This window comes from Schistocerca nitens, chromosome 1, assembly GCF_023898315.1.
Source record: "Schistocerca nitens isolate TAMUIC-IGC-003100 chromosome 1, iqSchNite1.1, whole genome shotgun sequence".
Classification (NCBI taxonomy): Eukaryota; Metazoa; Arthropoda; class Insecta; order Orthoptera; family Acrididae; genus Schistocerca; species Schistocerca nitens.
In genome coordinates this window covers 455,974,798-456,046,886 of record NC_064614.1, presented here as the reverse complement: position 1 = coordinate 456,046,886, position 72,089 = coordinate 455,974,798, and the positions used below count along the sequence as shown (strand labels likewise).

The 72,089-nt window shown below is 40.6% G+C and overlaps 1 protein-coding gene across 1 annotated transcript; it reads right to left on the bottom strand.

Annotated features, from left to right (window-relative positions):
- Nucleotides 1-34,831: 34,831 nt before the first annotated feature.
- LOC126251699 (DNA-directed RNA polymerase II subunit RPB11) lies at nt 34,832-67,838 on the bottom strand. The gene is made up of 4 exons (XM_049952292.1): nt 67,638-67,838; nt 67,308-67,397; nt 48,405-48,579; nt 34,832-35,082 (listed from the first exon to the last, which is right to left on the bottom strand). Exons 1-4 carry the CDS (start codon nt 67,688-67,690, stop codon nt 35,047-35,049), a joined length of 354 nt encoding a protein of 117 aa, XP_049808249.1. The 5' UTR covers nt 67,691-67,838; the 3' UTR covers nt 34,832-35,046.
- Nucleotides 67,839-72,089: the final 4,251 nt, after the last annotated feature.

Below are 72,089 nucleotides of genomic sequence, written 5' to 3'. Positions count from 1 at the left end.
GTGAAACCACGAGGAATCGAGGTTCAGCTGGGAGGGTCTTTGAATCATTAGCCTCATTGCATTTACGTTTAGTAGACATCAACTGAGAAGATGCTTGGCTCATTGTGAGAAAATCCCTCATGATTGCCAGCATCACTGATGGCGCACTCCTTCGAAATGAGCCCCCCCTCAGAGGGGCTCACCCACCTTAGGTGATTACTCACCCATCCCATACACCTGACAGAGCGACCAATTGGCAATTTGGGAAGGTAACAGCTCAGGCAATCACCCCTCCCAGGGCCTGGCCTGCACTAGTGGGTATGTGCGAACCCTACCTGTCAACCTGGGGCTGGGAATTACATATTACCCTGTCAGCTGATGCGCATCAGATGTGTGGGCCGGCCTTCACTGAGCATACAGGGAGGAAGAAGAAAAAGAGGAACCTCAAATGCTGAAGCTGAGGAAGAATAGGAGAAGGGGAACGAAGAAAGGAAAACGAACGAAAAAATACTGGAGGGACAGTTCTAATGTCAGGTTACTGAAAATACCAGAACACATTCCCAAAAATATCCTAGACATATTCCGCAAGAGAGGGGAGAAAGAATAGCAAAAGGATAGATGTGCAGCATGGAAGGGAAGATGCTCCAAAGGCTGGGGCCCCATGGTAGCCAAGCATGGACTCGCCAAAGAGTGGTGAGCCCCTGGGAAGGGTAGGAGCGAAGTAGTGCTTTGGACTGGCATACATGTGGCCCTGATTTCAATGAAATTTTGTTTTTGTTGTGTTGGTGCATGCTACAAAACGACATTTAAGTTTCAACTAGATCTGTCGGATAATTTTGTTTATGCAGCTATCTGTGGTAAACGAGTCTGTGTTTCATTCAAATGGATAAACAAGTAATGTGCCATAAAAAAATTATTTAGATTATCACTGCTATAAATTCATTCAAAACTGGTGAAAATTTAGAAGGAATTTGTACCTCAGTTTACAACAGTTAACAAATGGCCAATTGAACTTAAGCAGGGGTTTGTTTCTTTTGAAGGTGATGAAATGTTGAGAAACTGCGAAATAGCCACATTGTCCTTGTAAATGTTAAAACAGGACACATCAGGGAGAACTCCAGCAAAGGCCGGATCTGATTTTGGAGTATCCAGGATTCCCATGCTGGGCACTGCTCAGCACAGACAGCTGTCTTATTGTATGCTGTGTATGTGCTCCATTAATTAGTATTAGACATGGTAGTTGAACATTGTGCATTTCTATGCCTTAATTGCCTGGATTACAAGAATGGTAGAATCTCCTATAAGGAAAGTATTTCAGCCTTAATATGATTTGCAACCTGTTCTGAAAGGGTGCTGTGGCAAAACACTTATTAATTGGCTTTCTTTGTTACATGCCCATGGTGGCTTTACAAATAGGCCCATTAGGCGCAGGCCTAGGGGAGGCACCTTAAGGGGGGCGACATTTTTTGCTCTGTACTCATTTTAACCTTTTACGTTTTAAAATAACTGATCTTAAAACGGCAAGAATTTTCAATATTGTTAAACAACTTGCTATTTTAAATAAGCCTTAAGATCGAAATTCGACAATACATGCTTGGAAATATACATTGTTTACTTGCTGACTGAATGGAAATTTAACATTGGGTTTCTGTCTGGTATTATCTTCATGATTGTTCAAAATATTTTTAAGTAAGCTGTCAGGTCAGCTATCGACAATACAATGTTTGAGGCGTCATTATTCCGAGAAGGTTATCGGCTTCTACTTAACCCTACCATATTTTCCCCATGAAAATAACGGGACCCCTGAAAAGCTGTGATAAACTAATCAGCTGTTTCTTAAATACTGTAACATGTGTGGGCCTGAGAATGTAAAACCCGACTCTACTAAAATTTCTTGTAGAAATTAGGGGGAAGTACCAAGTAATTAATGTGAAAGTTCTGTGGTCTTCAATGTCTGAACTTTGATTTAATGACGCCTGTTTAACAAAACATGTTGATACTGGGAATCTGCTACATTTTTAAATACATGTTTATACGAAAAGAACATAAGCAGCATATCTAATAATGTGTGAAATACACATCACAACAGTCTAAAAATTTTATTTGTTCATTTACTTAGTTACTTTTTTGGCGAAAAAAGAAGAAGAAACCTACTTTCGTTTGTCTCATTTATTGTGCTGCGTCCAGCATGATATCAAAGTTCCCAATCTGTGCAATCGTCCAGTACGTGGCATCGCAAATTTTATATTAAACTTCTCAACTAAGATTTTTTCCTTCGAGGAAAGGTTATTTTTATTTAATGTTGGAACAAAATGTGCATTTACGTGTAGCCATAACAGCAGTGTTCTCACAAATGTCAACATACTGCATCAACTGCCAACAAGACTACTTAAACTTTGTTGTCTGTCTTCTCTGCCCACAGAAACCGCTAAAATGTTATAAAAATAAGTGGGACAAGAGTCGATCCAGCACAACTCACTGCAAGAAATTGCAAAAATTATTTGCGTTTTATTTTAGAAAACCAGTGTCAAGAATATTCAGAACATATTTGCGTCCCAGCTATAATTCCAGCGACGCGGGAAACAGAAGCAAAAAAAGGGACTGTACCGTTTTCTTTACAAGACGAATTGCAACCGTCAGGTGTGCTTCTATTGTTCACTGACAACAGAGAAACAGACGACAATGAAATTAAATTATTCTGCATAGTCGTTCTTTCATAGCATAGTTACGCCGAGTAAGCCGAGTTGGTCAGTTCATCGCTCCGTGACTACAGGAAAAATCTTTGTGCTCGTGTGCCGTGTTTAATGTAAAAAGCTGTGTGCCAATGTGTGGTGTAGTACGATTGGAACTGGATACAGTTCTTCCCTTTTTCAATTTTTTTTCTTTTGTTTTGACTGTTGGTTGGCAATTTTGTAAGTGCCTTCACATGAATAACCCTGAAAATACACTCCTGGAAATGGAAAAAAGAACACATTGACACCGGTGTGTCAGACCCACCATACTTGCTCCGGACACTGCGAGAGGGCTGTACAAGCAATGATCACACGCACGGCACAGCGGACACACCAGGAACCGCGGTGTTGGCCGTCGAATGGCGCTAGCTGCGCAGCATTTGTGCACCGCCGCCGTCAGTGTCAGCCAGTTTGCCGTGGCATACGGAGCTCCATCGCAGTCTTTAACACTGGTAGCATGCCGCGACAGCGTGGACGTGAACCGTATGTGCAGTTGACGGACTTTGAGCGAGGGCGTATAGTGGGCATGCGGGAGGCCGGGTGGACGTACCGCCGAATTGCTCAACACGTGGGGCGTGAGGTCTCCACAGTACATCGATGTTGTCGCCAGTGGTCGGCGGAAGGTGCACGTGCCCGTCGACCTGGGACCGGACCGCAGCGACGCACGGATGCACGCCAAGACCGTAGGATCCTACGCAGTGCCGTAGGGGACCGCACCGCCACTTCCCAGCAAATTAGGGACACTGTTGCTCCTGGGGTATCGGCGAGGACCATTCGCAACCGTCTCCATGAAGCTGGGCTACGGTCCCGCACACCGTTAGGCCGTCTTCCGCTCACGCCCCAACATCGTGCAGCCCGCCTCCAGTGGTGTCGCGACAGGCGTGAATGGAGGGACGAATGGAGACGTGTCGTCTTCAGCGATGAGAGTCGCTTCTGCCTTGGTGCCAATGATGGTCGTATGCGTGTTTGGCGCCGTGCAGGTGAGCGCCACAATCAGGACTGCATACGACCGAGGCACACAGGGCCAACACCCGGCATCATGGTGTGGGGAGCGATCTCCTACACTGGCCGTACACCACTGGTGATCGTCGAGGGGACACTGAATAGTGCACGGTACATCCAAACCGTCATCGAACCCATCGTTCTACCATTCCTAGACCGGCAAGGGAACTTGCTGTTCCAACAGGACAATGCACGTCCGCATGTATCCCGTGCCACCCAACGTGCTCTAGAAGGTGTAAGTCAACTACCCTGGCCAGCAAGATCTCCGGATCTGTCCCCCATTGAGCATGTTTGGGACTGGATGAAGCGTCGTCTCACGCGGTCTGCACGTCCAGCACGAACGCTGGTCCAACTGAGGCGCCAGGTGGAAATGGCATGGCAAGCCGTTCCACAGGACTACATCCAGCATCTCTACGATCGTCTCCATGGGAGAATAGCAGCCTGCATTGCTGCGAAAGGTGGATATACACTGTACTAGTGCCGACATTGTGCATGCTCTGTTGCCTGTGTCTATGTGCCTGTGGTTCTGTCAGTGTGATCATGTGATGTATCTGACCCCAGGAATGTGTCAATAAAGTTTCCCCTTCCTGGGACAATGAATTCACGGTGTTCTTATTTCAATTTCCAGGAGTGTAGCAAATGTGCAAAATTAAGTGGGGTAGTATTTCGGGAGTTATCGAAGGAAAGGCGAGAACGAGAAGCCAATGTTCTAAAACCGCTTGGCAGAGTAGATAACTTTTTCGCATAGTCGGTTGCTGGTTCTACATCGAGTTTAAGTAGTACAGCGATATTTCTGGAATTGCATCTGTTGTAAAAGAGGTAAATACAGACGAAACAAAAGTTAAAAATGAAGAAAAGCAAATTGTTCCCGATTTTGAGTTTCATGAAAAACTAAGCGTCGAGTCAGACATTACAAAAAGAAATAACCCTGTTAGTGATGATCCTGCAGAATAGTGTGTCAATGAATCATCAAGCGACATTCTCTTACAACGTGGCATTTTCTAATTCAAGAAGATCAGCAGGTGATAAAATCATTTATTTGAACAAAAATGTATTTTACCATAATCTTTTAATTGGTGAATCAACTTCGCGTGATTTTCTAGTATATACCCGTAGCAATGGTGCTGTTTCTTGTGCGCCATGTAAATTGTTTGGAGGTAAGTCCGCGATTGCTACTAATGGTATTGCAGATTGGAAAAATCTTTATAATATTTTATCTCATTATGAGAATTCACTTCAATTCAAAAATTCTGAGTTATCGCTCTTAACAAGAAAAAAGTCACTTGGAACAATAGATAACCGTTTCGATTCATATGTTGAGAGAGAAAAAATGCACTGGTGCAGTGTGTTGAAAAGGGTGTTTGCAGTAGTGAAGAAGCTGACGAGTGATGGACTCCCCAACATGTACACGTTGAAAGATTCCATTCATTATATAATGTTCAGTTTACGATGTGTCTTGAACTTCTAGCCGAGTTTCATCTTTTTCTCGCAGAGCCCATTGAATGATATGGAAGTCCAGGGCAGGGACACACAAGTTACATTTCTTCAACAATCTGTGATGAAATAGAGCTTATTTCTGAATGAATAAAAATAATTATCAGAAGTGAAATAAAACAGGCCACGTATTTCCCTATAATAGTAGATTCTACTTTGGAGATTTCACATATTGATCAATTATCTTTCATCTTAAGATATATGGACGAGAAAGGTGAACCTGTTGAACGTTTTCTTCTGTTTTTACCAAACCCAGGAGACAAGTCCGAACACTTAGCTGAGGCCATAATAAAGGTCCTGTCTACAAATTCCACTGATATTACTGACTGTAAAGGCCAGTCATATGACAACGCAAGCAATATGTCAGGAACCTACATTGGTTTGCAGGCATGCTTTAAAGAATGAAATCCGTAAGCCCATTATGTGCCTTGTGCAGCACATTCTTTGAATTTAGTCGGTACTAGTGCTGCAAGCTGTTGTCAGGAAGCATATTCATTTTTCAATATAGTGAAAAACCTTCATAGTTTTTTCTCTGTGTCTACACAACGCTGGAATAAACTTCTTTCCTTCGCGAAACCAGGAAGCAAAACGGTAAAAGTTTATCAAAAACATGTTGGCCAGGAAGAGAGGAAGTGTATGTAAGTCTATATGAAAACTGGGAGCACGTTATCAATGCCCTCACACATATTGCCAATAATACGTTTGAAAAACCACTTGTGCGGACTGAGGCTTTAGCTTTATTGAATCAACTCAGCAGACTAGAAACAGTACTCTTGATGACAGTTTGGAAGGACATATTACAGAGATTTAATAGTGTAAATCTTAAATTACGAAGTGTAAATATTGATACTAAAAAAGTGCATGAGTTATACGAATCACTTGTAGGATTTATTGCATCTGTTCATGGTATGTTCGACTGTTATGAAAATAAATCTATGGAGATTGTGACTGATGTAGACTATGAATGCACCTATAAAAGTTAACGAAAACGCAAACTTCATGATGAAGAAGCAGACGCTGAAGAAGTTTTTCTGACTGGAAGAGAAAAATTTTGAGTCGAAATATTTCTCCCAGTACTCGACAACTTGTACGCTGAATTAGTGAGGAGAAAGGAAAGCTGCATAACACTGTTTGACTCCTTCAGTTTTCAGTAACCTTAAGCAGTTCACCTGACGATATTGCTGAGCGTGCAGCAAAACTCCAAGCGTCATATGACACAGATTTAGAGCCTTCCTTCCCTAGTAAATGTGAACACTTCGCGAAACTTTTGAAATCTTCTGAGATTAGTGATATACCAGTCGTAATGAATAAATTTTTACGAAAAGAGAGGTTACAGTCTGTGTTTCCGAATGTTAACATTGCTCTAATATTTTTATGTATGGCACTTACAAATTGTTCAGCAGAACATTCGTTTACGGCTTTTATAAGACTGAAATCGTACCTACGTTCTACGTTGCCTGAGGAGAGATTGAAAGCCTTGTCTATTATTCACATCGAAGCCGACCTCCTAACATATAAACCGTCTGAACTATGAAGATATGCTCAACTAGTTTTCTGTCGTCAAAGACTTACGCAAGACTTGCTGACTGGTGAGTTTGTTTATTTATTTATATTAGTTTCAAAAATTTAACATTGTAATGTGATTTTTATTATAACTTAGAGCACATTCATTGGATTTACAAACTATGTATTACCTGTTATTTTACAATTGTCGATGGCAGAACGCGAAGATAAACCTCGTTTAGGTGCAGACGTGACTGAAGGCGCCCGACAATATTAAGCAATACCCGAAATACCCAGGCCGCTCGGCGCTGTACAGTCAAGTCATACTGATACTGCAGTATATTACAACTGATGCGCATTCTTGGCGTCTGCTGAAATGTATAGCTATCGCGGAAATTAATGTTATCGGAGAGAAAGCTCAGATGAAAAAGTGTTAATAAAGAATGTAGTTCAGTTCTGTTGACAAATACGCAAAAGCTTTGCTAATACCGCAAGAAAGAGCTGAGGTGAGAGCAGTAGATGAAGTACATGGATTAAAGGTATTGTCTGCAATGATTATGCAGCATGTAGCTACACAGTCCCTAATGATTTACACATTAACTATTAGATTATAAAACAAATTTGATTTATCCACACTAGTCTGTAAAATTATGTAATAGCAAATCCAGTTCTGTGTTTGTTCGTCTGTATTTAGTTATTATACTACTGGCCATTAAAATTGCTGCACCAAGAAGAAATGCAGATGATAAACGAGTATTCATTGGACAAATATATTATACTAGAACTGACATGTGATTACATTTTCACGCAATTTGGGTGCATAGATCCTGAGAAATCAGTACCCAGAACAACCACCTCTGGCCGTAATAACGGCCTTGATACGCCCAGGCATTGAGTCAAACAGAGCTTGGATGGCGTGTACAGGTATAACTGCCCATGCAGCTTCAACACGATACCACAGTTCATCAAGAGTAGTGACTGGCGTATCGTGACGAGCCAGTTGTTCGGCCACCATTGACCAGACGTTTTCAATTGGTGAGAGATCTGGTGAATGTGCTGGCCAGGGCAGCAGTCGAACATTTTCTGTATCCAGAAAGGCCCGTACAGGACCTGCAACATGCGATCGTGCATTATCCTGCTGAAATGTAGGGTTTCGCAGGGATCGAATGAAGGGTAGAGCCACAGGTCGTAACACATCTGAAATGTAACGCCAACTGTTCAAAGTGCCGTCAATGCGAACAAGAGGTGACCGAGACGTGTAACCAATGACACCCCATACCATCACGCCAGATGATACGCCAGTATGGCGATGACGAATACACGCTTCCAATGTGCGTTCACCGCGATGTCGTCAAAGGCGGATGCGACCATCATGATGCTATAAACAGAACCTGGATTCATCCGAAAAAATGACGTTTTGTCATTCGTGCACCCAGGTTCGTCGTTGAGTACACCATCGCAGGCGCTCCTGTCTGTGATGCAGCGTCAAGGGTAACCGCAGCCATGGTCTCCGAGCTGATAGTCCATACTGCTGCAAACGTCGTCGAACTGTTCGTGCAGATGGTTGTTGTCTTGCAAACGTCCCCATCTGTTGACTCAGGGATCGAGACGTGGCTGCACGATACGTTACAGCCATGCGGATAAGATGCCTGTCATCTCGACTGCTAGTGATACGAGGTGGTTGGGATCCAGAACGGCGTTCCGTATTACCCTCCTGAAACCACTGATTCCATATTCTGCTAACAGTCATTGGATCTCGACCAACGCGAGCAGCAATGTCACGATACGATAAACCGAATCGCGATAGGCTACAATCCGACCTTTTTCAAAGTCGGAAAAGTGATGGTAAGCATTTCTCCTCCTTACACGAGGCATCACAACTGCTGTTTGCGTATGAGAAATCGGTTGGAAACTTTCCTCATGTCAGCACGTTGTAGGTGTCGCCACCGGCGCCAACCTTGTGTGAATTCTCTGAAAAGCTAATCATTTGCACATCACAGCATCTGCTTCCTGTCGGTTAAATCTCGCGTCTGTAACACGTCATCTTCGTGGTGTAGCAATTTTAATGGCCAGTAGTGTAGTTCGTGCACCGAAATCTCTATTTCATTTTTATTTCTTACACTTCCCTATAGATTCACGTATTAATACCGAAAGTGTTTTTTATCTGCTACACATTCAAGTTATTTGGTCGTAAAACGACAGTTTGATTTTAACTTTGAACGCATCTCCTTAAAAGTATGTATTAATTTCTAATGTATGACACATTCGCTTCAATTTTTTAGATCGTAACACAACTTTTTTACTTTCATTTTCAACGGTTTCGCGTAAAAGAACATATTAAAAGAGAATGTAGAACAAAAATTCGTTGCCTTCTATACGCTCTGCTGATTTTTTAGGCCATAAAAGAAAAGTTATTTTCTTGTGCTCGTTTCTGTTGCCTTTCGACAGAAGAATGGGGTAACACGGAGCAGTTTCAAGTTTGTTTTTCCGCTGCCGTACACCAAGTACAGTTCCGGAACCATATTACATTTTGATTGAGCGCGACTAGACCACTGATGCGTCCTTCAGAACAACGAATAGCACAGTACAGAAACAGCTCACAGCGCTCCCACCCAAAACGGCAATTGTGAAGTGATCGTGTTCCAACAAAATTTTTAAATCCACCACTGGACACTTCAGTTATATTAGTTTTGCTTTGGCATGCATGACATAGCTCCATGTAACTGAATAAGCCAAAGAGGCATGCACATAACACAATGTGTCATTTCCTTGCAGTTAGTCATCTAATATTTTGTCAAAGAGTCGCATATTATGAAGGCCCGAGATGAGAACAATGAACTGGAATTTATGAATCTCACATTCCTCGATCTGTTCACACCAGCAGTATTCACTTTTTAAAGGTTTTGAAATGACATTAGGCACATTTGAACTTTGAAATGAATCAAAGGCAACAGCTAAAATTTGTGCTGGACTGGGACTCAAACACAGATCTCACACTTTAACGTGAGTGATCGTCGTAACTGCCTCGGCCAACCAAGCACACTTCTGATGTACACACATTGTAACTACAGTATCTGTTATGCTCAGAGGTTGGTAAGTTTATCTTGCGGTTGGCTTTTACAACATCGTTAATTAAATCATTAATCACTCTGTTCATTGACATGATGGTAAATTGTACATTCATTGAGTATTAAGAAACATTAGTAGCCACAAATTATTTGAGTGCTATTTATTTCAAAGATGCCAGCTACATAACTGATAGTTAGGGACAGGAAAAAATCGGTGTTATTTTATAACCAAAATCGGTGTTATTTGTTGCACTTTGCGGTGTTATTATCTGGCAAGTTTTTTCTATTATCAATTCTCGGTTTTTGTCGTATTTAACCATTTTTCAATGCTGTGTTGAAAATGGAACTATTCCTAAAATAGGGTGGACCAAACGTGAGATAAGTGTAGAGAAAAATTATTTTAACAACAAATTTTGTCATAAATAATTATTTAAAAACAAATATCAAAGATGAAAATGAAAATAACAGTATGTTGCAGATATTTTATTGATGACATGTTTCGGACTTCTTCATATCGTTCATGACCACAGAAACTGGTCTCCACAGCTCAAGAATGAGCTGAAGATTCACCAGAAGTGTGAAACATGTCATCAATAAAATATCTGCAACTGAGACTATTATTTCAATTTTTAATGTTTGTATACTGTTGATGCACTTGGGCAGAATGGTGTGGTGTGATACATATGTTTTAAATACTGTGAAAAAATTATTTATCAATGATGTATCCAGCAGTTTAAAAAATATACAAGCCTGCAATCTATTTTTGACACTTGACAATTTTTCTCACCAAATTAAATATTTATGTTAAATGGTTGAAATTTCTTACAGAACAACAATAATGAAACTTAGAAGGAAATCTTTTTTGATGTAAAGAAAAATCTTTGCCTTTGCAGTGCTATTGTTAGTAAATAATATGTCTTGGCTGCGCCCCAAAGATAATTTTTCTATATGAATATCACCAAGGAAGCTTGAAGTTTATTTTTAAGTATTCCTAAGTAAAAAAATATTTATAAACATTTACAAAAGGTATAACTTGGGTTAAAAATAGTACATAATTTAATTTTCTTAATTTTTTTAATGTTCATTCACATGTTGTTTTGAAACAAAGTTTATAATATTTTTCAGTACAAGTTTTGAGTTTTAAATACTATTTCCCATCAGTAACGAAGTCTTTTAATACAAAAGTACTTTCTTTTAACATAGTCTCTTATTATTACCATTTTTGATGCATATATACAACTGGAAGTAAGGTTCATTTATGTACTGCATGTTCTGCTGTTTTTACCAAGATCTGGACAAACGGGATGAAAACAGACAACTCAGAAATCCACCCTCAAACAAAAGATGCATAGTTCATCCTTACTACAGAGAAGTAAAAACTAGTAAACATATGAGAAAGTGAGAATCTGCATAGTTTTTTTAAGAAAAACCCTGGAACATGGGAACAAACAGATTTCAATGCTGCAGCAGCCAATTACTGATTCTAAAATGTAAACTTTCACGGCCGGAAATATCATGTCCATTATAATTATCCGGGCTGTTATGCCGTGGTCGGTTGATGAATTCCGTATTGTTTCCCAACGTTTCGTCTCCGACTGCGGGAGACATCTTCAAGGGGGTCCGTAGCTTGATGGAAGGTCCAACACACAGTCAGTAGCGAGCCAGTGTGTGTGTTGGACCTTCCATCAAGCTACGGACCCCCTTGAAGATGTCTCCCGCAGTCGGAGACGAAACGTTGGGAAACAATACGGAATTCATCAACCGACCACGGCATAACAGCCCGGATAATTATAATGGACACAATTCCTGATTGTCGACTGCAGTTTCATCAAAATTTAAAACAATCATATCGATATTAATTAAAATTTTCGTAAGTCAATACACACAGAAAAATATGCACTCAGCCTTGAATACCACAATGTTATTGGTACTGCACACAATACTGTTTATTCGCAACGGTTGGCAGCGAGCATATGCAAAAAATTGTCCTCCCAGTGAATGGTCTTTGAAAACTTGACTAATGGCTTGAACAAAAGCATTTACAATATTGACATGGCTTGTGTGCTATCATGGAGTACACCTTTTTCTTTGTTTAGGTGATTTGAGGGGTTCTGATACGTGAAACTGGTCATCAATTAAACAAAAGTGACTGAATTTTGCAACTTTGGCTGTTTTCTAGTTAAAACTGGTTAACTTAAGTTGCCGTCCTGTTATTTATCCAACGTGGTGTAAATCCAAAAATACGAATTTTATTTCTTTTGTAATTTATGTGCCGCAGTATGCCGTTTCAAAGCAATGGCGCATTGGAATGTTTTATGCAAGGTGTGGATGAGACAAGTGTTCCTAGGGGCAGGAATGGCACAGAGGAAGAATGTTTTGTAACAAGTGTCTACCCTCAGTGTATATATTTTGCTTTATTTTCTGAGAAGGAGCACTTGTGATGCACTGAGATTTTCTTCATCATTCTTTAAAAAATGTTATTAGAAATAAGTAGTATCAGTTGTCTTACTGACTCATTAGTTTTTGGTTTAATAAAAAGCCTATAAAAACTAAAAATTTTATCTTTTGCCATTTTAGTAGCGAAAGTGTTCAAAGGAAATTCTTTTTCATTTAAAGTTTAGTTGGGTGCTAATACTGTTGGTGGTGGTGGTGGTGGTGGTGGTGGTGGCGGCGGCGGCGGCGGCGGCGGCGGCAGCAAGGGGCGTTATTAATTAATATCTGACTGTGCTCAGGGGCAATGGTATCAGAAACATTGGGAACCACTGTGTTAGAATCACACAAAACAGGTCAATGCTGTGGGCTATATAACAGTTCATTTTACATCTGGGTACACAGTACCTACGTATGATGAGTAAAAACAAAAGCTCATTTGAAAAATGAGTCAATGTAGGTTATTCTTTTATAATACAGAAGTTTGTGTACCTATTGAGGAGATGAAAATATTAAGAATAATTTTGAGTTTATATTTGTTACTAGTATTGGAGTCAAAATTCCATCCTCAAAGCACATTTTTATTATCTTTCCTATTATTTGAGAAGTACAATTTCATATATATGGGTACTTAGCTGCAAAAGGATTTTACTGGAAATAAAAGAAAGATATAGCTGTAGAACTGCTGTTTTCAAAGGAAAAAAATAGTAACTTGGAACCAGCAGACACTTCATATCAATATAATCATAATTTAAGACTGGAACTGCATTTTGATTAATTGACAGTTCATTTTTGTTCTACTTCCATGCCTTTAGTAAGTGTCTTCTGTGTTACTGTTGTTTACATGTGAGGTTCTAGATAGAGCATAGACTACAAATTTTGTGAATGCACACTGTTGTGTGTTTCAGGAGGCAATGGGAAATGGAATACAGACTCATCATACCAATGAACATTGAAATGTGTGATGCGAGGACACTTCACTTTGAGTATGTTTTGTACATAAATTTGTAAAGGGCCTTTTAACTATTATCTGCACTGTGGTATGTGCAGTGGGTATGGATCATATAACCACCTGGAGGCATATAAAAAACATACCAAGTACTACATATTTCTGATATGCTTGTACATTTCAGCACACATGATGTAGGTGAAGTCACTGGAGAAGTAAGTCACGTAACATTTTCTGCTGTGAGCTTCCATGCAGTTCACACCATTGTTTCGGCATTCTCCTGCCAATAGGCTCAGTCAAAGCTTAAAAATATAACATTCTGTCGAGCAGCATTACACTGCATTCTGTGTACAACTAAGACAATCGACTGTGTAGAAGCGTACCAAAAGCAGCTGTTTCAAGATGGAACAAGTCCTTCAAGGACTTGAGTACGGAAGACAAACCCTGCACAGGGACCTGTCTGTGAGCAGAAATGAGGACAATGAGCAACATGTGCACGAGTGTTGAGCTCAGACAAGCAGTTAAGTGTACAAATGGTTAGAGACTACTTATGACTTAATATAACAATTGTGCACACCATGATTACCCAGGATTTACAGATATGAAAGTTGGTGCCAGATTCGTCCCAAAACATTTGGCAGACAATCAAAGGCAAAACTGTGTGTACATCTGTGAAAATCTTTTGCAACATACTCAAAAAAATGTGAATATTTGGGCAATCAGTGACAAAATTTGGGTTTTTGAGTATGTCCCCAAGGCAAAACACCGAAGTGCTGAATAGTTCACATCTGAACTCCTCACAAAAACAGATCTTGATTGATCAGGTCAGAGGCCATTGTCTTCTTTGGCACCAAGGCTGTGGTCCAACAAAAATTTGTACCAGAGGGACAGACCATCATGTGTTGTTTCTATGTTGAACTGCTGAAAAGATTGAAGGGAAGGTCAATCAAGTGCGTCCAGGCATAACTGCCAAATAAAAGCTGCCTTGTGGTTGGTTGGTTGACTTTGGAAAGGGGTTTAAGGGATAAAACAGCAAAGTCATCAGTCCCACGATCCAAGAGTAGTGCATTCAGAAGAGACGTGCACTGCTGAGAACATGTTCTGATCTAGTCAGGAAATTCACAACAGTAAAAGCTAGAAGGCAAGAAACACAATGGACGTCTTTTAAACCATCACTGATGAAAGCAAGATAAAGGAAATAGGGAGATCAGCAGTTGAGCATCGCCGGGGCTTTGCATATGACAAGAAACATCTAGTCCACAGCTGTCACACCCATGATCCATTACAGTCAAGAGCAACCACTATTCAAAACAGAGTTACACCTAGAATGGAAAAATTGGGTGCAGCACAAAGGAAGCAAACTGAATCTAAAACCAATTAAAATAGAGTGAAAGAGGGATGGGCAACTAGCCTGATCATATAGGTAGAGTCAGGGAACCCCTGACACAGTATACAGCTGGAGACATCCCATCCCCAACCACCCTGCTCTGCTTCAGAGGTCAATTACAATCTTATAGACAAGAATAAAAACCACTTTCACAGAGAAAACTGAGAACTAGGTCAACCATCTGTGATTTGTCCACCATTTACATGATTACTCTGCAATTCCCATTTAAGTGCTTGGCAGAGGCTTCATCGAACCACAATCATACTATCTCGCTACCATTCCACTCCCGAACAGCGCGCGGGAAAAACGAACACCTAAACCTTTCTGTTCGAGCTCTGATTTCTCTTATTTTATTTTGATGATCATTCCTACCTATGTAGGTTGGGCTCAACAAAATATTTTCGCATTCGGAAGAGAAAGTTGGTGACTGAAATTTCGTAAATAGATCTCGCCGCGACGAAAAACGTCTTTGCTTTAATGACTTCCATCCCAACTCGCGTATCATATCTGCCACACTCTCTCCCCTATTACGTGATAATACAAAACGAGCTGCCCTTTTTTTTGCACCCTTTCGATGTCCTCCGTCAATCCCACCTGGTAAGGATCCCACACCACGCAGCAACATTCTAACAGAGAACGAGCGAGTGTAGTGTAAGCTGTCTCTTTAGTGGACTTGTTGCATCTTCTAAGTGCCCTGCCAATGAAACGTAACCTTTGGCTCGCCTTCACCACAATATTGTGTATGTGGTCTTTCCAACTGAAGTTGTTCGTAATTTTAACACCCAGGTACTTAGTTGAATTGACAGCCTTGAGAATTGTACTATTTATCGAGTAATCGAATTCCAACGGATTTCTTTTGGAACTCATGTGGATCACCTCACACTTTTTGTTATTTAGTGTCAACTGCCACCTGCCACACCATACAACAATCTTTTTTAAATCGCTTTGCAACTGATACTGGTCTTCGGATGACCTTACTAGACGGTAAATTACAGCATCATCTGCGAACAACCTAAGAGAACTGCTCAGATTGTCGCCCAGGTCATTTATATAGATCAGGAACAGCAGAGATCCCAGGACGCTTCCCTGGGGAACATCTGATATCACGTCAGTTTTACTCGATGATTTGCCGTCTATTACTACGAACTGCGACCTTCCTGACAGGAAATCACGAATCCACTCACACAACTGAGACGATGCCCGATAGGCCTGCAGCTTGATTAGAAGTCGCTTGTGAGGAACGGTGTCAAAAGCTTTCCGGAAATCTAGAAATACGGAATCAACTTGAGATCCATTGTCGATAGCGGCCATTACGTTGTGCGAATGAAGAGCTAGCTGCATTGCACAAGAACGATGTTTTCTGAAACCATGCTGATTACGTATCAATAGATCGCTCCCTCTGAGATGATTCATAATGTTTGAATACAGTATATGTTCCAAAACCCTACTGCAAACCGACGTCAATGATATAGGTCTGTAGTTCGATGGATTACTCCGACTACCCTTCTTAAACACTGGTGCGACCTGCGCAATTTTCCAATGTTTCGTTGTGGAACCTTTTAAAGGCATCTCGCATTGAAGTCCGTGCCAAATTTCGCGCGTCTGTAAATTTTAGCCAATCTTAGGGATTTCGCGTTCTTCTCAACTTCGCATGCTTTTTCCGTTGCCTCTGCAACAGCGTTCGGCCTGTTTTGTGTACCATGGGGGATCAGTTCCATCTCTTACCAATTTATGAGGCATGAATCTCTCAATTACTGTTGCAACTATATCTTTGAATTTGAGCCACATCTCGTCTACATTTGCATAGTCAGTTCGGAAGGAATTGAGATTGTCTCTTAGGAAGGCTTATACTGACACTTTGTCCGCTTTTTTAAATAAAATTATTTTACGTTTACTTCTGGTGGATTTGGAAGAAACGGTATTGAGCCTAGCTACAACGACCTTGTGATCACTAATCCCTGTATCAGTCATGATGCTCTCTATTAGCTCTGGATTGTTTGTGGCTAAGAGGTTAAGTGTGTTTTCGCAACCATTTTCAATTCGCGTGGCTTCGTGGACTAACTGCTCGAAATAATTTTCGGAGAAAGCATTTAGGACAATCTCGGAAGATGTTTTCTGCCTACCACCGGTTTTGAACAAGTTGTAACCCCGGAAATGCATATCCTCCTATTTCCATCTATTGTACTATAATTTTTTTCCCTTGTTTTGTTACCTCAAGATATGACATTTCTGTGTCTTTGTATATTGCAACTGTTTTATTGTTTGTATATATATATATTTATGCATTTATGTTGATTTGTTTTGTGAATATTATTTGTATTTATACGCTGGGTCTGGCCTAGGGAAAACTATGCTATCGAACGAATACAGCGATAGGTCGTGTGGAGAACAAAAGTGTTTAGGATATTTGGTAGTGTTAACTCTGTCGCGTGGAGCGCGGGAAGAGAGGGAGTCTGGCTGGAGTAGTGCAGTGGAGCAGGTGTGTTGTGTGACGCTCCCGCGAGTTGCCGCGCGTTCGGGGTTGGACAGCATGTAATTGCGCTCGGCTGGCTATAATAGTTTCTGACATGGTGTCGCGGACGGGAAGCATTAGCTGGCACACATCAAGAGCCCGTTTCGCCTGGTGACCGTGTCGAGAAGAAGGCGCGCCAGCATCCAGCTTCTGCAACAGCGACGACCGACAATGAATGACTGTCGCCACCTCCTCGATCGACGACTTCAAACCTTCAATCAACCAACAAGGAAGACTAAAAGCACGTAAAGTTTCAGAACTGTATGGCAGACCTCAGCTTTTAAAATTGTTGCATCACAAAATTACAGCAACTTAGCATAAACCTTTGTTACTCATTGTCCCAATTGCATTGCCAAGCAGGGTCCCTTCCTTTTCCGAAATGAACCCGAGTGTCGTTGAAATTCAAACGCCAGCATTAAAATAATATAATTCAATTTCACTGCTTTAATTTCAAAGTTCAGTTAAAGTATTCATAGCTGGCTACAATATTTAGATTACACGAGCACAAATTAAGAGTGCGAGTTTTGTTAGCATATTTTAGCTTACCTGTGACTGCAGCTCAGCTTGGTACGTACTAAATTTTACTATAGTTAATTGTTCAGAATCATTTAATTCAAGTTCGAAGTTAAATCTCTTATTTCTAAACTGCGTAAATTCAAGTAGCTTTTGAAATGATTGTTGAGGTAGCCCCAGACTAACTGTATTTTACTGAATTTCGATATGCTTCAGAAACAAAGTTCACTATTAATTTCAGTCATTAAATTAACTTTCAATTTTCCAGTTTTATTAATTATTTTGCTAAATTAAGTCAGGGTGTAGCGAAATTTATTACTTCAGACAAACATTCAGTTTTCACACAACACGTGTACACCTTCAGTTGCCACGCTTTTAGTGCTAATTATATGTGCAATAACCTTTCTTTTTCAGTTATTATAGTAATTGTCCATAGGACTGGCGACCATAATTTTCCCCAAATCTCAAATATCTAATTACCGCTAGTTAATTGTTAACGTAACGGCCGCACATTTACTTTCGTTATTAACTTTACCCCTTTTCAAAATTAATTTCCACCAGTTTCATTTGCATTTTTCCTTTCATTTAGATGTAACCCTTCCCTCCCTCTTTACCGACAGATTAACTTCGGTGACGATTACTTTTCCCAAATTTCCATATGGTACACGCGGTTTAATTTTTCACTGTCATTAAGGTCGATAAGTGAGGGGGAGGTTACACGTGGCGACCTGGTGACAGGATGATCTTCAGATTTGAGGTTGTTCTGGACACGAATTTTGTATGGTGCAAATGTCGTAACAAAGTATTGGTTACGAACAGATAGTTACGTCAGCGAGATTAAGTAGTGGGAGGAATCCTAATTAGATTTGAGATTTGTTATTTATATTGAAAATTATTAAAATGAGTGAAGGCAACAATTACCAAAATTTGGTAGATTTGGATACGGAACAATCGGTCGAACAATGGGGAACGCGCACTGCGGTACCCATTGTTCAGGGGCAGGCGGCTAGCATGAAAGACGCGACCGCCGAAACGCAACAAAGAGCAGAAATGGAATTCCAAGCTTTAGAAAATGTTTTGGAATCGGAAGTGAAAATCAAATCTGAACCCCTTGATGACGAATACGGAGGGACAATTAAAGAGGACGCCGCTACGGGAGTAAAACCGGTAGTTTCCGGGAATTTAACTGATTTATTGAATGTTTTGATTAATGAAATCAAGAGTCAATCGGCAGAAATTAAAGCTCAGGCTGCCAAGCAAGAAGCTCAGTATGAAAAATTTGAACGGAAGCTAGACAATCAGAACAAAGCTATTAATGTTGTTAACAACAATGTTGGAGTTGTTAACACAAAAGTTGACAAAATGAAAGAAGATATTGTTGTAATTAATACCGAAATCGGTAATCTTAAACAGGAAATGATAAGCGTTCAGGCGGAAATTGCGATCATAAATACTCGTTTTAATTCCGAAATTAGCAGAATCGAGAAAAGTGTAGGAGAAGCAGTTGCTCCGATCATCGAGAAGAAGGTGACGGAACAAATTCAATTAGTGAAAAAAGAGGATCAAAAGAAGGTGGAAACTTTAAAGGCTTTAGTATCCGAAGTAGATACCAAAGTGACGAAGCAGGCTAATACCTGCGAAGAGAAAAAAAGGGAAGTAGAAACGCTTGCGACAACCACTTGCCAAGTAATTACGAGAGTGTCGGAATTAGAAAAGAAACTTGACGAAAAACAGAGCTACGTGCCAATCTGTGCACATAGTTCGGAATTGTTGACGAAAGTGGAGCGGTTCGACCCCTTGAAAAACGGCGGTATACACCCGACGGATTTCATTAAAAATTGTGAAAGAGTTTTACCCAGATCATGGACTAATGAGAGAAAAATTAATGCGGTTATTGATGTGTTGGCTGGTGATGCCAAGCGTTGGGGCTTAAACCTCAATATTACGAACCTGACTTTTGACGAGTTTAAAAATTTGTTTCTGGCTGAATACTGGTCAGAGCAAAAACAACAAAGTGTCTGGCGCGAATTTGTCATATCGAGGCTTTTCGATGCGAATTCGCGCGGCTCGATGAAAGAGTTTTGTGAGGGCTGGATCCGCAAGTTGGAATATTTGCGTGATCGTCGCACGGAATCCGAAATAGTTTGGGAACTCTACAAGAAGCTTCCAGATGACACAAAACGCTACGTAGGAAGCAATTACAGGACAATCAATGATTTCCTGGAAAGAGTTGAGGACGAGGACTATTGGCGCAATAATCGCGACAGTGGTAGAGGCCGTGGTAACAACAACGGTTACCACAGCAACCACAACAACGATAACTATGGGAATAATGCATACCGCAATCTTGGCAGCAATAACAATAGTGGTTCGGGCCGTAATGACAATCGGTACAATGCACATAATAACAGGAATGACGGAAACCAGTATCATACTAACGTGGTACGGGCTTCACAGGATAGTAATAATGCCAGAGGGTGTGATCAGCCGCCTCAGCAGCATCCGGGGACCGTATCTGCTGGGACGAGACAGAGAAACCATTAGCCGCGCCGGTGAGGGGCCGACCGGGCGTGGATAAATTTTGGCGGCCCAATAACAGTAGAAAACCGAGATGTCGTCGTTATGATAATTCCATATGGAATATTCAACGGCGGGAGAGTGTGCCAGTGTTAGGAGAAAGGAGTGCACCCACAAGTAGTAGATCAGCTGTAGACACGGCAGTAGAAAATACATTCACTGTCAGTGAGAACAATTTAAGTAGTGTTCCGGAAAACGATTATAAAGTGGCAGCTGTAACACCCACAGTGGAAATGGAGATTGGGTTTAAGAATGATTCGCAATTGTTGAGAGAAGATCAGATGTCGGATAACGCGTCTGTCATCGAGCGAGGGGATGCAGAGAGGGATGAGGTCTGGTTAAGGCAGTTCGGTCGCTTATACGACGAACTAAGAGATTATAGGGGCCTGTACGGGAGAAGTGTTTTTGTGGAGCGCAGGCAGGATTTGCCGCGTCTCGTCCCACAGGAAAATAGTATTTGTGAAGTGATAGAAAGTTCTGGCCCTAACCGGCAGACTTTACTAGAAATAGTTGATGTTAATGGGGAGCACGAGCAAGATTCGTCGTGTTTCGTCCCACAGGAGTTGGATGTTGATGTAGTAACGGAAAGATCTGGCCCTAACCGGCAGACTTTACCGAAAGTTACAGTGGTAGAAGTAGCTGACCCATCCGACGCCAACCACCAGTTTAAACATTGCGAGAGTATTAAGGAGAAAGATTACGAAAATTTTAGTTATAGCCGGACACGATTGGTAGAAAAGCACATAGATTACAGCGTGTATGAGGTTAGAGCTGACATTATACGGTCAGACGATAGCAGTGTGGGTTGCGCAGATCTAGAAGAAGTAATTGCAGATACTGCTGGGCACATTTCTCCAGGTAGATTGGCAGATGAGATCAATCTGAGCAAAGAGGAATCAACGAAGGTGACAATTAATGAATTGATAGCAAAGCAACACTCGCTAGTTGACGAGTTACAGGAAAAGGTTTCGGTATTGGAGGCGAAGCTACAGACTAAGCCTCAGGACAAACGTGTTGAAATTAAAACTGTATGTGAACAGAGGCTGAAAAGGCCGTCAGATATGCCGGATTTAGGATCAAAGCCAGATGGTTTTTTCTGGAATGACCTGGATATGGACGAGGATTTACAGTGGGAAAATAAAGAAACAGTCGAGGACAAGTGTAGACAGATAGCAGTGTCTGTTAATATGCACAGCCTACAACTAAACGTGTTGATTGACACCGGTGCAGAATTGAGTGCTGTATCTGGGAAAATATTTGAGTTACTGAAAGACAGACCTGGCATCGTAGTTATGCCAGTAACAGGAGTGAGAATTATCGGTGCTACTGGGAAGGCCAGTAAACCGGTCACAAAACAGATTTTTGTCAACTTCGAGATATGTGGGGCACGATATGAACAAGAGTTTGTCGTCGTGCCAGACTTAACTACGGAATTAATTATCGGGTTGGATTGGCTATTAAAGTACCGTGCAGTGATTAATTGCGAAAGCAAAACTTTGACATGTACGTCACAAGATAAAGCAATAGTAGTTAGTTTTGACGAGGCAGGAGACGGTGTGCATAGGCAATACCAGCCTATACACATTGTTAACTGACCGGATGACATTGACGTAGGAATGAATTTGAACTGCCGTAACGTGAGGAATCTCGGCATTGACAAAAGTGTAGAAATTGAATTGGGATAGATAATCAAATTCCCTCCACGGATTGACATTAGTATTGGTGTGAAAAAAGATCGTTTGCGAGAAGTAATGAAGCTAAAAGCCGATGCTCGCATACGTCGTCATGACGCTAAAGCGCGTTTTGCTAAGTTTGCAATCGGAGACTTAGTACTTGTAAAAGCTCATGAGAAATCGAGCGAGATAGACAATGAAATATCTAAATTTAAGATTGTTTATAATGGACCATATAAAGTCATTGCTTATTGCTTAGAGTATCCAAGCTCTGGAAAACTATAAGGTATACGAAACATTGTAGACTTGAAATTGTACCCACCTGGGATTGATTAATACCACAGAATGGGTAATTTGTACAGTATGTAAATATAGAGTGTAAGATTTAAACGATTTGCTAGATTGCCATGCTTTTGCCAGACCAAGAGGACATTAAAGAAGTTGTAATTAATAAGTAATTAATTTTGACTAAATGATTTAAGAGGAATTGATTAATGTTCAATTGAAAAATCCAGGCTGCTATTTTAAGTTTTCAGCTGAGTCACAGTAGATTAAGGAATGGAAATACGATTTTGTAACAAGCTGTAAGATTTCATGAATATGTGTTTTACTAGTCATTGCCGATGTACTTAGACGATGTTTTAAGTTTCAGGCTTGTACATGTGTGATGATGGACAGTGTTGAGTTATCCACTGTGATAGTGTTAATGGACTCCTTGAGATTACTCGGGTGTGAGTTTTTCCGAAAGAATTCAGTTAAACGGACGTTCTGAAAATGCCGTTATACAGGCGAGTGACATCAAGCGTGCCGCACAGGCGGGCGCAACAATACTGACGAGGCGGAGCCGCTGTCGGCTCATGTGCCGCTGTCGGCATTCTTTGCACTTGCGAGTACGGAAGGCGGAACTGTTTTTCTTCCCGGACAGCTGAAAGAATTCTGCTGTCAATATTTATGGTTTTTTCGATCTGCTGAATAATATTTTCTTGTTTAGCGTTAATTGGACTCTCATGACGAGAATATTAATTATGAAAAGGTTACATAAAAAAGTGTATAATATATAATTAATAATTAATTTGCGTATTTTATCTACCTCATTTTATGACCATGTACGCTGATTAATTTTGTAAATAGTATTCCATTTCTTGATAGTGTTACGAATTTTGACGATTTTGGAATAGCTAAACCATTTTCTGTTTTCTATGAATTTTAATATGTTGTCAACCTGTTTTATTTTGTGCAAGATGACAGTGGAATAAGATTAGGAGTGTCTCCACTCATTTATTATGGTCTAAAAATTGATTTATGGTCAATTAGACGAATGCTAAATTTTGTTGATGTTTTGAGCATATGCTTTTCCGCTGTTTCTTTTTTGGAACATTTTCTGAGACTGTTTACGTTACACGAACATCCTCAGACAATGTGGGGCACGTGTAACGCCGGAAATGCCTATCCTCCTATTTTCATCTGTTGTACTATAATTTTTTTTCCTTGTTTTGTTACCTCAAGATATGACATTTCTGTGTCTTTGTATATTGCAACTGTTTTATTGTTTGTATATATATATTTATGCATTTATGTTGATTTGTTTTGTGAATATTATTTGTATTTATACGCTGGGTCTGGCCTAGGGAAAACTATGCTATCGAACGAATACATCGATAGGTCGTGTGGAGAACAAAAGTGTTTAGGATCTTTGGTAGTGTTAACTCTGTCGCGTGGAGCGCGGGAAGAGAGGGAGTCTGGCTGGAGTAGTGCAGTGGAGCAGGTGTGTTGTGTGACGCTCCCGCGAGTTGCCGCGCGTTCGGGGTTGGACAGCATGTAATTGCGCTCGACTGGCTATAATAGTTTCTGACATGGTGTCGCGGACGGGAAGCATTAGCTGGCACACATCAAGAGCCCGTTTCGCCTGGTGACCGTGTCGAGAAGAAGGCGCGCCAGCTTCTGCAACAGCGACGGCCGACAATGAGTGACTGTCGCCACCTCCTCGATCGACGACTTCAAACCTTCAATCAACCAACAAGGAAGGCTAAAAGCACGTAAAGTTTCAGAACTGTATGGCAGACCTCAGCTTTTAAAATTGTTGCATCACAAAATTACAGCAACTTAGCATGAACCTTTGTTGCTCATTGTCCCAAATGCATTGCCAAGCAGGGTCCCTTCCTTTTCTGAAATGAACCCGAGTGTCGTTGAAATTCAAACGCCAGCATTAAAATAATATAATTCAATTTCACTGCTTTAATTTCAAAGTTCAGTTAAAGTATTCATAGCTGGCTACAATATTTAGATTACACAAGCACAAATTAAGAGTGCGAGTTTTGTTGGCATATTTTAGCTTACCTGTGACTGCAGCTCAGCTTGGTACGTACTAAATTTTACTATTGTTAATTTTTCAGAATCATTTAATTCAAGTTCGAAGTTAAATCTCTTATTTCTAAACTGCGTAAATTCAAGTAGCTTTTGAAATGATTGTTGAGGTAGCCCCAGACTAACTGTATTTTACTGAATTTCGATATGCTTCAGAAACAAAGTTCACTATTAATTTCAGTCACTAAATTAACTTTCAATTTTCCAGTTTTATTAATTATTTTGCTAAATTAAGTCAGGGTGTAGCGAAATTTATTACTTCAGACAAACATTCAGTTTTCACACAACACGTGTACACCTTCAGTTGCCACGCTTTTAGTGCTAATTATATGTGCAATAACCTTTCTTTTTCAGTTATTATAGTAATTGTCCATAGGACTGGCGACCGTAATTTTCCCCAAATCTCAAATATCTAATTACCGCTAGTTAATTGTTAACGTAACGGCCGCACATTTACTTTCTTTATTAACTTTACCCCTTTTCAAAATTAATTTCCACCAGTTTCATTTGCATTTTTCCTTTCATTTAGATGTAACCCTTCCCCCCCTCTTTACCGACAGATTAACTTCGGTGACGATTGCTTTTCCCAAATTTCCATATGGTACACGCGGTTTAATTTTTCACTGTCATTAAGGTCGATAAGTGAGGGGGAGGTTACAATGTATTTTTGCCATCATATCGAGGGAAGGTTGAAGTCCCCACCAACTATAACCGTATGAGTGGGGTATTTATTTGTTACGAGAGTCAAATTTTCTCTGATCTGTTCAGCAACTATATCATCGGAGTCTGGGGGTCGGAAGAAGGAGCCAATTATTAACTTAGTTCGGCTGTTAAGTATAACCTCCACCCATACCAATTCGCACGGAGTATCTACTTCGTCTTCACTACAAGATAAACCACTACTGACAGACACAAACACTCCACCACCAATTCTGCCTAATCTATCTTTCCTGAACACGGTCTGAGACTTCGTAAAAATTTCTGCATAACTTATTTCAGGCGTTAGTCAGCTTTCTGTACCTATAACGATTTCAGCTTCTGTGCTTTCTATTAGCGCTTGAAGGTCAGGGGCTTTCCCAGCACAACTACAACAATTTACAACTACAATTCCGACTGTTCCTTGATCCAAGCACGTCCTGTATTTGCCATGCACCCTTTGAGATTGCAGCCCACCCTGTACTTCCCCGTGGCCTTCTAACCAAAAAAACCACCCAGTCTATGCCACACAGCCTCCGCTACCCGTGAGTCCAGAAATCCATACTTAGCATGAAAGGGCATTCCACCAAGGTGTGAGCCCTTCTTTAAGGCTCCACAACCACGATGTAGGGGTGGTTCCACAAAATGAAACTATGGGTTAACCTGCCATGACTTATGCAGAGACAACATAGGACTGTTGGTTCTTCCTGGCAGAAGCAGAGGGAAGAGCACCTTGCTACAGTAATCTCCTTGATTGTGTGGAGATCTATTGCAGGGCATAACCCACGTGTTCCATTTCTGAGCAAGCAGAGATCTTACCTGCACCTCCAAGTCTGCTCTTGGGACTGGCATAGCAAATGGGGAGCAAGTAGTGTTCCTCTACACAAATGGTCAGCAAGTTCATTCCCCAGGATACCCTCATGTCTTGGGACACAGAAAATGACAAATGAGTAGGCAGCATGACAAACATCAGTGCGAAGGTCATGAATAACAGAGATTAAAGGGTAGCAAGAATAGCATCGGTCAGTAGCCTGGAGACTGCTCATTGTGTCAGTACACATTAATACAGTCAAGGAAGGCCTGTTTAATAAAATGGATGGCTCTGTTAATGGCTATCACCTCTGCTGTAAACACACTTCATGCTCTCGGCCATAAATGGCACTCCATACCGGCAGTGTATCCCATTTGATCTACTGTTTTAGAGCCATTCGTGTAGAAGATGGTAGCTTCCTGAAAATCTGGTTACAACAGGTACTGAAAGATGGAGATGTTGGCAGAGAAAAGCAATGCAGTTCCAAATGATAATCTCACATGAGGGCGGATATCAGGACGACAAAACCCATCATATTCAAAGAGAATGGGATACATGGAAGGATCGGGAAATTGTTGAATGGCAATTGCATAGTAGGCCTACAGCTGGTACTGTCAATTGTGAATATGGGAGATCCCTGCTTCAGCAAGGAGACTGTCCATGGGACTAGTTCAAAAGGCCCCCGTGGCCAGATGTATGCCATGATGATGGACTGGGTCTAGGAGTTTTAAAGTTAAAAGAGCTGCTGAGTCATAAACCTGGTAACCTTAGTCCAGTCAGGACAAAACCATGGCCTGATAAATACAGATAAGGGTAGCACGATCCACACCTCAAGATGTGTGGGCAAGGCAGCAGAGAGCATTAAGCTTCCACATGCACTAGTCTTCAGATGACGAATATGGATAGTCAACTCAGGTTTTATCAAAAAGGTGGCCCAAGAAATTGGACTGTTACAGTATCCAGGTGCTAGGCACCTAAATAGAATTGTGGGTCAGGATGGACAGTGGTACAAAAGCAGAAATGCATGAACCCCATTTTTGTAGGAGAGACTGGAAAGTGTTGTAAAGAGCCCCTGCAATGGTCCACCACGTGACAATTTGGAGCTGATGATCAGCAGAGGCTACAGAGTGGGAGCTGTACCCACTGCAAAAATCGTCAACATACAATGCAGAAGTGACCATTGAGCCAACAGAGATCACTAGCCAACTGATGGTGATGAGGAAGGGAGTGACACACAACAGAGACACCTGTGGGGGCTGAGTGAAGTGTCAACTGGAACAACAGTAGGGATAAAAACTGACCACTAAAAATTGGTAGGGAGCTTCAAAAGCCCCAGTCCTGAAGGGTAAGTCAAGAAAGACTGCAAAAAGTTGTCGACATTTAGAAAAAGCCTTTCGAATTACTTCTTCCTACCTAAGCAGATGGTTGGTTGTGGATTGTCCCTCCTGGAAACCACACTGATAGGACAACAAAAGGCCCCAAAATTTGAGAACTCTGTATAATCTCCAAGTAACCACCTTTTCAAGCAGCTTACCGAGTATGTTGGTCAGGCTAATTGGGCAGTAACTGTCAAGAGATGTTGCGTACTTGCCTGGCTTAACAATTGTAATAACTACACTATCTCGCCACTGTGAGGGGAAAACGCCTTGGAGCCAAATACAATTGAAGACTGGAGAGATGTTGCCTTTGGGGAATGTTCAGATGTTGGATCATCTGACTGAATTGAATTAGGGCCTGAGGCGGTGTTGTGGGACAAGGCAAGAGCCTGAAGTAGTTCACACTCAGTGAAGGGTCATTATAGGATTCAGCTTGGTGAGGAGTGAAACATAAATGACCATCTAGAGGATGTCTTCCTAGCCCCAGTAAATCCCTTGTCTTGTTCAGGTTCATTGACGATATCTTCAAGATCTTGACTCAGGCCAAGACGCACTATCCTCATTCTTTCACAACATTAACACCTCATCTTCGATCTGCTTCACTTGATCCTCCACCTTCCAGGACGTTGACCTCCACCTCTCTGTAGGCTCCATCCACATTAAACCCACTAACCACCAACAGTACATGCATTTTTCACAGCTGAAATTCCTTAAATACCAAAAATTCCTTCCCATACAGCCTGGCCATCCGTGGACGTTACATACAGGGTGGTCCATTGATCGTGACCAGTCCAAATATCTCACGAAATAAGCGTCAAATGAAAAAACTACAAAGAACGAAACTTGCCTAGCTTGAAGGGTGAAACCAGATGGCGCTATGGTTGTCCCACTAGATGGCGCTGCCATAGGTCAAACAGATATCAACTGCGTTTTTTTTAAATAGGAGCCCCCTTTTTTATTACATATTCATATAGTACGTAAAGAAATATGAATGTTTTGCTTGGACCACTTTTTTCGCTTTGTGATAGATAGCACTGTAATAGTCAGAAACATATGGCTCACAATCTTGGACGAACAGTTAGTAATGGGTAGGTTTTTTAAATTAAAATACAGAACGTAGGTACGTTTGAACATTTTATTTCGGTTGTTCCAATGTGATACATGTACCTTTGTGAACTTATCATTTCTGAGAACGCATGCTGTTACAGCGTGATTACTTGTAAATACCACATTAATGCAATAAATGCTCAAAATGCTCTCTCTCAACCTCATTGCATTTGGCAACATGTGTAACGACATTCCTCTCAACAGCAAGTAGTTCGCCTTCCATAATGTTCGCACATTCATTGACAATGCGCTGACGCATGTTGTCAGGTGGTTGTCGGTGGATCACGATAGCAAATATCCTTCAGCTTTTCCCACAGAAATAAATCTGGGGACGTCGGATCCGGTGAACGCGCGGACCATGGTATGGTGCTTAGACGACCAATCCACCTGTCATGAAATATGCTATTAATACCACTTCAACAGCACGCGAGCTATGTGCCGGACATCCATCATGTTTGAAGTACATCGCCATTCTGTGACGCAGTGAAACATCTTGTAGTAACATCGGTAGAACATTATGTAGGAAATCAGCGTACATTGCACCATTTAGATTGCCATCGATAAAATGGGGGCCAATTATCCTTCCTCCCATATTGCCGCACCATACATTAACCAGCCAAGGTCGCTGATGTTCCACTTGTCGCAACCATCGTGGATTTTCCGTTGCCCAATAGTGCATGTTATCCCGGTTTACGTTACCGCTGTTGGTGCATGACGCTTCGTCGCTAAATAGGACGCGTGCAAAAAATCTGTCATCATCCTGTAATTTCTCTCGTGCCCAGTGGCAGAACTGTACACGACATTCAAAGTCGTCGCCATGCAATTCACGGTGCATAGAAATATGGTACGTGTGCAATCGATGTTGATGTAGTATTCTCAACACCGACGTTTTTGAGATTCCCGATTCTCGCAAAATTTGTCTGGTACTGATGTGTGGATTAGCTGCGACAGCAGCTAAAACATCTACTTGGGCATCGTCATTTGTTGCAGGTCGTGGTTGACGTTTCACATGTGGCTGAACACTTCCTGTTTCCTTAAATAACGGAACTATCCAGCGAACGGTCCGGACACTTGGATGATGATGTCCAGGATACCGAGCAGCATACATAGCACACGCCCGTTGGGCATTTTGATCACAATAGTCATACATCAACACAATATCGACGTTTTCCGCTCTTGGTAAACGGTCCACAAGGTGTATACGTGGACAAAGAAAAAAAAATCCCGGATTTCCCAGTTAAAAATACACTTTCTTCCGGGTGACAGTATATTTTCCTTTATCAATCCTTTGAATGGTCATGGTTTTATACACGGGCGTACAATTTCCCGGCACTTTAGACGACGAAACTCAGGGAAAAAAAGACACGTTTTGGAAATATCCTTGATGTGCAGCAACATGTACGCTGCGTATTTTCGTATTACGAAAGCATACATTGGAATTCCACCAAACACCGTATGTTACTTTCCGAATCAATGAAATCGAGATATCGATGCGCTTTTGTAAGCCGTGTGTAGCTCATGTCACGTGATCTCGCCAGCCGATGACAGCGGATATTCAGAGCATAGGACACGTGATGTAGTCAGCCAACAGCAACATCACTATTAAGTAGCAAGAACACACAAACAGAGAAAGTTAATAGTTTAATATACATAGTGTTGCATATGTTTCACATATAATATTGGTCTCAAGCTGCAAGAGAAGCTAAGCTTTCGCATATACTGTTGATCTTATTTTCGCGTGTTACACTTTAAGACATATCACACAAATGAGCCAGTAAAATTTTTAATAATGACATAAATGTTTGATCTTCAGGGTTCGAAATTTTTCTAAATGGCTCATCATCAAAGAGTTGATTTTTAAATGAGAGTCAAACGCTCTGTGATTTAATAAAGGATATTTACTTTGAAAGTAAAGCTTTTCAAACCACTATTCGCAATATTTCCCACGACCTGTTAGAAACAGGTTCGTTTCAGCAGTTCCCAGAGAGCGCAGATAACAGGCGACACCGCGCTTGGGTAGCTATCATGACGTAGGAAGCCCGTACATGTAAAACATTGAAAGATGGTACATTATGTCATAAAAGAAACAAGACATCAGAGGATACTGCGAGAGCATCGGAATTTCGTGAACCATATTAAAATGTGTACATTTAAAGTGCACAGTCGTATGTCCAGATTCCCAATGAAGTAGACCTCGACCTGATATTAACCTTTTCAGTGTGGTTTTCGGGATGTCAATTTCCTTGGAGCACCAGTACTGTACTATATCATGTTTGGTTCTTTATTATGGCATAATGCCATACATGCTAGAAAATGAAAACGTGCACTTGAAATGCTACGAACAGTTGAAACTAGCCAGTACTGTGGATCTAAACATTTCGTTTCAAATACATTGACTGCCTCTGTGGAAAAGGTTAACAAAAGTCAATTTTTTTAGCAAACAAAAATAACTTCATTATTCCGCAAGGCGATTAATGCTTGACTGTCAGAAAGGTGGAAATAAAATAAAATATGAAACTAACGACATATTTCAGCCTTCCGTAATAATGTGAATGTGTTTTAATTCACTTGATAGCTCCCGGCCACAGATATCTGTTTTGTTTTCATTTGACGAGAAAGTAAACGAAGGGGAAACAGCAAAATCACTAAATGTAAACACGGGTCACGTGGAGACTACCCACTGTAACTCTGCGCATCAGCCCCGGATCTAGATTTGCAAACCGGATCAATACTAAAAAAAATCGAATTTTCAAAATATGTTCATGTTGTAGCGCACATCTTTCTGAAAAGTCTGAAACATAAAACACTTGTATTCGAGGAAATGTAAGACATATTATTTGGTCTTAAGTACGCAAAGGGCAGTTCCACGCCTCTTGATAAAGCATTTTTCTACCGCACGTCCATACTATATTCAGGAGAGTGGAAATTGAAATGTCCTGTGGTGCGTCTCCTGCTCCCAGTCGGCCGGTTTGACAGCCTGTCCCTCTTCAGAAAATCTGAACTCATTGTTGCCTATTAGTTAATAACTTGCTGTTTGGTGTGACATAAAATTAAATATAGGATATATAAAACCAATACTGACAAGATATAAGCAAGAAATTACGCATTTCCTCAAACCTTAGCTCCTAGCATTTTTTTTTCTCTCTTATCTTGCTACAGCTTTACATGGCGTGCTTTCCGTTCTGCGAAAGAATCTATTACCTCATCAAAGTTCGTCAAACGTTTTGCTACATGAAAAATCGAAATGTCGTTATCTAATACTGAAAACGCTGTTAATACAAATAATGCCCAAGACTGGCGTGGTTTCTCGATCTGATTACGTCTATTTTGTCACCGCCTGCTAGATAAAACAGGCCTTTCTAATAGGCAGTAATTTTGTAGCACACCAAATAAACAAGACTATTTTGGCTCAAATGGCCATTTTTATAACACGACAGAATATAATCCAATAAGTACCAATAACAAATGCCTATTAGGCCTACTACAAGCAAAAAGCTTTATATTAGGAAATAGTTTCACATTTCATTCATATGCACCAGATTCTCAAGCATGAGATCGAAAAGTAGTATCACGAATTTTTTATATAAATTTGGAATCGTCTTATTCTCCAAAATTTGTGTGATTTCCCCGTTTCTTCTCCTTCCTCGTTCTAATAAACAATCTTGTCATCACCAATTCTGTAGCTATTGCTCCACTGTCAAAATTTGTTCGCTGATTAACTTCACTAACCCTGCCAGAATCACAGGTTTAGTTATCCCGCGATTATTTTCCGGTTAGCCGTTATTACGTGTTCGAACAACATGTTTTCAACTTCCAGAACAGAACTCACGTGGCTGCTAGCCGGGGACTGTACTACTGGTCCTTACCAGTGTACCGATCTGGCAAAAATTTCATTTTCTTGGATACACCGAGAAGATAATACGTAATCTTTCTCACCTGTTATTCCTGTGAGTCGTTTATTTCCATTCTGGCAGTCTGAATCTATGGATTTCGCTAGTTATTATAACAATGCTGATATTCGCAAATCTAATCAACCACATAATCAGACAGCGATTGGCATTATTCATCCTTTCGGCTTTACTCGCTCAGCTCGTACAGCCCCGTCCCCTTTTGTCTGCGGAAAGTTTATTTCTAGATGCGACGAGGATTCTCCTGACAGACATCACGAACGCTATGCATGCATTCAAAAGTCAGCTTATGATTCATTCATAAATCAACTTAAATTGTGTTCAAAAATGTTCCAAAACCAACAGGGAAGCGTTTCAAAATCATATGAATAATCGATAGAGAAACGTGCGCTAGATGCTTTGTGAAACAAGTTTTTTTTTTCCTGAAGAATATGAATTTGGCGCCCCCCTTTTCTCGGTAGCATCAAGCTGCTTGCTGCGACTGCTTGCACAGCCAACAGCCACATTCCTGTCGCCAGAAACGGGAGAATCTACTACTCAAACGTGACTCAACTGCGCATGCGCATGACTCCACGCGTAACTGCTAAAACAAATCAAATGTAAACAGTTGCGACTTCACGCTCATTGGGGGCAATTTGTTGTTATGAAGCACTGCATAGCCGTCCTAAAGCCTTAGACACATTTTCAATTGACAGACGCTTGCATGAGCACTGTGTGTCGTCGTTGTATATGGCGCATTTCGTTTTCAATTTAAGTTATTTTCGTTTTTTGTCTCTCGTTTATGTTCTATTGTTGAAGTATTATTCTGCAAAAGCGGGATACAGTAACATTCTTTGTTAGAGTATCGGTTCTTACCAGTCAAAATTACAAAAATTTAACTGAAAACTAAAACAATGAAAAATTTCCCGGAATTCTAAAGATATCCCGGGTTTTTCCCATATCTCCCGGGTCGTACACACCCTGGTCCATTTTAACACGGGTAATGTGTAACAAAGCAAAAACCATCTGCACTGTCGGAATGTTACGTGATACCACGTACATAATATACGTTTGTGACTATTACAGCGCCATCTGTCACAAAGGAAAAAAGTGGTCCAACTTAAACATTCATATTTCTTTACGTACTACACGAATATGTAATTAAAAATGGAGGTTCCTATTTAAAAAAAACCGCAGTTGATATCCATTTGACCTATGGCAGTGACATCTAGCAGGCAAACCATAGCGCCATCTGGTTTCCCCCTTCAAGCTAGACGAGTTTCGTTTGATGCTTATTTCCTGAGATATTTGGCCCAGTCACTATCAATGGACCACCCTGTATACGGTGACGAGAACACCAGTGTCCAGTATGCTGAAGGTCTCACAAGGTAATTTACACCCACGCACTGCAAACAGAATTCCCAAGCCATGTCCTTACACAATTTCCAGGAATTGGCTACAAAGGAGTGCCCCCATCTTCATCCAGTATCGCCCTTCCTTGGAACAACTGAACCATATACTTTCCTATGGCTTTTGATTGTTTATCATCATGCCATGAAATGCAGGACATCCTAAGACCCTTCCCATCCATCCTTATGTGATGTTCATTCGCCACCCCCCCCCCCCCCCCCTTTCCCCAACATGCACAACATCCTAGTCCATTCCTGTTCCACTCCCAAGCCCTTGCCACAAGGAACATATACCTGTTGAAGATCATTGTGTGTGACCTGCCAAACCAACCCACACAGCACTTGCTACTCCAGTCCTGTCTCAGGCTTGTCCCACCCCACTGAGATCGGCCCACCAGTCAAAGCAGCCATGTTGTATACCAATTCTGCTGCAATCACTGCACAACCTTGTATATGACAACCAACTGAACCAGCTGTCAACAAGAATGAATGGCCACCTCCAAACTGGCCAGAACAAGTCTGAGCACTCAGTGTTACAACATGCTCGATTCTAATGGCTGCTCCACAACCCAGGTCATTTGGATCCTTCCCTCTGCCCCCCATATCTCCTCCATAGTGTGCTGTTTCCCTCCGTCTCTGACATGAGGTGTGCCTTGTGTCTAGCCTGTGCACCTGTCACCCCTTTCTCCAACATTCCTAGCAAGCAAACCAGCTGCATCCTCATAGCCACTAGCTGTCCAGCCCAACAATATTCCTGCCTCCTGCCTGCCACCTAACCCCCCCCCCCCCCACTCACTCTGCGCATCCCACCCACCCTATCCCGTACCACTTATTGATCTGCAAGCCTGGTATTGTGTGCATTGAGCAAGCACAACGTAAGGGCACAGGAGGGGAGGGGAGGTGGGGGGAGGGGTAGGGGGGGAGAAAGAGAGAGAGAGAGAGAGAGAGAGAGAGAGAGAGAGAGAGAGAGATTTAGGGGAGGTATGTTCGTGTGTGTGTGTGTGTGTGTGTGTGTGTGTGTGTGTGTGTGTAAATATTCATTCCAAAAGCTAGCAAGTTTGCTTTCTTTCCTGTGTGTGCCTGCCAATGACTCAATGCTTCTTCTTTTTGGTGAGTGGTATCCTTTATTCCTAAAGTATTTTATAGGTTTGCATTACACAAGCCACAGATTTAAGTAATTTTGCCCACACCATATGTAGTTAAATATGCAGTGGCAACAGGATCAAGTTTCTCCATTCTGAATATTGCATAAATTGCTGGATAGAAAATACTGAAAGAATATGTATAGAGGAGAGTAATAAAGTTACTGGGCAACATAAATACATCTCACACAGTTTTATTATACAAAATAGGTTTTAAAAAACAAACATTTCATTCCACCATCTTAATATTATTCTAGAACTATGAATAAAATGGACTGGAAGGAAATAATACTCGTTTTCTTTGTACATCCATACCATTGAGAGTGTCAAATATATACATTGAGAACAATAAGGAACATTTACTGATCTAATGAAGATGATACAATCATGTGTCACTAGACATGCTGTGTACAGCATTTCAAGCATCTGGTAATATTAATCCAATCCATCTTTCTTCTCTTTTATCGCTTCCTGGAAATACAACAATGGATAAGTTGCAATGGATAAAAGTCAGCCTTAGCAATAAAAAATTAAACACTTTGTAACAGCAGAGAAAATTGTACCATTTTTTTGAATCTGTGATTTTCCACAACTTGCTTATACATGGTTTAAATAATATATATCAATAAAACATACAAAACTTTTGGGAACCTCAGCAAATTCCACATCTGACAAAACATTTAAATTTGATAATTTTTTCCACACTAGTATTTTCATAACGATAAAACTAATACAGTGAAAGTGCATCGACAATTATACAACAAAGTTGAAGTACATAATTTTCATAACACTGAACATGGACTTACCACAAAATTTTTAAAAAATGTATCATAAAGACAATAATTATGCAATTCATATTTCACCCATATGAAATGAAAGCTACACAGTTCATATTTATGCAGTAAGGAACTAATTAAGGTCACATATGAAACTTTGTGAGCAGCATTTGGAAGATGGCATCCAAATAATGAATTTAATTTGCACTTTGCATTCCTGTTTTCAGTGCATGGGTGTGCCACTTTGCAGGCAGCAGCCCATTAAGGAAGTTGTCTGCAGACAAATGTTTTAATTAAGATTCTAATCTGTCTTTATATGCTCCAAGAAAAGGCACTTGCCAAATAAGTGATAATTTAAAATTAATAACCAGATTGCAAATGAACGGCAGAGACAAACAATGAAAAAATGCAGAAGGCAAAAGGTGGTAACACTAAAGAGCCCTGTCTTCCAGACATATGGTTCGCGTACCATGCCTTCCACCTGAATCGAACATCAATGGATGGAGTTAATGAATAAAACAAAAAAAGGCTGGTGAAAAAGAGTAAACCCACAGCTTCTGTGTTGGTAAAAGAGCAAATTCTGTGGAGCTGTAAATGCTTGGGTACATTGCCAATACAGGGTATTTGCTTCAAAACTTCCTGCAGTGAAAATGTACAGGGTGAGTCAAAAAGGACTTTACAACTTCAGAATGATATATAAATTTATTGAGATAACTTTAGAATTAGTACTGTGTCATTTTGTAGTAAACCACCTCAAGTTTGATTCACATAGTACATCAGTACCCCATTCTGCCACCAGGAGCACCAGTGTAGTGCACAGTTAAAATGGCTACTTTCACTGGTGCGGAGTGTGCTCACTATCTGTATTTGTTTTATTCTTTATCTGGGGTTCCATCAATGACCGTGTGTTATGTTCCTTCACTACCAAACAATTTAGTTGACCTGAAAAATCGAATCTACGTAGCTGTTGCACAAGTTACACCTGATTTGCTGCAATGACTGTGTGAAGAAATCAATAACCAGCGGGATGTTTGTTGCTTCACAAATCGTAGTCACATCAAACAAATATGACACTTGACACTTTTATGTGAAACTTGAGGTTGTTTGCTACAAAATGACCCCTACCAATTCTATAGTTATCTCAATACATTTCTATATAATTCCAAAGTTGTAAATACACTTCTGACTCACCCTGTATAATTTAGATATGGTCCATTCTTTCTCAAAATCCCACGTGCTCTACTCTAGCTTTTTCTGTCAAAATGACCACTGGACAGCAAATTCCAACATAGCTCTATTGTTAGAATGGTGATATATTCTCCCAAGTATAAAAATATGATGTTTAAACAAAGAAAAACGCATTGCTTTTTTTACAGACTCCACTTAAACAATATTGCTTTAGGGTGTCTACCCTCTTCCTATGATTCACATCAAGTTCTCAGGTGTTTCAGTTATGCTTTCACAAGGACTACACTATTGTATTATAATGAGCAACATATCTAAAAATTCTTTTGATCACTTTGGTCAGGCCATCTTAATAAGAACCAAAACAACAAAGCAGCAGTCTCGCAGCAACCAAGTATCTTTTATACAATTTCTTTTCATCAGGTGCACTGTTATTTCCCGAAATCCTCCAACAAATCAAAACCTCCCACTTGCCTATACTACTCCTGGATTCACATACTCGCAGCATTCCATCCTACAGCAATTGGTTGCTTAAAAGTGATAAGGTCGGTCTAAGAAGGATGTCGTTTGAATCGTTACAGAGCTCGTCAGCAATAATGAATAGCTCCTCCAACGTCTTTGGTCAAATGTAGTGCTCGTCAATGGTGGTGGTGGTGGTGGTGGTGGGGGGGGGGGGGGGCTGCAGGAAGAGGAGTAGCAGTTACATCAGCATGGATGATTGTGTCTGAGATGCCTTGCATAAGCTCATCAATACAATCAGAGGGGTGGCGAATGAAACAGCATGCGCATTCAAAGGCCAGCTGGCTTTTTGAAGTGCCTAATAGGGTAGTCGGTCTGTCTCGCAATAGCAAGGAAATGACAGTATCACTGGAAAGTGATCACTGTCACAAAGGTCATCATTTAGTGAACAATATAGTGAAGCCAGAAGATTAAAGGAAGAAATCATTAGACCAATACCAGAAGACGCCAAGGGCAGCCCTGAAGAACCACCACTGATGCTGCAGAGATCATTATCTGCCCGTACCACATGAAGTGGTACTCCACACAGGGGAGTGGTGTGCACTGAAGTCCCCAAGTTGGAAAAGAATGAGGAAAGTTGTTGGATTAATGTGGTCAATTCGACAAAAGTAAGCAGTCCACCTGGAGGTAGGTAAATGTCACATATGGTAATCGCTGAGGTCATTTGCAGCCACGCTGCTATTGCCTTGAACAAGGTATTAAGGGGAAACCACTCACTGACGACATCTGTACAGACCCCTCCAATTGCTCCCTTGGGACCAACACAGTTCCGAAAGAACACATGACCATCGCAGAATGTTGGTGAATGGTCACCAGTGAAATTCCTTTCTTGGAAACCAATGCAAACTGCAGAAGAAGAAGAAGAAGAAGAAGAAGAAGAAGAAGAAAAAAGGTGATGAACTACCGGCTAGTGACAGCAGTACCCACTACAATTTCACTGTCATGTGACTGGCATCCAAGTTAGTCGTGAAGGGGCCAGGAGGACCAGTCATGCCACAGGATTGCTGCCTGTCACCAGTGAGGATAGAACCGCACCCACAAATGTCAGCTCAGAATCCATCTGTGTGGGGGGTATTGACACCTCCGAAGGTACCGGAGGAACCTTGTCCTGAACGTTCTTCTTCATAATCTTTGCTGGGCAAGGTTTATTCAAGTGGCTATTTGCATTGAGCATAGGTATAAGCGGGAGGAGGGGGGCGGGCGATTGTTGTCATGATGTTAGCGTAACTTTACTGTCTTATCCACACGATGTAGGCATTCATATATCTTCCATGCCTCAGTAAACGACAGCCAGTCAATAAATTTGTACTCCCGGATCTTCAGTTTGTTCTTGAAAACTGAGCAAAGTGGCAAACATGGAGGGTGATGTTCTGCACTGTTGACACACAAGGGAGGGTGTTCACATGAACTACCTTCATAGTGCGATTGTCCGCAGTTGCTGCATTTTGGGTCCACCGTGCAGCGGGTTGACATATACGCAAAGAAGCACTTCATATGCAGTGGGATATACAGTTCCACATCACACCTGTACCCTGTGACATTAACTTTTTTCAGAAGGAGATTCCCTTCAAAGGATAAGATAAAGGCGCCTGTATCTGTATGATTATCCTTGGGCCTTTTTTTTTTTTGTAAACATCTGATAAAATGTATGCCTCACCATTGTAGACTAATCCACAGCACCTCATCTGTTTGGAGGGTAAGAATTCTGTGGAAGATGAATCCTTGAACCACGTTCAAAGATATGTGTGGGGCAATGGTCACAGGCACATCACCTACAAGATCACATATCTGAAGAGCTGTAGTTTGGGCAGCAGAGGAAATTTTAATTATTAATGAACCATTTTCGCAAAGACTCAATTTCACCAAATTTGTCTTCAATGTTTTTGAAAAAAGAAGAAGAAAAAGAAGAAGAATTAATGGTTTCATTGCAGTAAAAGTATCCCCGCCAGTCCCAGTACATACCAAGCATTGGGTGAAATGTTTAACTCCCAGATGTCTGGCTTGTCCTACTTTCCACGTTGTAACCAGGGAAAGAAATGTCGTGGTGTTTTATCTCTCCGCATTGTAAAAGTCTCTCCTATTTGAAGAGATTGCTGAGAGCTTGCGACCACCAGGGGGGAAGTTTAATTTGCTTCACGTGCGAGTCTTCCACTATGGTACCACTCATTCCAATCTGATCAAGAGCTCTCCCCACGGACACTACCCACCCAAAGCAGCAGTTACCTGGCCAGTAAACCATTGTCCAGAGACCTTGTTGCCAGCCATTATGGCACACACTCCTTGGCTTGTGTGGAAAGTTTCTAGCTCAGGCACCAACAGTGTGATCTCTGCATCGTCAGGGGGCTACCACTGTGAAGGTACTTGACGAACTGAGGCCCCCCCGCCCCGAACAAAGTGGCTACTGTGCTGGGTTTTGAGAGTAGGGTGTAATACCTTTACAACAAAGGGAGGATGCAAAGAGAGAAAATCACAAAAGATGGAATATACACCACACTGGGCAACCTTTGCTGCAGGATCCACACTTCTATAAAATTTGGAAAAGGAGTTGCAAGTCGAACACAACAAGGGATTCATACAGTTAAGAACAAGAAGTTATAGAATGCCAGAAGGGAAGAAAACAGGTATCAAAACTCTCAAACCACAGCCAAGCACAATCAACACCAAGCAGACCATCTAATGGAAAGGCGAATAACGAAAAAAGAATAATAGAACGACAGACTTGCAGCGCCCCGTTATGGCCAGACACATACTCACAAGAGAGATATCAGCCCCTGGTGGGTATACATTTCAGAGCAAGTCTACAAAAGTTGTCCGGTTTGTGAGGTGAGCCTCTACAATTTCCACATGAAGCCTCCCTTACATGTCATAGTGGTGCGACCAAATTGAAGCATTTGAAGCATTGCATCAGATTAGGAAAAACCAGTCAAACCTTATGATGGATAAAGCCCACAGGAATATGTTCAGGTAATTCTGGAGTGTTGAAGGTTAGAATAAATGTTGCATCTTCTCCAACATGCCACTGACTCTACTCGTCTAGTTCTGCTCTACTGTGACACCCAAGTGTTTCCATTCTTCATGTAGCTCCCGTATCAGAGCAGGTTTAACCAGCAACTCAGCTACAACAGGGTAGTTGCCTAAGGCCTTGTTCCCAGAATCTTAGATACTTGGTGTGATGTGGCAGTTTCAACTAGAAGTGTTCCATTATGAAGTCGTTTAACACTTTTTAAAGACCTATCAATACCATCTAGTGCCTTGTAATTATAGAAAAGAGAGACTTTCTCAAAGGTTACCTCTGTTCTCACCATACCCTGCCACTGCTGGTGAAGCTGCTTGGGATAAACACATCCTACCCTTCCCCAAGTTGTACTCTCTTTGTAAAGCCCCTCAAGTTGTGGCCTTTCTGACTTTGATAGCCATGCCAGTAGTTATGCTACTGATGCTATAGCCCACAGCGTCACTGAGGCACGCAAACCTTCCTGCCTGTCCTGAAAGTTCCTATGACAAGCATTGTTGGCTGGGAGGGAAGTGTCAATAGACATGAAAGGGAGTCCGTAACAGAAGGGTGAGACAGGGTTATAGTATATCCCCGATCCTATTCAATAAGTACACTGAGTAAGTTGGGAAGGAAACCAAGGAGAAATTTGTGAGGAAATTTAGGTTCAAGGAAAAGAAATGGGTCTGCATATGACATAATTCTGTCAGATGTGGCAAAGGACTTGGAAGAGCAGTTGAATGGAATGGATAGTGTCTTGAAGAAAGGATATAAGATGACAATATCAACAAATGCAAAACAAGGATAATGGAATGTAATAGTACTAAAACAAATGACACTGTGGAAATGAGACATCACAAGTAGTACATTAATTTTGCTATTTGGCAGCAATATAAGTGATAGTGGGACCAGTAAAGAAGAAATAAAATGCAGAGTGGCAACAGCAAGAAAACTTTTCCTGAAAGTAGGTGTCTTGACAATAGCCTTCTTTTGAAGTGAAACACTGACAACAACAAGTACACACAAGAAGAGAAAGGAAGCTTTTAAAATGAGGTGCTTCTGAAAAATACAGGCAATCAAGTGGGAATACCAACTGACTAACGAAAGTGTACAGAACTGAGATGTAAAAAAGAACTTTATGCCCTAACTTGGCTAAAAGAAGGGTAGGTTGATAGGGCACATCCTAGGGCAGGAAGCAAAAGTTAATTTTGTAACAGAGGGGAGATTTTGGGGGAGGGTAGGGGGGTTGGTTGTCTGAGGCCAGGGCTATGCTACAGTAAATAGGTTCACATGGATGTAGGCTGCAGTAGTTGAGACTTACACACAACCTATGAGCAGGAAAACAACAACACAACGTACTAGCATGAGAACAGCAACAACAACATTGCCGTGAATGTTCTCCATTGTCATCTACCAACCTACCATTACCCCGTTTCCTCCACCTTTTCTTCCCTTTATGAGTTCAACGAAGTATTTATTTGGCCCAAAGACCATCTAGACACCTAGCTATATGTCTTGCCCACTTCTACACCATTTCATTCCAAGCTAATTAAGCCTCCCACTCTCGTCGCTTTCCTTACAGGTTTTTTATTATTTTCTTGCCTCTCTTAAAAATGTCCATTATGCATCTCTCCATTTCTCAATAAAAACACCTAAATTCTTTTAAGAGTTTCTATATTGAAAGTCCATATCTCACTGCCTTGAATAAAAGCTGGTAGTATACACAAGCTGCAAACATTACATTTCGAATAAATCGGAAACTTGATTCCAAAAACTGTATTTAATTCGACAAAAGCATTCCAGACAAGTTTTACACTCCATTTATTTCTTTTTCCAACCCAATATAGTGAAACCTCACATAGCGAGCATAATTCATTCTATAATCTTACTTGTAGTGCGAAACATTTGTTAAGCAAAACAATGTATCCCATACAAATTAATGTAAAATACAATAATGTGTTCCATGCAGAAAAGTACTAAAAGTTTTGTATTATTCATGCCATTTATTCAAAGAAAATTATACATGCAGTATTATGTACTTTATTATTCACGATACATAACTAATTCTGGAAGCTATCTGCAGTAATTTGTTTTGCTAAAGTTCAACACTGGCCAGAAATACAACACAGCATTACTGTCCAATAAATTTGTAGCGCACACAGCCACTGCTTTATTGGGATGATGATTTTCAATGTACGATATAACCGATTCCCATGCTTTCAGCATTTCTCTTAATGTGCCAGAAGATTGCTGCTTTGCTCTTACTGCCTCCTCCTCAACATCCTCTGAAAGACTACTCTCTACAACTTCCTGCTGTGAAACAACTGCAACTCCATAAGCTCTTCTGTGGTCATTTCTTTGCTGTGATCTCCCACAAGCTCATCAATATCATTGTTATCGACTTCTAGTCCCAATCTCTCAACCAAAGACACAATCTCACTGACTACAGGCTCCACAGATACTGACTCAAGTGCCTCAGTCACATTCAACAACACACCCCAGCCAAATCTTCTTCCAAGCAGAAGTGAGAGTTATCTTGCTAATCCCTTTCCAAGCCTTTTCAATTTTGATGCAGGCAACGATGTTAAGTGACATTTCCAATACTCTCTGAGAGTGAGAGTGGTAGCATCAGTCAATTCAAAGCAATGCCCAAATAGTGCTTAATGTAGATCTGCTTAAAGTTAGAAATAATCACATGGTCCATATGCTAGAGTAACAGAGTGGTGCTGGGAGACAGAAATTGGATCTTGTTGAATTCTTCAAGGTGGTGATCTCCTAGGCCTGGTGAATGGGCAGCTTCATCTCAAGTAAATACTTTTTCAGCAAAGTATCAAACACTTCACTGATCCAATCACAAGAGAGATCACATGTTGGCCAAGCCTTGTTGCTGGTCCTCCACAACACATTTAACCTGCTCTTCTAGACTTTACACTTCTTGATGGCTCGTAGAGTTTCTAAATGGTAAACAAGCAGCAGTTTCATTTTCAAACTGCCACTTGCAATGGCACAGAATAGCAGCGTGAGACAGTCTTTCATTGGCTTGTGAACTGGCAATACATTCTCCTCTGCTGTTATAAAGGTGCACTTCGACATCTTTTTCCAGAACAGACCCATTTTGTCACAATGAAAAACATGTTGCAGCAGATAACCCTCAGAATCTGGGGGCATCTTGAAGTTGCTGATGAAGTTCTCTGCTGCCTTTGTGTTGGTGCTGGCTGCTTTGCTGTGGATGCTGGTTCTTCTCTTAAACTTCTCAAACTGCCCATGGCTTCCTTCAAACACTTCTTTGGCCACTGATGATCCTGGCGTCTTCTTAAGAAGGTCGGTAAAAATCATTCACGCCTTCTCACAAATTATGTTCATGTTTATAGTGTCGTCTTGCAGTTGCTTTTCATTTATCCATATAAGGAGCAACCTTTTGACATCGTCCAGGATATGAAACCATTGTTTAGATGCTCTTGTCACTTCCTTTTTTGAAGCATGTATCTCCTTAATCTTGTCCTTGTTCTTGAGGATAATGCAAATAGATGATGCAGACCGATTGTATGTGCATGCTAAATCAGCAAGGCTTGCACCATGTTCGCATTTTTTAATGATTTTTCATTTCATTCTAAGGTCTTTTTTCTCTTATGGTCATCTTCTTGCAGCTTTATCCCCAAGGACACTTCTATGAAGGTTATTAAAATTTGCAGACAAAAAACACAAAAAGTTTAGAAAAATGTGTGATCACAAGCTGCACTAAGTTGGTAGCAGAAACAGCACTAAACACAGACTGCAGGATGTACTAAAGACATCGTTAATATACCACTGACAACAATGAAAGGTGTTCATACTGTTGAACATTTCCCCCGCCATGTGAGAACAGCTGACCATCTCAGTAACTGTCGTCACTCATTATGCCACTCATTACATAATTTTTTTACAATTTGTTTTGTTCGTTAAGCAAATGGCACCTAATGGGAGGGGCTCATTTAGTGTTGTTCCACTATGCTTCTTCAATTTGTCAGCTGCTTCTATGACACATTATTGTAAATTAGTAGTATTTTCTTTTTGATTCCTTGATAATACATTATTTTCATCTTATTATAATATTTATGTAATTCTTTTTAATATTCTATGCTATGTTGACACCAAAAAATAGTTACAGTTATCAGATGAACCCTAATCCCCCATTCTTAACAAATCACTACATTCACTTCACTAAAATGATTGTCAACTACAGAGCAGGGAATGTATTTGATTAACATTTTGAGACTCATTGTGGGCCAGCAACAGGAAAATGGCACAAATGTCTTACATTAACTTCTTAGACAGCATACTCAACAGCAATAGCGAATTTCATAGCTGCCGGGGGTATGTGGCATACTGGACTCTATAACTAACTTCCTTCACAAAATACAGGTAGAGACGACAACAGCAATGTCATGCAGCAAATGAGGTATCTGTGTGAAGTACGGTAAAATGCAAGCATGTAAAATAAATGTTTTAAATAACATCATGAAATTAATGTTATCCTGTTGAGTTGATTTGTTGGTTCATACTGAACTCTATATATGTTCCATTCACTTACAGCCAAAACATTTTCAAATAGTTTCAGAATTCATTACATCATAAAAAAATTCAGAAAAGTTAGTGTTGGTGGGAAGGATCCATATGGCACAGACTGTGAAGCAGTCACTGAAATGAAGGATGTCATGTTTGGCAGTGTGCTCAGCAACATGGTGGTCCACTCGTTCCTTGGCCACAGTGTGTTTGTGGCCATTTTGCGGATGGACAGCTTGCTGGTTGTCATGCCAACACACAGAATGCAGCATAGTAGTTGCAGCTTACCATGTAGATCACACGAATGGTTTCACAGGTAGCCCTGCGTTTGATGGGATAGGTGATGTTTGTGACCGGACTGAAGTAGGTGGTGGCCGGAGGATGTATGGGACAGGTCTTTCATCTAGGTCAGGGCTTAACAACTGGCCGGTTTTGAGTGCGAGTACTCGCGTCTGCTCAGGCACGTGCTCGCGAGCAGGTGCAAGGTTGTGGAGTAGGGAGGGAGGGGAAATGCGCGCGCACGTTTGAATGTGATCTCGCTTTCTTAGCAGATTTAACTAGCCATCTGAATGCTTTGAACATTTTACTACAAGGTAAAAATCTGCTAATTACTCATTTCATAGATCGAATACGAGCTTTTAAAATGAAATTGACACTTTGGGTGAGTCAGCTGGAAACAGGAAACCTAGCTCATTTTCCTATATTATCATCCATGCAAGGTGTTCACAAAGACTGAATGTTATTCACATAGTTTAGTTGATCAGCACTTTCGAGATCTGACAGCACTAGACAGTGATTTTGATCTGTTCTCTCCATATTCAGCGAATATTTAAAAGATTCGTCCTGAGCTGCAGCAAGAAATTATTGACCTGCAGTGTGACAGAGAATACAGAGACAACTTTCAGAACAAGAAAAACATTTTGGAATTCTACAGACACTTCCCTCAGGATAGATTTCCTCATTTGCACAAACTGGTGGCTACAATAATATCAATGTTCGGTTCCACGTATGTTTGTGAACAACTGTTCTCTGCAATGAAATGTAACAAGACGCACTTGAGAAACGAATTGTCTGATCGAAATTTAAACTGCACGCTGCGCCTAAAATGCACAAGAACAATTACTCCGAACATAGACGCAATTGTAAAGGGCAAAAAGTACAATGTAACCAAGAATCCCACACTTCAGTGACACCTTTTATTGTGTAACAGTTCACAAATGAATACGAATGTAGAGGCATACACTAAGCTAATAAAATTATGTGACACGTGTACATTCTCCTATATTTGTTTCATTTGTTGCAGTAATAATTCGTGAGTGATATCCCTGCAGGTGGCCGCGGATTTACATTGACTGGCGGCAGCTGTTGTGTGCCCCGCGTGACTCTCCCCACTCTCCGCTCTGGTCTGGTAGTAGGGGTAGCGTGCTCGCGCTGCTCCGTGCTCACGCCTTGCTGCTCACAGCTTGCTCCGCGAGCACGTATGTTGTGAAGCCCTGATCTAGGTCTATTACAGGGATATGAGCCATGAGGTAAGAGGTTGGGCACCGGTGTTGTTTAGTGATAGACGAGTATATTGTGTAGGTTTGGTGGGCAGCAGAATACCACTGTGAGGGAGATGGGAAGGATTGTGGGCAGGACATTTCTCATTTCAGGGCACAATGAGAAGTAGTCGAAACCCTGGTGGAGGATGTGATTCAGTCCTGGGTGGTACTGATTTACGAGGCGAATGCTCCTCTGTGGCCGGACAGTGGGACTTTGGGAGGTGGTGAGACACTGGAAAGATAAGGCACTGGAGATCAGTTTTTGTACAAGGTTGGGAGGATAATTATGGTCTGTGAAAGCTTCAGTGAGACCCTTGGTTTATTTCAATAAGGACCTCTCGTCACTGCAGATGTGATGACCAAGGATGGCTAGACTGTATGGAAGTGACTTCTTGGTATGGAATGGGTGGCAGACGTTGAAGTGGAGGCATTGCTGGTGGTTAGTGGGTTTGATAGGGAAGCAGGTACTGATGTAGCCACTTTGAGGTGGAGGTCAACATCTAGGAAGAAGGCTTGTTGGGTCGAGTAGGACCAGGTGAAGCAAATTGAGGAGAAGTTGTTGAGGTTCTGGAGGAATGTGGATATTGTGTCCTCACGCTTTATCCAGATTGCAAAGACATCATCAATGAATCCGAAACAGGTGATCAATTTTGGATTCTGGGTGTTTAGGAAGGATTATTCTAGATGGCCATGATGACTTTGGAAGGTGGTGGGAGACCGAAAAAATAAGGCACGGGAGATTTGTTTTTGCACAAGGTTGGGAGTTTAATAACTGTCTGTGAAGGCTTCAGTGAGACCCTTGGTATATTTCGTGAGGGACCGCTCGTTGCTGCAAATGCGACAACCATGGGTGGCTATGCTGTGTGGAAGGGCCTTCTTGGTATAACCAAATGTCGAAATCATTTGAATGAATGTCCAAGACATTAACCAATAACACATACTTAGCCCTTCCGGAGCAGTAGGTTATTTCAATTGTATATCACATTCTTCATATTTCACCTTTGCAAGCTTAAACCATTAATTGGTTCCACTCACTTTCAAACTCTGAAAACTGTACAAAGTCAGATGGTATTAATAAACACATACAAAGAAAATTCATTCTTATCTCCATTGTGATATCACAAAGGAAACAGTTAACTATTATGGATACTAAATGAGTTGCAAATCTGGTCAAATGTTAACTGTGGAAAATTGTATCAGAGAAACTATCAATGGAAACTGACATCACTTTACAATTTACGGCAGCATCTTGGTGTGTTATCTGTTTACTGACATGCCATCAACGAAGGCTATACACTTGCCGTGTTGTCCACGGCTACAGCTACAGTAAGGGTGTATGTTTCTCCACCTGCCTTGCAAGCTATGACTTTGGCAATTTTCAATATTTAAAAAAATGTTTGCAGTGTGTCATAGCAGTTACAATTTGATGTAGTGTTTCTTTTGGTGTATTCTACCTGTATAAAAACTTTCAGGGCAGGTTTCGGCATGCTGGACTGGACTGCTCCCTTGTAAGAGCAATTAAAGAAATTTACAGTATACCAACATTTATTCTGATATGGGGGGAAGAAAAGGCTGAAATTCTGTGGAACCAACCAGATTAACTAGTCAGGTTGTGGAATTCTACAAGACCCACAATAAAGCTAAAATTGAAACAATAAAATGGGCTGGTGCAGTTAAAGAAGAACCACACAAAAAAAAATGTAGGCAGAAAATTAATGACAGCCAGTTCACCTGACAGAAAACAGAAGGAAGAAGAGAGTAAATTTGTCTGACAGGCAGAAAAAAGTCCCATTCTGAGAGAATGAATTTTATATGGACACAAAAAACAAAACAGCACCCTGAAAACGCCCATCGTAGTACATAACGTGGTCCACTTGGGTCCAAACATGAATAATGTATAATATCCCTTGAATTTCAGCACAACAATTTTTCTTATGCTAATTACTTCTGCCGTACAACAAACACCAAGATGATGGGTGGGAGGTATGGTGGGGGGTGGGGGGTGGGGGCACTACTGAATATTCTTTATCAAGCAAACGATAGCTTAACTTTTGTCTTATAATTTCATCTTTCCTATAGGCCTACATTCTTTTGTTTCAAGTAGGTATACTTATTTTTCCAAACACTGAACTTAAAAGAAAAGCTGTAATACAAAGATACTAGGTAAATTGTATACCTTTTGACTTGTGACAGGTGCAATTTTTAGTAAATAAAAATACAGCGAAGCTAATACTATACCTTAAACCTTTCCTCAAAGAGAGAGAGTTCAGCAATCAGATCAGTAATTGCATGTGTCAGTGCATCTTGCGGTGAGTAATCAGATGTAGTTTGGATACGAAGTATAAACTTGTGCTCTAGTGGATGTGGTATTTTGTAACCAGCAAATAAAACATTTGGATCCTTCAACAGTTGGCTGGAAAAAAAAGTGGATCATACTGTTAAAAAAATAATGAGTCAGGACCTTTCTTCACTAGAACTGACCATCCATTGGAAGGCCGTAATTGCTGAAAATGAATTATTACACATAGCAGGCAAAATACATATGGAAGTACATGCTGAAAATGTATGTGAAGCACAATAATTGCCCTCTAACACAATAAAACATGTGAACTATGTGACGGATTGAATGTTTACATGTTTCTAGCTGATTTAAAGGAACCATGTTGAGTTTGTGATTAATATTATAAAAACTGACAATATCGTCTCCTTCAGGTGTTCCATGCAATTGTTTTCATGTTCACTACCTACACTCATACACAGACCACTTACTCAGAGCACCTGAAGAAGATTAGGTACGTCATTGAAATTAACTCAGACATACAATATTAAATGAACAATATATAAACTAAGAATGTAGATGAGCCTGTGCACCTATACAAATCAAATCAGGGGTGTGGTACAAGGAGTTGATTTATCTTCATGCCACTGAAATTTGTGCTATATTTATGGATGCGTGTTACTGGTATTATGACAGTAATGATGATCTTTGTACACATTTAACCAAGTGTTCAATATGAACTTCCTACCTATCAATATGAATATGTAAAACGTCACAGAGAGGATCCACAGCATATGGAGCCGCTCAGTGGGCTTCAACTTCAACTATCGCATCTGCTATTGTCTATAACACTTTCACTTACCTGAATCTCTCCCCTTTTTCGTGGTCATCATTGCCATTTATTTATTTTTCCATTCTTTTTCCTTTTTTTGTGTCACATTGGTTTACGGATTTGTTTCTATTTTCAATTTGTCATTCTCTTCTTACCATATTCTGTCTTTTTCACGTCCAACATCTGGTAGTTTACAAAATTTGTTGGCAATTTGCCTGCCACTGGTTATTTACTTCTCATCCTACTCTTCCGTCTCTTCCTCAGAAACATTCTTGGCTAGCCTTCCACAGCACTCTTGTCAGACAAGGGATACTAATGTTGTGAAGGCTAGTGAGAGTGATACCTGTGTGTTCCTGCTAGTGTTGCTTTTTGATAAGAATAATTTTTTTTCTAACAATGCTTACACACACAAAGACAGGGCTTGAAATTGCCAGCAGGAACAAATAGATCAAAACGATTAAGGGGAGGCAGAACGTAAAAACTTTTTTTCACATTTTCGGATTTTTATCTCATTACAAAATTTGTAATTTTCCATATATATATATATATATATATATATATATATATATATATATATATACACACTCACATGGGAAGTATTTTTTTTAATATAATCTACACTGGTTGAAAATGTTAAAATTTTTACGTGCATTACTTCAAGATCTAATAATCGGTAATTTTTTTTTTATAGAAGGCTGTGGATTGCTATGTTATGAAGGTTAAATTACATGTTTGTACTGGTAGCACTGTCAAAAACAGTATCTTATTGTTTCATAGCATAAACACGTGTTTTATGTCCAACTGCTAACGGTTTTCTGAGGAAGAGTTACGAATAGATTGGTAAACCTCTCAAAAAGTAAAGTACAACACTAAAACAAAATGTTTCTAAAGAAATATGGGTTTCATGGTAATAGATTTTCAAATAAAGGGAAACATTGTGTTCAACATGTGGTGTGTGAAGTTACAGGCAGTGAAATAAAGGCAAACTTGTCAGTATCTAGATAAACACCCATTAGTGCTTTGAAGATCAAAATAAAATGCTGTGATACACAGTTTTCTCAAAACGAAAGAGATGTAAATGGTAGGTTGGGTTATATTCTGATACATTTACACATCCTAACAAGACTGTTAGGTGAATGTGTGTGTTGTAAAATATGTGAAGGACCAGTTAGTTTACACGAAGACAGTGCAGTATCAAATGGACTAGCCATGAAACTTATCATTAATTGTGCCAGTTGTAAATATACTCACTCATTTTGGAATTCTGATAAGTGTAAAGATAATTAATTGAAGTAATGTCAGGTGGTTTTATGTATTGGGAACTATTGGCAGAGGACACACAGCAGCAGACACAATGTTTTCCACGATGAATATGCCACGCCCACCTTGTAAAATCGACAAGTATTCAGGATTTATTGGAGACGCTGTGGAATCTGTTGCATGTTAGTCAATGAAGGGTGCTGCAAACAAAGCTGTTGAAATAAATGATGGTATGACTGACATACTAGTAGCTTCTGATGGCACTTGGCAGAAGTGCGGCTACAGTTCTAAGAAATCTGTTGCTACAGTGAACAGTGTGTATACTGGGAAGGTAATAGATTTCCAGATTTTAAACAAACATTGTTATAAGTGTAAATTGGGGAATGAAGAAGGGCATATCTGTGACAGAAATTATGAAGGAACAAGTGGTGGTATGGAGGCCTCTGCAGCTATCAAAATTTTTAGTCAACCTGTGAATGAAAGGGGAGTGTGTTACACTAAGTTCTTAGGTGATGGAGACTTAAAAGCATATAACAGTGTACTAACCGCTCAGCCTAATGGTGAGAAGATTATCACAGAACTGGAATGTGTTAGTCATGTCCATAAGAGGATGGGCACAATGTTGAGGAAGTTTAAACAAAGTTTGAGAAACAAGAAACTTTTTGATCGTAAAACCATAAGAGGCAGGTTGACAGACAAAATTACTGATGAACTACAGCAGTATTATGGGATGACCATTAGAAATAATACTGAGGATTTGTTGAAAATTAAGCAGGCAGTATGGACTATCTTCTTCCACAAACTGTCAACTGATGGAAAACCAGTACACCACCTTTGCCCTCCTGGACCTGACTCATGGTACAATTACCGCAACGCCCGGTACTCAAACAGTTCACAGAGCCATAAACATTCCATCCCAACAGCAGTCATGGATATCATAAAACCTACTTACAGAGACCTGGCAAATCCTGAATTACTGAAGCATCTGCATAGTCAGACTCAAAACCCCAATGAGTCTTTCAATAATCTTATATGGACGCTGTTACCAAAAAATGTTTTTGTTGGGATGAAGACACTAAAGTTGGGGATCAGTGATGTGTTATTGCTTTTAATGATCGCAACATTAGCAGGGTGAAAATGCTACAGCATATGGGAATTAATCCTGGAGCAACCTGCATCAGAGAACTTGAACAGATGGACAAGGTTCACATTGATAAAGCAGAGTATGCAAGATAGTTGGCCCCTAAGGAGTCCAGAAAGAAGAAAAAACTTGGAAAGAGATCAAGAGGATGATATACAGTATGGTGCAGGGTTCTCCTGAGTAACTAAAAATAAAAAAAAAGCATATATTAAGTGAGTTACAGTCTTCTGAAACTTTACAAGCTGTTCCTGAAAATTTACATTTTCTGTTGCGTTTTTCCCTAAATCTCAGAAACCACTTCAAGTATTCAAATTTTCAGGGAGTAATAACATACATGTCCTGAATCTACTGAACTAAAAGAAGAACATAATGTTATGTATAATTAAAATTATTTAGAATAATACACAAAATTTTAACTGTGTAATTAAAAAATTGTATTTCTGAAAGCAGTGGCTGAAATGCAATTATAGGAGTTCAGTAGACTCTGAACATACAGTTTCATGTCAATGGCTATAGTGGTTACCAAAATACAGGTAAGTCAAGTCACTAAATGTAACATTGTTGGGATAGGGCATTCCAACTCCCCTTAAGACAGAATAACAATTTTGGAGACAAAATGGACACACCACTTGTAATAATTACAAACTTCAAACAATAGTTAAATTATAATTCAGTAGCATAACAACATAACGAAGAAAGTGAAGGAAATTTTTCAGACTAGAATAAAAGTATAAAAGGGAAAGAATGCTAACAAAACCTTTCCACTAAAAGTAGAAAAATCAAAAGCACGAAAGATCAAAATTCACCCTATGAATAAATGAAACAGACTAAAGTAATGTTGACTGTATAAAAAACATAATCCCGTTCAATAAATTACATTTACAAGTTGCTATATGCCTGTGCTTCATAACTGAAGTTGAACAAGGGCCTTTCCAAACCACTGCTTTTTTGGCTTCCATACCTCAGTTGGTAAAACTGGAACACTTACAGCATCACTTAATTATTCATTTTTCCTAGCCAATAAGTGTAATATAACTGAAACTTATGAAAAGAAGCAAAGCAATTGAGTTAAGATTTTAATATACAAAGTGCAACCAGTAAATCCATATATCCTACCCAATGTGTTTGTATTCATAAAGATAAGATTGTGACACTGCTGTAAACTTCCGAAAATATTTCTGGCACTAAGGTAAAAGACTAACAGTGCCATCTATTGGTTCTTTGATGTACTGTGAAGCTTAAGAGTACCATCTGTTGGTTCTTTGGTGTACTACACTGCCATCATTAAGGTAAACATCTGATCTACTCAGCAGAACAGACTAAAACTTTAAATTACTGTATCTTTCTTACTGAAATTTGATTTTGATAAAATAAAGTCTACACGTTACCTGCAAAAACCCCATGAAAATTTGCCTAGTAGGTCTAGAGATAAGCACATTTAAACACACAAACAGACAGACAACAGTTTTACAGTTTTATTATTAGTATAGAAGAGATAACTGGTTTCATCAGTACAGTCTTCAGGTGGCACATTCTCCATAACATCATACCAAAATGTCAATAAATAACAGTGACACTCTTAGCTCTTCGAGACTGGGGTGTAACTCTTGAGAGTCAACACTAACGATTCTATCAGTCCATCTTTGAGTTGTCACAGTGTTGAGTAGAAGCCCTAAGAACAATCACCTAAAAATTAAAACTGGAGAAGCTATTTAAGAAGAATGGAAACTATTCATCTGGGAATGTGAAACCACACAAGATAAGATAGCAACAAAAACATCTGCCTTCTATAACTGAACAGAAAATTTCGAAATGTGTGTCTTTACAGCACTGAATTACAAGAAAACTGAATAGTAAGTGAAAAAAATTAGAAAATAAAGTAGGGAGCGGGGATTTGAAATGTGAAGCTGGAGAAGAATTGGAAATATTAAATGGACAAATATAATACAAAATAAACAAGTACTACATAGACAATATAAAGATGTCTGTAGAAAACCATGAGCAAAAGAAGTGATCATCATAGTGCACAACTGTAAACATTTGAAAGACATTAATTAAGCAGCCCAAAAAAACATAATATCAATGTTACAAGCATGCAAGTTTCGAGAAAATTACATGGAATAAAAAAAGCAAAAGCAGTTTTGAACCTCTCAAATGAATAAAGCTGAAATATAAAGACATCTTTGTAGGCTTTAAACAATGAAAACAGCTTGAAAAGAAGACAAGAATCATTTCCTCACAATTACCAAGCATCATCAGTGCAAAATATTACACACACACACACACACACACACACACACACAAGGATTTTACAAGCTTTTGGAGCCAGTGGCTCCTCCTCCTCCTGGCAGAAGAATTAAAGGGGAAAGAAAAGGGGTGAAAGAAAAGGACTGGAGAGGTTTAGGAAAAGGGGTACAGTTTAGAAAAGTCATCCACAACCCCAGGTTATGGGTTTATAATTTTTGGGATCTGACTGATCCCCACTTGAGCCTTACTAATTTTTGTCTGTTGTTTGTGCTTAACAAATCAGTCTAGTGAGTGTTTTCAGTTTTGATTCAGAAGATTAATGCAAAGAACAGGAGACAGGAACGATAAATGCCTCTTGCAGTTGTAATTAAACTTCATCAAGGAATATATACTTTTTCAATACACAAACTGCTTTTACCATCCACCTTGCTCGATGGACCCCCTGGTAGCAAGGAGAGATAGTCCATGAGGTGGTTCTTCCGAGAAGGGAGTTTAGAGTTAATTCAAAAACTATTGATATAATCCTCTCTTAAAACTTGTGTGTGCAAGGTAGATACAAAAGATCTTTTTCCAAAATATTCTCAATCAAAACACATATCTTTAAATGTTGTCACAGTTTATGCTGTTTTCAAAGAAACTATAGATTTACTGTAACCAAGAAGCCATTCAGCACGAGTTTCATTGATAACTTTTCTGTGCCCCTTTCCATAGTGAGTTAAATGATTGAAATACGCATAAATTATCAGCACTGAAATCGAGTCAGTGTAAGCTGATCCCTGACAGTTGTGCTGGGTAGGGCACAGCAGCTTCACGCACCCACCTCAACCAATCATGTAACGCAATTTTGTAAATGTGTCTATGGCAATGATTCAGTGTTATCAGCTGTACACATGGCTAGTGTTTTCACCGGCAGTCATTTGTGCTTCACAGCTTAAAGCTGTCAACAGCAGTGCTAACTGTCAAGGATCATCTTACGCTGACTACTATAATAGTGAACTTTAATTTTCTTCTTATTTTCAAATACATTTGTGAATAAAATTTATATTTTAAGTATATTAATTACATGTAACGAATTTTTGAATGTCATATTCATTTCACTCTGACCTGTTAATAGCTGCCTGTGATTGATCAGAAGTTCTCTTTCTTAAATTACCTGATCATTGATGCCATGCATTAACACTCGGGACCCTTTCAACTACTGAATGTTCAAAAATTAGTTATCTTTATTCGCTGTAAATGTCTTCAAAGCAACAATGACCTCTGAGAGTATTATGTGGTGTCCTTGTTGCTGATACAAACCTAATTTTAGCACGCAATTTCTCTGCTCCTGTGTCACAAGTAAGGATTTTTCCAAATATATCTTCACTTCCCACACAGGTAGTATGGTACTTTGATGTGTAGTCAATTTACACACCTGCACATTGTAAAAGAAAACATTGTTGGACAGATATGTCTGTTTATTTTCAGTTATTTCAAGCTAGTAAAGCAGACCAGCATATATTATTTTCTCAAAACAAAAACACTGTACTTGCTATGTCTCAAAAGTGAACAACGGCTGGGGAGGTCTGCACTGTTATAAACAGGTTCCATAATCCATACTTCCGTTCAGTCTGCTCCGGGTTCTCCCTACTTGACTTGCGGTCTCTGGTGCGTCACGTAAGCCAACTACTGCAATACCTTCTAAGAATATAGTCAGTGAAGGAAATCAATGTAAACAACTTGTCTACATAGAGTAAGCAATGAATTTATCATGGAGAAGTAACATTTTTGCATACTTGACATTTTGTTTTGGAAATTCACCTAAAAGCCATGTAGCACGTACAATTAGACAGAAAAAGAACAGTGAACGAGTAACAATGAATGGTTTCCAAAAAGAATCTTACTAGAGAACTAGTTCTATCATCTCTATATATCAGTACTGAGATGAAACTTTACTACTTAGTTCTCCCTACATAGATAACAATCACATCCAATTTTAGCATTTTATCTGCCTTAGTTTTCATTTTATAGCATTTTAAAGAATGGAAGTCCTTGTCATTTTTAACACTATAATGGCAAAAAATAACACTCCCCAACATTCTGAAAATAAATAACAATCTTTTTCATTCATCAATCTGTATGAAATTTAGTAAAATTATAATCCAAAGTATATAGATTGTAGGTGATATTGCCTAATAGCTTTAAGTAAATTCACAAAAAGAAGTGTATTTATATTTTGATATTTCATTTCATAAGAAACATGTTTCATCATTGTGATGAATATCATAGTACGGGAAAAATACCCAAAATCTTTTTTTCCAAAATAACACTCAAAGCACGGGCTATCAAATGGAAAAATGAAACGAGGGAGTTTTCATTCCTTTATGAGTTTCTTGCTACACTGGAAATTTAGGTTAGTTTTCATTTCGTCACCTTAAAAAAATCTGTTTTTGTTAAAATATTTCTAAATAACTGCTTCAGTTATTTATGTTTTCAGTGTTATCATTTCTAAAAATAATATTTTCTTTACAAACCATGCAACAAATGGCAAAATGCATGCACTGAGCATGTGGCAAAAGGGAAATGTCATAGGTCATGGACAATATGGTCACGACAAGACGACCTTTAAATAACACAGGCCAACAATGGAGAAACTTTTTTGCTGAAAATACCTTATTATTATGTTTTTAGGGTGGGAAATCCAAATATGATACTTAAAAAACTGTCATCACCCACCATTTCTTCACATTTTACAGTTAAATTCTTTAAAAAATTGCTAATTTAATAAATTTAACAGCTTTTATATAGTTAAAATAATTTAAAAAGGAGGTGTAATGAATGTAGATGACATTGGCAGCACTGCTGAAAAACATTTTCTGGCAAAAAAAAAGATCAATTCTATTTTTGTGTTAGCAGATGGCGTTTTGTTTACTGTCAACCTAACCTCTCTTTACTGTTTCCTGTACATGTGCTCAGTACAATGTCTAATTGTGGTTGTAAAAACTCTGCTGACAGTTTTTGTTGTACTTGTGGTGAATTTTTGACAAAAGACACCAAAGAAATATTACAGACTTCGTGAAAATGGTCCATCTATCATACTTTGGATCTAAACTTGGTGATAAAGATAAATCTTGGGTGCCACGTAAGTTCTGTTATGTGTGTGTTGAAGATCTGAGAAAATGGTCCAAAAAGGAGAAAAATGCCTTAAAGATTTGGTGTTCCTATGATATGGAATGAGCCAAGAAATCATTCCAATGATTGCTACTTTTGCAGTGTTGATCTTACTGGTCATAATTCGAAAAAACAAGAAGGTAATAAACTACCCTAACCTTCCATCCACCATCTGACCAGTAGGGCATGGTGTAGATTTGCCGGTTCCAGAACCACCAGATTTAAATTCTATTCCAACAGAAGTATTTACTGACATACAATGTGATTTACGTGAACCAGGTGATGAAGTCCATTGTAATACAGAAAGTCTAGAGCCCAAATTGTTTACTCAGACCAAGCTTAATGATTTAGTAAGGGATCTGGGCTTAATGAAAGAAAAAGCTGAATTACTTGGCTCTAGATTAAAAGAAAAGAACTTATTGGCAGCTGGAACCAGCATATACATGTATAGAAAGAGAGACCAGTACTTTTCCAAGATTTTTCAACAAGAAGGTGATTTAGTGTACTGCTCAGACATTCCTGGTCTGATGAATGAGTTTGGCATTGAATACAAAAAGGAAGACTGGAGGCTATTTATTGATTCATCCAATACTAGTTTAAAGCCAGTTTTATTACACAACGGTAACATTTATGCATCTATGGCATTCTGTACATATAAAAGAAAGCTATGAAAACCTAAAACCAGTAGCGGCACTCGCAGTCGAGCAGCTGACCCGAGCGGACGCTGCTCTCTGCACCTGGCGTAGCTGCCCGTCTGATAGCTCCCCGGAGTGGTCACAAATAAGCTGCAACTGGCGTAGCTGCCGGTGATGCTCTACTGAGTGGCACGAACTAGCGCAAGCCACTTAACGCTTTCGGACACTAAGTGCCAAGAGTTTCGGCTCAACTTCCAGCAACTTCGGTTGCAAATCTCCCCAGCGGGACTCTCCCGTTCTTTGGTAGGGTAATCTGTGTTGGGCCCGTTCACGTCGGATAACCCCGCGCACTGTAGGCCGCTCTCTTCAACCCGCGCTCTCTTGCGCCGCGCATTGCACTCCGCGCAGATAGGTAGTAGGGACACCCCTCTTCTGTAGGGACACGATACACAGCACTTTCGCCGGAAAAGCAAATATTGTCATTTCGTGAAAAGAGCAAAATTGTCGCGCATCCTTCCCTATCCAAATAAAAACTCCTGAAACAGCAAAGATGTCCGATCTTTCCTGTGCTTCCCCACCACTTACCCGCAGCAAAGCTGCAGCACAAGAGGCGGAAATGCCGGCTACTCCCGCCATCATTTCCATCCCACTGTCCACCTTCCAAGAGCAGGTTGCCTTGAAGGACAAACAGATCGCGGAACAGCAGGAGCTGATCGCAGAGCTGATGGGCAGTGAACACACACAGACAGAAACATCCACACCACACACACAGGCACCTGCTGAAAAACCGAAGGACATGCCCCCTATTTCACCTCTGGTGGCCCAGGCACCGACGGAACCGGAGCCAGAGCCGACAGAGGACACAACCAATGCAGACAAAGACGGGCCGTGGCAGCAGGTCGGCCCAAGATGCTAACAGCCGCCAAATACACAAACAAGTGAGCCCACAAACTCACGAGCCAACGGCCAAGCGCTGTTGCCAACACCATCTACATCGCGAACCAACAACAAAGGCAACACAGGAACCAACACAAACAACCCTGCGACTGCAGCATCCACAAATATACAAGCAGCTACGCAGAACACAAACAATACCGCGACTGGATTCTCACCAGTCATCATACACAACTACGGAGACCAAAGTCTCCTAAACAAGGAATTTAACAAAAAACACAACCCCACAACATACTACTCGAAGCTCACTAGGGAACACGCCGCACTGTACGTGGCGAACAAGTCAGATTACACAAATCTACTGGACTTTCTTAAAGAAAGGAAGGTAGAGCACTTCACGTACAGGACAGTCCTGGAAAAAACACAGCAGTACGTGATCAAGGGGATAGACTCACGAACCCCGACCGACAGTACATGAAGAACTCTCTGCTCTCAGGTCGGAGTGCATTCAGGTAAACCGAATGTCAGAGTTCGGCACAGCAAGACCGTCTCATAACTACATGGCGGAATTGGCCGACACCACCAAGTCCCACGACCTGCTGGAGTTAAAGCTATTTCTTCACATGGTCGTCAATGTAGAGATTTACAACACGCTGCGCACCCCCCAACAATGCCATAACTGCCAGCGCTTTGCGCACGTGGGTATCAGATGCGGTCTCACACCCCGCTGCCGCATTTGCGCTGGCGGTCACACGACCCAACGCTGCAAACTCCCCCATACAGCACCTCGCAAGTGCGCCAACTGTGGTGCTGCCCATCCGGCAAACTACAGAGGGTGCATTGCTTACAAAGCAGCTCTGAGGCGCAAAATAGCGAAACATACCAAACCTACCGCCATCACAGTTCCGAAACCGCCCCCGCGCCCAGTAAGAAATGGAATATCCTTCGCTGGAGTGGTCGCTGGCAGCCCCAGCAGCGCGGGACGGTCAGAGGAGCCCCAGAGCTCAGGACACGCTCAGCAAACATCCCCAGCAACAGACACACAACAGACAAACACAACACCTGACACCACACCCGCACCGGGCACACCACACGGAACCAGCAACAACACCCTACCCCCTGAGATCGCGGACTGCAGCCCACCACAGGCTACAGAAAACGCACCTACATAGGGACGACCACAGCACCAGAGGAGGAGAAGGAGAAACAGCCGCAGCACAAGGAACACGACCACACCACAACAAGTACACAGACAACAGGACACCAACTCAACAACCCACATAACACACCCACTCACCACAGAGAATGCACAGGCGCCCACAACTGCCACACGAACAGCCGACACTCAGGCCAGCCCTCACCAGACGCCAACACAGGAACAAGCGGCCGCTAACACGACGAATAACTCGCAGGCCGACATTACCAACATTATGACAACATTCCAGAGAATAATGGAAACATTATTCCCCAGACGCACGACCACCGAAATAGTCACGAAGATTATGGGATGTGTCTCACAACTCTTCATGCAGTTCATGTCGAGCACGCTCAACTGGACTAGCTTCCAAGCCACTATCACACCACTTTTTACACTACTACATGGATAATACACCACACCAGCCCTGAAACGCAGACTTAAACACAATCACACAGATCCTGTTTTGGAATGCCAACGGGATCACAAGCAAAAAAGACGAAATGGCCGCGTTCATGGAGCGAAAGGTTATCCGAATCGCTCTTGTGAACGAAACACTGCTTACGCCTCGCAAACAACAAAACATCCCAGGGTATTGTGTCTACCGTACCGACTGAGCGGATGGCAGGCGGCACGGCAATCATCATACACACAGACATAGAACACACGAACATCAAGCTCCCAGCACTTGAAAGACTAGAGGCTACGGCCGTCAGGGTCAAGTTCAACGGAGCCAACACCACACTGATATCGATATACAATCCTCCTAAAAACATAGTAACACGCGATATCAGCACAGTACTCAACATAGCACCGCGGGTAATTGCCACTGGAGACCTCAACGCAAAACACCCTGATTGGAACTCACGAATACGAACCTCCAACGGCAAGAAACTGTACGAACACGCACTAGGCCGAAACTACATTATACTTGGACCGGACGTTCCCACGTTCGTGCCTACACAGGCTCAACACAGGTCAGACGTGTTAGACATAGCCCTCATAAAGGGCACCACATGCATACTCAACCTTACGGTTGAAAACGATCTGGACTCAGACCACATGCCTGTAATACTGCACATGGAAGAGATACTGCAGGACATCGAACCACGCAGGATGCTTAACTACAAGTGTGCGAATTGGACACTGTTCAAGGAAACGCTTGATAGTCACATTCCTGACACCCACGAAATTAACAACACACAGCAAATCAATGAGGCTGTGGAGGCTCTCACAACTGCCGTCCAAGACGCAATGACTGACGCCATTCCGTTTACAACACCAAAACAACACTCGACGGCCCTGCCCCAGGAAATCCTGAGCCTTATCTCAATGAGGAACCGCCTCAGGGGATACTGGCAGCGTACCAGGCGCCCGTTCTATAAACTGCACGTCAACAGACTCCAGGGCATAATACGGAATAAAATACAAACATTCAGAAACGAGCAATGGGAACAGAAACTCGCTGGGCTGGATACCACACGTCCTGGCGTGTGGCAGCTGGCCAGACACTTCACCAGGGAGAAACATTACATTCCCACGTTACAAGGACCAGACGGACCAGCCTACTCTGCGACGGAGAAGGCAGGGCTTATGGCCACAACACTTGCAGCGTCTTTCATGCCGAATCTGGTTCCTTCAGACCCAGCATTCACACTTGAAACGGACCAGGAGGTTACACGACTTGTAGCCCAGCCCTCGCGCAACGAAATAAGACGTACCAGCACAAATGAAATCACATGGGCTATCAAGCACACCAACACTAGAAAAGCCCCTGGGCCTGATGGCATTCAAAACCGTGTCCTCCAGGAGTTCACGGATAAAGCCGTAGAATACCTCACACACTTAACGAATGCCATCCTGACACACCAACACTTCCCTGACTTTTGGAAGGCAGCCAAGGTCCTGATGTTCAGGAAGACAGGGAAAGACCACTCCCTCCCACAAAATTACCGACCCATCAGTCTGCTGTGCTCGCTCAGCATGATTGTTGAGAAGGTAATACTAAAACGTATCACTAGGCATTGCATCGCCAACGACACCCTAAGACCTGAGCAATTCGGCTTTAGGAATCACCACTCGACAACACAACAACTCCTCCACGTAGTCGAACATATAACACACGGCTACAACATGAACAAAGCCACAAGGGCCGTGTTCCTAGACATCGAAAAGGCTTTCGATCCTCTCTGGCACAACGGACTCATACGCAAACTAAGCGAAGCTGGTTTCCCAGACGGACTCTTACGTCTCATACACTCATATCTCACGAACAGAGGTTTCAACATTAACGTGCAGGATAAACAATCAACACAACACAGTATCCAAGCTGGAGTACCCCAAGGAAGCATCCTAGGGCCCATCTTGTTTAATCTGTACATTAATGACTTCCCAGTGACACAAAACGCGATGTTAGCCATCTACGTGGATGACACAGCCATCCTCGCGCAAGACTGGAAACCGTCGAACATCAATTCACGAATACAGACAGCACTCAGAACAGCTGAGCCTTGGTTGGAGCGACAAGTGCGAAGCAGTTTTGTTCACACGCAGACCAAAACTACTGCGCAAACACCAACACTGTAGACCAATAACACTACATACACGCCCAATACGTTTCGGAGAGAAAGTCAGGTACCTTGGTGTCTAGCTGGACCGGAAACTTACATGGGGGGACCACATCGAATACGTTGCCAACCGAGCGCACGCGAGGCTCAAACAGCTCTACCCAATGCTCAACAGGGAAAGCACACTGAATAGGAGGGTGCCGAGGTCCATATACATGACACTGATTAGACCTCTGATGACGTACGCAGCTCCTGTCTGGGGATATGCAGCTCCTACACGACTGCGCCGCCTGCAGATCATACAGAACAAGGTGCTACAAACCATTAGCAACGCTCCACGCTACACACGCACTGTGGATCTTTACCATGAATACCGCCTTGATACCCTCAAGGAAGTATTCAAAAAACACGCCACACGTCTATACAGGAACTCGAGGCACTCTAACAATCCTTTCATCCTCACTCTGGGAAACTACGATCACAACCACAGGTGGAAGCACAAGCGGCCAAAGACACTGCTAGCTAGGGCATAGCCACCTATGGTAAACTAACATATGCAAACAGCAACAAATGTCGATAAGCCCCTGCATATCAGCAACACTGACTGGCAACTACCAGCTGCTATTAGAGCCGACCAACAGGCCACAGCAGGGACACCGACGAGCTCGCCCACAGACGCACAAACAATCTGCCAACATTCCCTCACACTGTGCTTCCGGTATATGACCTATCGGACACAAGATCAATAACAAACCTAACTGTTGCAGGTTGCTGATGCTGAACGAGGACTCTGTACCAGCACCCAGCGCCAGCCGCCGAGCAGCACAAACGCACAATGTCAAGGTATCGACATGCATGATACCCACTACTAACAAAGCTTATCCTTGCACAACCTATCGCAGGCAGCAAGACAACCGCTACTGCTCTTACCACCCGACCTAACTATCGCAGAGGTTTTTTTCCCTTGGCTCTTGCCTTGGCACTTTTTTTCCTCTGCCCTTAAAACCGCTTCCCTTCGTCAGATTTCGACCAATCTATCTCAAGATGAGCGCGTATTAATGGTTAATCTTAACCAGACGTACGCAAACATCGCAGTACCCACATCCTGTGACACCTCACTTTAGTGAATACTAACCCTTATGCAGAGATGGCAGTAGGCCTTTTGTGTTGGCCATCATGCCGGTGTGGGCGTGGAGGGGCTCCACCTCTATTCAAACACCTAGAACCAGTGCTAAGTAAAATAGGCTATTCTGCTCATAGTTGGATGATATGTGGCGATCTAAAAGTAACATGCATGCTCCTTTGTCAGCAAGGTGGCTTTACCAAATTTCCATGTTTCTTGTGTGAATGGGAAAGATTCCCTGTGAGGGAGTCTTTAAAAACTGGTGAGAACATTCTACGCAAAAACCTTGTAGATCCAAAAAACATATTCCTACAACCTCTAGATACAATGTTACGCCTAATGAAACAGTATGCAAAGGCTTTGCCTAAAGATGGACCATGTTTTAAGTATCTCTGCCAAAAGTTTCCACCTTTCAGAAGCTAAACGAAAAGAAGGCGTCTTTGTCAGACCTGACATGATAAAATTGATGTTTGATGTTAACTTTGAATCCACAATGACCTTAAATGAGAAAGAAGCATGGGTATCATCCAAGCAAGTTATTACAAAGTTCTTAGGACATGAGAAAGACCCAGAATATGTTTCTATTATAGCTACAATGTTAAAGAAGTTTAAAACTTTAGGATGTTAAATGAGCCTGAAAGTTCACTTTTTGAACAGTCATCTTTACTTCCTGGACAATATGGGAGATGTTAGTGAAGAGCAAGGAAAGCGTTTTCACCAGAACATTAATGTGATGGAAAAACGCTACCAAGGCTGCTGGAACACCAACATGATGGGGAAGTACTGATGGTCACTTCACCGAGAAGTTCAGCTACACAAGAAGCTTCAATGAAAACTGAGAAACAAAATACAAACCAATTCCAGCTGACAAGTGAAACCTCTATTAACACATATCATTGTTTTAAGTAGCTCACTGTAAATACAAAGTATGCTTATGTTGTAACAAAGTGTTTCATTAATTTCCCCATTTACCGTATAGCATAGGATTTTTATACTATATAATAAAAAGCATATTGCTCAAAAACTCTGGGTAATACAAAAATACTAAGGTTAGATTTGGATCCAGCTAATAAAACTCTATAAATATCAACTATCAAAGTAAAAAAGTTGATTAAAAAATTTTTCCTTGGCCTGTGTAATTAAACTTAGAGAATTACCTCACCCAACAGCAATTTAAAAAAAATCCCATTGATACTGTGATAACATTTACATCAAATGATCCTTCAAGTGTGTGATAATATTCTGATTGAGAATTGGTAGCATAAATGTGGGGAGGAAGTTATTCCACTTCAATAATGACTATGTTTGCACAACATATGAGCATTTGTGTTAGCTGGCTTCATCATAGTTACTAATATTTTTTGTTATAAGAAACTTTTTATTTTTTTTATTTTGGAGTGCATTCATTATTGTGCTGTAGCTGTGTTTAGTTTCACACAATAGCATGTTTTAAACATTTACAGTGTTTTTTAAATGACATAGCACTGAATACTAAATTTATGTTCTGATTAATAGGGCAGGCTCATTGAGTGTACTATCAGAGCTAGCTAAATTGCAATATCTGTAGCAGACTGAACAGAATTTAAAAAACCTACTTTAGTTTCTGGATTCTCACTTTTAAAATCTGAATGTATTTCATGTAAACTGCTTGAAAATCAATTTATCTTTTTTTTTCCTCTGTGTGTGTCATCTTTTAAACACTACACTTCATTACTTTGAAAAACAAATGATCAGTTACTTCACATTTCAGCTTCATTCCTCTTTTTTACACAAGAGTCTGCTAAGAACCACTATTCTTTACAAAACATTCAGACCTTGCTGCACTGAGTAATCAGCAACTTCAAATGAATTTCAAATTTTTTATTTTAATAAAGTAATCGTCTGGTTTTTATTTATTAAGATTTGTGTAAAATGTTCTTTATGCCACCGAGCTGCATATATGTGGCAACATTGTCTGACAACTTCTGCTTCAGCATCTGATACAAATTATATTTTATTTGTATATTTTCATCTAATTTTCAAAGTATTGTTTCTGCACTGCATATCCCTCTTTCTCATTATGTGGTGCAAGTAATTTTAGAGATGGGCACTTTACTTCTATGAAAATAGTATTTATAAAGTTCATAGAGCAGAAGACATGACTAATAAATGCAAATATTTGCATTTTAACACTGGGACTATATATACTGAAAACATTAAGTCAAAAAATTATCTGTACAAATATTTGAACAGTAACAGATTTTCAGAGACACACGAAATGCTGATCTAAAACATTCAGTATAGCAGAGAAAATACTACCAAGGAACAAGAACAACACTTAAAAAAAAAAAAAAAAAAAAGTGATATCCTATGCTTGAAGGATCATTTCTGAGAAAAGTACTTTGAGGATTGGTTCCTTCCCTTTGTGTGGTGTTCAATGAAATGCTGAACCACACTTTCACAGAACAAAACACAAACTTGTATGAATACATCTTTTTATTGCTTTTGATGGGTTTATTTAATGGATTTAGGCAACTTTAGTAATAATCTTCATACTTTATAAGGTGTAAAATTACCAAATTGACTGATAAATGGAAAATTGACCTTCTTTCTTTTCAAAAATTTTGCTAGTGCCATTTAGAACCATTCTGATAATAAAATAGCCTATCAAAACTTCCCAAATTTGAAATGATGTAAAATGGAAACACAGAGATAAAATGCTAAAATTTGGTATAATTACATTCCTCTGTAGGGGGAAAAAATAACCCAGGTTTCACCAAATTCTGAGACGGTAAATGAGAGAATGTCTTATTTTAGTTGAATTAACAGAGAATGACCATGTAAGTGCATGGACATAAGAAACTCTACATCGGAAAATACATAAATTACTGTACTGAGTAGACTAAATAGTTTGTCATATGCACATTTTACAATTATTCTCTCTGTAATTACTTACTACTTGTTATTTTCTGGCACATTTCACAGGAATATATTCATTTTGCAGAGCAGAATTTCACAATGAATAAAATGTTGTTGAGCCAGAACACATCTGTTACAAAAGCTCAATTTCTTCTCAGTAACTTATTTATATCTATGACAGACTGAAAATTTCCTTATACATATCACACCACTTCATCATATCATATATTGACGGTTAATCAACAACTATACGATGGACACAGTAGCATAAAGCATGCGTGTGCACTTTTGTTCAAGAAATTGCCAAAAAAAAAATTAATGCCTGTCCAAATAGTATCAGGGTTTTAACTAAAATGATGCTGCAGAAAAACTGCTTCTATAGAGTAGAATTTTTAAAAATGAAAGTTTCAAATAACTATCATAATTCTATAGCCAGATGCTCATCCTGCTCCTGCAGCTGTCTTATCTAAAAGGAGGGCTCTCTTGAGGGTCATCTGCTGGTGAATCACAAACTTCATTATGTATGTTGTTGTATTTTAATTGTTTGTTTATGTATTCAATTAAGCAATGACTGAGACCAGCCTGGCATTTATCTGATTGATTAAGGCAAATCAGCAAATTCAATCAGGGTCTAGTACACCACTTCTTCATCTTGTAATCTATAAGAGGTCTATTTATTTACTTAATTTAACTGATTCCTCATTATAGCTTATTTAAAATTATGGAAGCTTAGTGTCACACTGTGTATGTATCAAGTTGCCATAGTTTATCTGTAATGCCTACGGATTCATGTAAAACACTGATGATAAATAATGACTCAACATGACTAAAGGCTGGTGTATCGACAAATAGCATACTTTGTACACTCTAGTGAAAATAGCACATCAGGAATTACTGTTGACATCCGAGGAAAATACGTACTTTCGTATCATATTCCCAAGGGTGTGGTCTTCCTTGTTGATAGTAAATATCGCTGCATTTGGCACCTTCGTATCTTGCTCTTTTATTATCCTGAAATCGAAGTCAAATACCTGAATTAATAATAGTCTCGGCTAAGTACGAATCTTTTTCAACTGGTAGCATTAACAATACGTTGGCGCAACATTTCCCTACACTTCTGTGCAATAAACCATACCAAAATCCTTAACCATGCAATATCCTAATCTGCTATGACGTTTACATGCTGTAAAACTACAAACGATGTTCTGTTAACTCATGTCAGTTATTACAATTTTGTCATATGATACGTACTTCTTTTCTCCAGCAAAAAGGAGAAATGATTCGAATGTTGGAGGTGCGTTCATATTTCAAAGTTATATCTCCTTCCAAGGCACCAGCAGTACACACGCTGTCCTCACTAAGTGACACAAACTACTTGTACAACATAACAAACAGAACACGACTTCACACACTGCTACTCCCTCTTACAGGCGTCTAAACCTAGCGAAATGAGGGATGCTCAACTACCGGACCTACCGATAGATGGCTCTACCAGGTGATTACTATCGTCTGTATCGCCCGCCATATTTGAATTTGCCAAGAAGTTTCTCTCGGTCTGTATGGTGTATAAGGAATTAAGGATTATCGAAATGGTGATTTCTTGTTCCGCTTTCAATTGTACGAAGCGATGGAGTAAGGAAAGTGACTTACCATTTCACAGGTAATAGAACTACCGATACAATACGACAACAATACAGACTTAGTGCGTTTGCTAATTCGGTGTTTTTGAACAGGTTTCCTCTAAAGCACCCAGAGCTGCTAAAGAAGTGGATTACTTCCGTGAAGCGGAAAGATTTTAAACCTAAATCTTACAGTTTTCTTTGCGGAAAACTTTTCCGACAAGATGATTACGTAGTGAGCCCTGGAACGTGGAAGAAACGTCTCAGACCCGAAACAGTGCCATCAGTTTTTGACTTTCCGACACATTTGATGCCACCAAATAAACAGCCACGACGACATGTTAGGATTTTCAGTGACAACGATGCTTCTCCATTTGAGGTAGCTAATTAATTCCCTTGCTATGTGTGTGGTTTTGACTTTTGTGAATTTATTTCGTACGGACACAAATGGGCTGTATAGGTCTAAGCAATGTTGTAATACAGTTCCATATTTTTGTTTTTAGCGTTCTGTCCTGGAATCCGTGCTTGATTTGCCCTCTGCAGAAGCTACTGATTGCGTGGAGAATGTTGTCAATGAGAATTCTTCCGTGGAAAGCATGTCCCATTTATCCAATGCAGAAGCTGCGAATTGTGTCGAAAGCATTAGTATAAGGATGTTTTCACACCCCCAGAGTTTTCTTGTAATATTTTTTCATCAAGCCTTGAGTTGTTTCAAGCATATATAACGAAATTATTTCTTTATTTCAGAGTGCAGTTGGTTCTCAAGTAATTGATTGTGGTATACAGTCGAAAGTAGAAATGGAAGACAAGGCGTCGGAACTTGCAATTTTTTCTCAGACATTGTGCACGAATTAAAACGTAAACTGAAGTGTGTCCGTAAAAAACTTCGAAGAAGAGAGAAGAAAGTGTTTTCCATGGATGACATCATAAGTTCATTGAAGGAGAAGGGGAATCTTCCTATGAAGTTACATAACTTTCTCAATCGTCAGAAAGTAACACAAGTGGAATTAGTGTGCAATTTAGTGGACAACTCTCTCTCGTCAAAGGGTAATAGATAGACAACAAATGTGAAAATGTTTGCGATGACTGTGTACTTTTATTCACCAGCAGCATATGAATACCTGCAAAAATTAATGCCTCTGACCCATAAATCATTGATTTCCAAATGGGTGGCAAGTGTCGACTGTGAAACTGGCTTCTTAAAAGATGTTTTTAAGTACGTTGATTCGAACCCAATTGTAAGGGACCAGTTCAGCGATTCATGTCTAATTGTAGACAGTGTGGCACTTAGGAAGCAAGTAGTTTGGGACCAAGGAACTAAGCAATACACAGGTTTCCAGAATGAGATTTTCACTCTGCAGCGGAGTGTGCGCTGATATGAAACTTCCTGGCAGATTAAAACTGTGTGCCCGACCGGGACTCGAACTCGGGACCTTTGCCTTTCGTTGGCAAGTGCTCTACCATCTGAGCTACCGAAGCACGACCCACGCCCGGTACTCACAGCTTTACTTCTGCCAGTACCCTTTCTCCTACCTTCCAAACTTTACAGAAGCTCTCCTGCGAACCTTGCAGAACTAGCACTCCTGAAAGAAAGGATATTGCGGACACATGGCTTAGCCACAGCCTGGGGGATGTTTCCAGAATGAGATTTTCACTCTGCAGCGGAGTGTGCGCTGATATGAAACTTCCTGGCAGATTAAAACTGTGTGCCCGACCGAGACTCGAACTCGGGACCTTTGCCTTTCGCGGGCAAGTGCTCGACCATCTGAGCTACCGAAGCACGACTCACGCCCGGTACTCACAGCTTTACTTCTGCCAGTACCTCGTCTCCTATAAATCTCCACTGTGACAACCTCATGTTCTTGGTATGCTATTAGCTATTATTACAGGAATACTCTTCACATGGAGGAGGAAGCATAGTGAGATTTTCTTTTTCATCATTTCCAACATTGTACACAACTTTCTTGCACTTTTATGTTATCACATTTTTCCCTTGACATTCGAAAAGAGAGAGGGGAAAAAAAAATTTAAGCGAGCTTTCATAACTGAAAACTCTACTTGCGTCATTTGTTATTTTCAAAATGTTACTCTCTTTCCAAATACTGTCCTATTTCTTCAAATCAATTTTGAATTTCTCAGGTTATTACATATTATTTACTGTACATTGTCCACCAATACTTCTGTTGTTGCCAGATAGTTTGTAATATGGCACTACCTTTGTGCCACTGGTATTACCTAGTGTACTTTTGCAGATAAGAAAATCGACTGGACTAGATTGTCCTGTCAGTATAGGACAAATTCAGACAATATGGAACTTTTTACACTAAATTTGCAATATAATGTCACCCTTGTCTCACACAGATTGTAGCAACCATTGGGGTGCCTGTCTGGCCAGCTTCTGCAGCTTTCACTTTCAGGTTTGTTTTTTGCTTGGGCTGTATACTGACAACCAGTCATTCCAGTGATTGACACCATGTCAAAGACTGGAACCAAGATTCACAGAAATAGAATTCTATGGTTGTAATTCAAAGTGTAATTAATTTTGCTCACTGACATGTTTTGAATTCAATTTTAAAATTGTTTGGGTGTCAGACTGGAAAATTACAGTTTTAAGACACCCCAACCTTAAAATTAACAGCTGTGTTTGAGGTTATTTTCAACAACTTCCTTCACGTCCTACCTCATCATGGATCAGTCCAATATAATATTATTATTAGACTTAAATTCCAAATGATACAAGTCATGCATTTAAGAGGAGCCTTAACGTTGGGCTTTGTGTTTGTCTCATTTAAATGTATTTCTTGTCTCGTATCAAAGACTGAAGCACTGTTAAAAACTGGTGCTTCTACCATATCACTCAGTTTAAATCACCGTGTCATGTACAGGCGTTAATAAAATCATGGCATTTAAATTACTGATCAAAGAGAGAGCCAAATTCGTAAGTGCATGTTGCAATTACAGTGTCAGCATATATGCAGATCGGTAATGCATCACTTCAGATAAAGAAAAAATAACGATTTTTTCCGTTTATACGTAAGTAATACTTTAATAGTTCAGTTGTGATTTCTGTTGTCAGTAAAGATACCCCTAAGCAAACGATGTCAACTTTTTTTCAAGAGACGTCTTCACTGTTGTCCACACTTGATTTTCCGAATTATACCAGTAGTTAAAAGCTTCGGCAAGTAAGGTAATTTGTTGACCTCCATTGAATCTTAAATAGTGTTTTAAAACGGGCAAATAAGTAAAGCACTCATAAAATAGTAAACAATTTATAGGTCAGCTTGTCAAACTTTCAAAACACACTCGAATTTAGGAATTTCATAGCAGAACTGTCACTGTTTTTTCTCGCTAGATTAGAAACACTTCATTATGTTGATGTGTAGATATCTAGAGCATCCAATATAAAATACTTATGAGGGCGCAGAACGAAAAAAAAATTCATCCGTGTTTTGACACTTCGTTTTTTGCCAAATTCAGATATGGTGGACACTCAATGATATAATCTCTTGCCGGCACGCGCTAGAGCCATCTATCGGTAGGTCCAGTAGTTGAGCATCCCTCATTTCGCTAGCTTTAGACGCCTGTCTCCCTCTTGGCCTCTTCTATAATATTGTCAAGGAACTTCAATCAATTCGAGATCCACAGAGAAACTCCATGCACATGGTCCACAGACGTACATTACTTGTGACTGGCAAAGATGCATCGTTTAGTGAAGCCCAAGGAGGTATATAAACTACATATATAGGTCGTTGGTGAATGCCTACCGGGATACCCTCTCCACCCAGGTCGATAGCCACCCCTTCACCTACCGCCACCCTGATGATGTCACCCATGCCGCCTCCTTTCTCCAGCAGACCTTGTCTGAGGCTGTGGAGGCCCACGTCCCTACTGTCGCCATCCACCCCCACCGTCCTACCTTACCCCCACAGGCCGTCCTCCTCCTCCATGAATCCCGCCATCTCTACCGTGCCTTCCTCCGCACGCGTGACCCGGACACACTACGACGCCACCGGCAACTCCAGCGACACATTCGTAATTTGCTCGCGGCTAAGAAACGCCGGGACTGGCGACAGACATGCACCCG

Bases quoted from the DNA above. Each gene is read 5' to 3' on its own strand.
- LOC126251699 (XM_049952292.1), bottom strand. From the start codon at position 67,690: ATGAACGCACCTCCAACATTCGAATCATTTCTCCTTTTTGCTGGAGAA. The intron at 67,398-67,637 runs GTACGTATCATA...CTTCGATTTCAG, and splicing joins CTTTTTGCTGGAGAAAAGAA to GATAATAAAAGAGCAAGATA. The intron at 48,580-67,307 runs GTACGTATTTTC...TTTTTTTTCCAG, and splicing joins CTTGGGAATATGATACGAAA to CCAACTGTTGAAGGATCCAA.